This window comes from Elephas maximus, chromosome 7, assembly GCF_024166365.1.
Source record: "Elephas maximus indicus isolate mEleMax1 chromosome 7, mEleMax1 primary haplotype, whole genome shotgun sequence".
NCBI lineage: Eukaryota > Metazoa > Chordata > Mammalia > Proboscidea > Elephantidae > Elephas > Elephas maximus.
The window spans coordinates 7,610,982-7,682,668 of NC_064825.1; the positions used below are offsets into that span (position 1 = coordinate 7,610,982).

The following is a 71,687-nucleotide window of genomic DNA, read 5'->3' on the forward strand; positions in this document are numbered from 1 at the left end:
GTAGAAGTGTTCCAATCTCCCCACAGCCTCTCCAATATAAATCTCATTGTAGTTTTGATCTGCATTTCTCTAATGGCTCATGATCGTGAACATTTCCTCATGTATCTGTTAGCTACCTGAATGTCTTCTTTAGTGAAGTGTCTATTCATGTCTCTTGCCCATTTTTTAATTGGGTTATTTGTCTTTTGCAGTTGAGTTTTTGCAGTATCATGTAGATTTTAGAAATCAGGTGCTGATCAGAAATGTCATAGCTAAAACCTTTTTCCCAGTCTGTAGGCGGTCTTTTTACTCTTTTGGTGAAGTCTTTGAATGAGCGTAAGTGTTTGGTTTTTAGGAGCTCCCAGGTATCTAGTTTTTCTTCTACATTCTTTATAATGTTTTCTATACTGTTTATGCCATGTATTAGGGCTCCTAACGTTGTCCATATTTTTTCTTCCGTGATCTTTATTGTTTTAGATTTTATATTTAGGTCTTTGATCCATTTTGAGTTAGTTTTTGTGCATGGAGTGAGGTATGGGTCTTGTTACATTTTTTTGCAGATGGATATCCAGTTATGCCAGCACCGTTTGTTAAAAAGACTGTCTTTTCCCCATTGAACTGTTTTGGGGCCTTTGTCAAACATCAACTGCTCATATGTGGATGGATTTATGTCTGGATTCTCAATTCCGTTCCATTGGTCCATGTATCTGTTGTTGTACCAGTACCAGGCTGTTTTGACTAGTGTGGCAGTATAAAAACAAAACAAAACAAACCCCAGTGCCATCGAGTGTAATAGGTTCTAAAATCAGGTAAAGTAAGGCTTCCCACTTTGTTCTCCGGGGCCTCTTTCCCTTCTGTATGAAGTTGGTGATTTGTTTCTCCATCTCATTAAAGAATGTCCTTGGGATTTGGATTGGAATTGCATTAAATGTATAGATCGCTTTTGGTAGAATAGTCATTTTTATAATGTTAAGTCTTCCTGTTCATGAGCAAGGTATGTTCTTCCACTTATGTAAGTCTCTTTTGGTTTCTTGGAGAAGTGTACTGTAGTTTTCTTTGTATAAGTCTTTTACATCTCTGGTAAGATTTACTCCTAAGTATTTAATCTTCTTGGGGGCTACTGTAAATGGCATTGATTTGGTGATTTCCTCTTCGATGTTCTTTTTGTTGGTGTAGAAGAATCCAACTGAATTTTATATGTTTGTCTTGTATCCTGATACTCTGCTGAACTCTTCTATTAGTTTCAGTAGTTTTCTTGAGGATTCCTTAGGGTTTTCTGTGTATAAGATCATGTCATCTGCAAACAGAGATAATTTTACTTCTTCCTTGCCAATCTAGATATCTTTTATTTCTTTGTCTAGCCTAATTGCTCTGGCTAGGACTTCCAGCACAATGTTGAATAAGAGTGGTAGTAAAGGGCGTCCTTGTCTGGTTCCCGATCTCAGTGGGAATATTTTCAGACTCTTTCCATTTAGGGTGATGTTGGCTGTTGGCTTTGTATAAATCACTTTATTATGTTGAGAAATTTTCCTTCTATTCCTATTTTGCTGAGAGTTTTTTATTATGAATGAGTGTTGAACTTTGCCAAATGCCTTTTCTGCATCAATTGATAAAGTCATGTGATTCTTGTCTTTTGTTATATTTTTGTGGTGGATTACATTAATTGCTTTTCTAATGTTGAACCATCCCTACATACCTGGTATGAATCCCACTTGGTCATGGTGAATTACTTTTTTGATATGTTGTTGAATTCTGTTGGCTAGACTTTTGTTGAGGATTTTTGCATCTACATTCGTGAGGGATATAGGTCTATAATTGTCTTTTCTTGTGGTGTCTTTACCTGGTTTTGGTATCAGGAATATGGTGAGTTCATAGAATGAGTTTGGTAGTATTCCGTCCTTTTTTGTGCTCTGAAATACCTTATTGGTAGTGGTATTAACTCTTCTCTGAAAGTTTGGTAGAACTCTGCAGTGAAGCCATCTGGACCAGGGCTTTTTTTTGTTGGGAGTTTTTTGATTATCTTTTCAAACTCTTCTTTTGTTATGGGTCTATTTAGTTGTCCTACCTCTGTTTGTGTTAAATTAGGTAGGTAGTGTGTTTCTAGGAATTCATCCATTTCTTCTAGGTTTTTCAATTTGTTTGAGTGTAGTTTTTCATAGTAATTTGATATGATACTTTTAATTTCAGTTGGGTCTGTTCTAATATCGCCCATCTCATTTCTTATTCAGGTTATTTGCTTCCTCTCCCTTTTTTCTTTTGTCAGTTTGGCCAGTGATTTATCAATTTTGTTGAGTTTTTAAAAAAACCAGCTTTTGGTCTTGTTAATTCTTTCAGTTGTTTTTCTGTTTTCTGTTTCATTTAGTTGAGCTCTAATTTTTATGATTTGTTTTCTTCTGGTGCCTGTGGGTTTCTTTTGTTGCTCTCTTTCTATGTGTTCAAGTTGTAGGGATAGTTCTTTGATTTTGGCCCTTTCTTCTTTTTGGATGTGTGCATTTACTGTATAAATTGGCCTCTGAGCACCGTTTTTGCTGTGTCCCAAAGGTTCTGATAGGAAGTGTTTTCATTTTCTTTGGATTCTCTGAATTTCTTTATTCCATCCTTAATGTCTTCTATAATCCAATCTTTTTTGAGCAGGGTGTTGTTCAGTTTCCAAGTGTTTGATTTCTTTCCCTGCTTTTCCTGTTATTGATTTCCACTTTTATGGCCTTATGGTCAGAGAAGATGCTTTGTAATATTTCAATGTTTTGGATTCTGCTAAGGCTTGCTTTATGACCTAATATGTGGTCTATTCTAGAGAATGTTCCATGTGCACTAGAAAGAAAGTATAGTTGGTTGCTGCTGGGTGGAGTGTTCTGTATATGTCTATGAGGTCAAGTTGGTTGACTGTGGCATTTAGATCTTCCGTGTCTTTATTGAGCTTCTTTCTGGATGTCCTGTCCTTCACCGAAAGTGGTGTGTTGAAGTTTCCTACTATTATTGTGGAGCTGTCTATCTCACTTTTCAATGCTGATAGAGTTTGTTTTATGTATCTTGCAGGCATGTCATTGGGTGCATAAATATTTAATATGGTTATATCTTCTTGGTATATTGTCCCTTTAATCATTATATAGCGTCCTTCCTGATCCTTTCTGATGGATTTAACTTTAAAGTGTATTTTGTCAGAAACTAATATTGCTTCTCCTGCTCTTTTTTGATTGTTGTTTGCTTGGTATATTTTTTTCCATGCTTTGAGTTTTAGTTTGTTTGTGTCTCTAAGTCTAAGGTGTGTCTCTTGTAGGCAGCATATAGATGGATGGTGTTTTTTAATCCATTCTGCCACTGTCTGTCTCTTCATTGGTGCATTTAGTCCATTTACATTCAGGGTAATTGTGGATAGGGATGAATTTAGTGCTGTCATTTTGATGTGTTTTTTGCGTGTTGACAGTTTCTTTTTCCCACCTGATTTTATGTGCTGAGTAGATTTTCTTTATATATTGTCCTTTCCTCATACTTGTTGTTGTTGATTTTGTTTCTGCTCAGTCTGTATTTTTCCCTTGTATTTTATTTTGATGAGTAGGATAGTTTGTCTCCTTTGTGGTTACCTTATTATTTACCCCTAGTTTTCGAAATTTATAACTGACTTTTATTTCTTTGTATCACCGTATCTTCCTCTCCATATGGAAGTTGTATGATTACATTTCTTAGTCCCTCTTTATTGTTCTAATGTTGTCTTCTTTTATATAATAACATCGCTGTTACCCTGTGTTGGGCTTTTATTTATTTATTAATCTTGCTTTGTTTTTTGGATTTCCCTGTCTGGGTTGACTTCTGGTTGCTCTGCCCAGTGTTCTAGTCTTGGGTCGATACCTGGTATTATTGATTTTCTAACCAAAGAACTCCCTTTAGTATTTCTTGTAGTTTTGGTTTGGTTTTTACAAATTCCCTCAACTTGTGTTTATCTGGAAATGTCTTAATTTCACCTTCATATTTAAGAGAGAGTTTTGATGGATATATGATTCTTGGCAGGCAATTTTTTTCCTTCAATTTTTTAAATATGTCATCCCATTGCCTTCTTGCCTGCATGGTTTCTGCTGAGTAGTCCGAGCTTATTCTTATTGTCTCTCCTTTGTAGGTGACTCTTTGTTTATCCCTCGCTGCTCTTATAATTGTCTCTTTATCTTTGGTTTTGGCAAGCTTGATTATAATATGTCTTGGTGATTTTCTTTTAAGATCTACCTTATGTGGAGTTCAATGACCATCTTGGATAGATATCTTCTCATCTTTCACAATATCAGGGAAGTTTTCTGCCAACAAATCCTCAACTATTTTCTCTGTATTTTCTGTTATCCTTCCTTGTTCTGGTACTCCAATCACTTGTAGGTTATTTCTCTTGAGAGAGTCCCACATGACTCTTCATATTTCTTCATTTTTTAAAAATTCTTTTATCTGATTTTTCTTCAAATATATTAGTGCCAAGTGATTTATCTTCGAGTTCAGAAATTCTAGCTTCTACTTGCTCAATTCTGCTCCTCTGACTTTCTATTGAGTTACCTAATTCTGAAATTTTATTGTTAATCTTCCGAATTTCTGATTGCTGTCTGTCTACAGATTTTTCCAGCTTATTAAACTTTTCGTTATGTTCCTGAATAATCTTCCTAATTTCTTCAGTTGCTTTATCTCTGTGTTCCTTGGCTTGTTCTGCGTATTGCCTCATTTCCTTCCTTATATCTTGAAGGGTTCTGTATATTAAACTTTCATATTCTGCATCTGGTAATTCCAGGAATGCACTTTCATCTAGAAGACCCCTGGATTCTTTGTTTTGAGAGGCTGTTGAGGTGATCATGGCCTGTTTCTTTATGTGACTTGATATTGACTGTTGTCTCCAAGCCATCTATAAGTTCTTGTATTAGTTCATGCTTGCTTACTGTGTGGTAGCTGCTTGCTTTGTTTTGTTTTGGTATACCCCTATGGTTGCTTGAGTGAGCTAGCTTGATTATTTTCACGTTTGGAACACTGGTGTCCTGTCCCCAGCTGGCTAGAGCTGTTATCAGGTATATCAGTCTAGGAATCCATTCAGTTTTGTTGTATGAATTCAGCTCAGGTTTCCAGGTAGATGATATCAAGTGTGTGGTACAGGCTCTGTCCTACAGTCTTAGAGGGGCAGGGGTGATTGGCATATATACCCGTATCTGATTGCAGCAGGGGGTCACACTCTGAACAAGGCAGGGGGCTGAGAACCAACCCCCAAGTGTTTCTGAGGAAAACGTGTCTCTGTTCCTTAGAGCGTGCTGATGGCTGGGTTCTGTAGAGGGACCACAGGAACCCAAAGTTTTTGTTGAAAGGACTGGGAGGTACCAGTTATCCTTGGACTCCTGTCGTGGGTGGCTGGGTGACCTGAGTGTAGCTACCAGTCCCTAGGTCCCTGTTGTGGGTAGGTGAGGATCTTGTTTAATAGGCAAAACAGTGGCAAACATCAAACACCCACCTCTCCACCGCACAGCTGAAATGGTTGGAGTTTGCCAATAAGGGCGTATTCTCCTGAAATAGGCCCACACAGGTCCATGCAGAAGGGAAAGGTGCTCAAGGTCCACGGATGGTTTATGCCTGGACAGGAGCTGCTTCTGTCCTGAGCTCCACCGGTTAATGGAGCTAGCAAGTTATCTTTTCCCCTTCAGTTGCAAATTTTTTCCTTCCCCCAGGCTGGGAGGATGGCTCTAGGTGCTCACCAGGGTCTATCTCAGGCCCAGGGATTCAGCCGCTGAAGGGGGCTTGGGGGTGGCGGGGGTGGCGGGGTGGGGAGGTGGCGGGGTGACGGGGTGGGTGGGCGTGGTAAAATATACGCAAGTACTTAGCTTTTGCCGAGAGCGCCCTTCTCCTCAGGTTCCGGAGGTGTGAGTGGGCTGTGTGGCTGCTGCTTCTCCCTGGGGAAACTGTGGCCGATTGCTAGGACCAGCCCACCACTGCCGCCGCCGCTCCAGGAATGGTGCCTGATTCAGGTCTGGTAACTCCTCTCCACTTCTGAATGGTGTCTTCCTTCCCCTGCCCCTCAGTTCATTGTCTAAGCCTGCCTTTGATGCTCAGGGCTCCAAGGGTGTCACAAATATACTCGTTTCACTTGTTTTTTTTTGGTCTTTGTTGTAAAGCGGGCTCGAGGGAAGCGTCTGTCTATTCTGACATCTTGGCTCCGCCACAATTTTAATTTTTTTTTACTATGTGCTGAGCATCATACATTTGGCAGCTAATTTATTGCCTGGACCAGGGGATCATGACTACCCAGGTATTGACTGAATGTCTGCATTTGCCTTTGTATTTGGGTTTACCGAGGCCAGGCTTAGCTTACTTGATTCATTCACTACTCTTGCTGTGGGGTTACTGTGGCCAACACGTACCTCACATAGAGTTACTGCTTCATTCAATCAGCTGCTCTGTCCTTGGAGGCAGATTTGTTTCTTTTTTTTTGACCTTTAAGGTGTTGAGAATTTTGAGGGCTCTTTCTCTCTCCCCCTCTTAGTCTTTTTCTTCTTCCTCCACTTAGATTTCTATTTCTATCTCCCCTTCAGCTTCCGTATCTCTTCATTCATTCAAGTCACTTTCCCCCCAAATGAGAGAAGCGGTAGTTAAAAAAAAACAGCCACTGTCTGTCCTGCCACTCAACTGGTGACTGAAAGCTGCCCAGGAGCCTGGCACGCATGCAGATTGGCTTGTCTTGACATGTGGGAGCTTTTTCCTTTTTGCAGTAAACCTTTGATTCGTAAGGAAATAAACTTTGGCCTTATTGTCATTCATAGTGTTTGGGCCAGGGCTTCTAACCAGTTCATTCCTGTTTGAGCCCTGCTGAGAATCTGCATTTCTAACAAGTTCCCTGGCAGTTGTGATTCTTACTTATAACTTTCTGGGAACTTCTTAGAAATGAACTTTCTCAGCAGGGGATTGAACCAGAAGGAACCATTTTGAAGCCCTGGTTTGGGCACAAATCATGAACTACACCTGGTAAAAATCCTGAGTCATTGGAGGGCTTGGTGTTTAAGGGAGAGAAAGAGGAGGAGGCTGTTTGTTGCATAGTCACAAGAATGATTGACAGGATTTACCTCAATCACTGGATGAACTCCCTTCACTTTACCCCTTTAAGCTTCCAGCTCCAGTGGACCATGGCATTGGTCGGTAGCTCATCAGGCCAACACCATCAGCCCTGATTTCTGTGTTTTGGAAGGGCTCTGGTCACTTTGGAGCCTTTTAAAACCAGACGAAGAGAAGCAGTGAGGTTGAAGGATCTGAGTCCTGGGCTTGCAGTGTGGGGTGCTAGTCACAAGGTCTCTTGATCACCATTCCTTGGGGCAATTACAGGAAAGAGAGTGTCTCTGCGTATAGTGGGTTCATGGTGCGAAGTTCCTTCCTGTGTGTGAGAATGATGGTTATGTGTTTAGCTAGACAAAGGATGTGCCATGTGTTATGGATTGAACTGTGTTCCCCAAAAATATGTGTTGTAAATCTTAACCTCTATGGGAATGGGATGTCTTTGTTATATTAATGAGGCAGGATTAGTGTAGGGTGTATCCTGAGTCAATCTCTTTTGAGATATAAAAGAGATCAAATAAGTCAGCAGAGAGCTGAGATGGGGTAAGATAGATGTCAAGACCCATGGAGATCTTTGAGGAGCCAGGAAGCAGAAGCTGAAGAGACAAGGACCTTCCTCCAGAGCTGACAGAGAAAGCCCTCCCCCAGAGCAGGCTCTCTGAATTCAAACCTCTATTTTCGTAAACTGTAAGAAAATAAATTTACGTTTGCCATCCACTTGTGGTATTTCTGCTGTAACAGCACTAGATAACTAAGACACAATTCTATACTTAACCTGGAGGTTTTTGTTTTTCTTCTTAATCAGGATTTACTAGGGCATTCCAATGAAAGAGGAGAGGTAGGAAAAGGGATATTGAGAAAAAAGGAAGGACTAGTTTTTGGGTGTCTAGGCCAGTGCTTCCTAAATCCCCAAGGAATGTCGCCTGAAATGTTTGTTACAAAAAACAAAAAAGAGAGCCTTGGAGCACCTCAGGGTTACTGAGTCAGACTCTGAGGGTGGGGCCCAGGTATGTCTCTATAATAAGTATCCCAGGTAATTTGAATGGGGACAACTTTCTAGAAATTCTGTGGGACTTTCCACTGTAACAAAAATCAGGTTTTTCTCACCAGTGGTAACTTGTTTGCGTGTATGGACCATCCCCCTCACCTCAATACCCCTAACACCTAGCATGATTCCCAACACAGAGTTAGCCCTCAGTAAGTGTTTGTAGAATGGTGAACGCAAAGTATCATGAAAGATGTTTCTCAAAGGTGCCATCAGCTGTGAAGGCTGCCAATAGGTGAAGATACTGTTGGTGACATGGAGGTGAAATTCAGCATCTGGTGCCAAGTAATGGTGAAATAAACAAACAAACAAACAGTCTCTCTGACTTGGAAGAACCATGTGGTGGGTAGAACAGCTTAGAGATTTTTTTCCTTTGAAAAGATATTTTCCAAAGCTCTATGGTAACAAGTTTCATCCAAAGTAATAACTACCAGGTTTTCTTGGCTGTCTTCCAGGATTGTTTATGGCCGTAGTTAATAATTAAAGCTTCTGGATTCTTGGTTTTTTCATCTGCAAAATGGGGTTGTGGACACCTGCCAGCTGCCTGTGTTGTAAAGGAGGCTATCCAGGTGACCAGTAGCCATCTGTCTAGCACCAGAGGGGATTCAAGTATGCTCATAAAGAGCATTGGGCATCCTCCAGCTTGCCATGGAGGCCAGGCTGTTACATACAATAAAGTTCTGATTTTTGAACATTGGAGCCCATCCAGCCCACTAAGGTCTGGGTCTGTGCAATCTCTGTTTGAGAAGAGTGATTGACTTCTTTTTAGTTGTCCATAGCCTAGTCCTAATATTGAATTATTTAGGGCATAATAAAGCTGGGAATCCCAACCATTAAGGCCATTCCTGGATAAGGACCTACCATACAGCTGTCAGCCTTATTTGCAGAGTAGCTGAGAATCTGGGACAGTTAGATGTGGTTGGAATCCTGCCATTTCTTTGGGATGGGAAGTCCAAAAACAAACAAAGACCCAGAAAAACAAACAAACCTGTTGCTGTTGAGTCCTACTCATAGTTGACATTATAGGACAGAGTACAACTGCCCCACATGCCACAGGTTTCCAAGGCTGTAATCTTTACAGAAGCAGGCTGCCACATCTTCATCCTACAGAGAGGCTGGTGGGTTCGAATCCCCACCCTTTCCATTAGCAGCCAAGTGCTTAACCACCACACCACCAGGGCTCCTGAGAAGTAATCGGCAAAGCTTGAAGTGTTTCCTAATATGCGTGATTTTTGAGAACAAAAACATGAACGGTAATTCAGTTATGTAGTCTCAGGGTCTGAAATTAGTGTATGTAGAACACCATGCAGTAGGCTATTACATTTAACCAGTGCGACAATTATTACAATTTCAATTTGAAAGATAAGGAAACTAAAACTAGAAGAGATTAAATAATTTACCCAAGGCCACACTGCTAGCAGTGTAGCCAGATTCCAAACCAGGTTCTCTGGCTCTATATTAAATAATCACTTCACTGTTCTCTGCTGCCTCTCCCAGAGGCAAATTCTATGCAACAATGAAATGCTCATTTGCAGGAGAAATGAGAAATGGGCCTTGTTGACTCAGTTTGTACAGAAAACATGGGAGACTGCCTGCAGCCAGCAGTGGAGTTCGATATTTTGCCTGTGCATTACCCATTTCACCTGGGGGACCATGATTGTTCTAGCTGGACTTGGGCAGTTTATATCTCATATATTTAAAAATTTGATAGCATAGAGTTTCCCTAAAATAAGCAGTAATTCTTAATCTTGCGAATCAAGGAAAAATATGTATGCACACAAGATTCATGGACCCCATTAAGATCACCCAGGTCTTCCCTCTCCTTCTGGGTTGTTATGGATATATTTTGTCTTTTTCTTCCATCTTTAAGAAAATTCCTGTAATAAAGTTCACCCAGGTATTTGATCAGTTTTTGTTCCCATATTTCTTGTTGCATCCTTTTGGGCTGCTCTTTTATTTGAATGCCTCCTCCAAGAGCAATTTTAATGTGAGGCTTGTATGTTTGAGGGTATTGTTGTGAAGCAACAATATTGTAATGACAGCTTGGCTGGATTTAAAATTAGAGGTTCAACATGCTTTTCCTTCAATACTTTAAAAACATTTCTTCATTGTCTTCTTGCACCCAGTATTGCAATAAGAAAAGTGTAATGTCAATATGATTCTTGTTCTTCAGTTAACATGCTCTTGCTCTCAGAAAACGTTTAGAATTTTCTCTTTGTCTTCTTTTTAAATTTCACTGTAATGGGTCCAGATGTTAGTTTTTTCTTTTCTCTCTTGTTTCACTATCCACAAGCCATTTAATCTGAGATCTTATATCATTTTTTTTTAATTCCAGGAATTTTTCTTCAGTGTATCTTCAAGACAAAGACATGACAAAAATAGCCATTATCATCATTGCTGTTTAATATTGTATGGGTCAACATTATAAAGAAAGGAAAAAAAATGAGAGCTGTAAAGATTGGAAGGGAAAAGATAGAACTGCCATTATCTTCAGAAGAGATGATCGTCTACGTAGAAAGACCATCATAATCAACACACTGTTAGAACTAATAAGAGAGTTTAACAAAGGTGCTAGGATATACTCACAAATATTACTAGAATTATTCTATAGCCTAGATAACCAACTAGAACATATAATAAAAATTAAGGTATCATTCACAATGGCAATGGAAAACTATATAGTGACTAAAAAGTACCTTATCCAAAACTGCACTAGACTTTCATAGAGAAAATTTAAAAACTCTAATAATAAAGAGGAGCCCTGGTGGCGCAGTGGTTAAGTGGTTGGCTGCTGACCAAAAGGTTGGCAGTTCCAATCTACCAGCTGCTCCTTGAAAACCCTGTGGGGCAGTTCTACTCTGTCCTACAGGGTCACTATGAGTTGGAATCAGCTCGACAGCAATGTGTTTGGTTTTTTTTGGTTAATAATAAAGAACATAGAATGTGATCTGAATAGATGGAGAGCTATTCCATGCTTACCACTATGGTACCAGCTGCCATTAAGTTGATTCCAACTCATGGCAGCCCCATGTGTGCCACAGTAGAACTGTGCTCCATACGGTTTACAATGGCTTATTTTTTCAGAAGTAGATTGCCTGGCCTTTCTTCTGAGGTGCCTCTTGGTGATTTTGAACTTCCAAGCTTTTGGTTAGTGGCTGGGCATGTTAACTGTTTGTACTACCCAGGGACTCATTCTATGCTTAAAAAAAAAAAAAAATTTTTTTTTTTTTAGCTGGGCTAAATTAATGTTATCAAGATATCAGCTCTTCCAGAGCAAAAATCAATAAATTCGATGAAATCCCAATAAAAATTCCAATTGTGTTTTTTTTAGGAACTTGATGAACTTATTCTAAAATTTTAAGATTTACAATAAGTAATAATGGAAACTGTAAGGTGTTAGTACAAGGACATACAATGAGACCAATGAAATAAAATGGTGTTCAAAGACAGGTCCTTGTATATATGTGAATATAGCATAGATAAAGGCAACCTCATAAGTCAGTGAGGGAAAAGAAGTCTTGTTGAGGTGATGGTGTGGAGAAAATTAGCCCACTATATGGGGAAAAATAAAACTTGATCCCTAGACTCCATCAGTGAGCAACTACACATGGAGTACCAATGTGAAAGATAAAACTCTAAAGTTAATAGAATAAAATGCAGGAAACCATCTTTATTATCTTGGGATGAAGAAAGAATTTTTCAACAAAATCCCCAAAATGCAAGCATCAAAATTAAGTATTTCTAAGAAGAAAACCCTGGTGGCGTAGTGTTTAAGTGCTACGGCTGCTAACCAAGAGGTCAGCAGTTTGGACCCACCAGGTGCTCCTTGGAAACTCTATGGGGCAGTTCTACTCTGTCCTGCAGGGTCACTATGAGTTGGAATCGACTCAACGGCAGTGGGTGTGGGTTTTGTCCCACACAAGGACATTATGAATAAACTTTGAACAGATGACAGATTAGGAAAGGATATTTGGAATGAGTGCAACTGACAATACCTAGAACTATGCATCTAGAATATGCAAAAAGCTCCTGCTAATCAACAAGAAAAAAAGAGCAAGTCCAATAAAGAAATTGGCAAAGGATATGAACAAGCCTTTTACAGAAGAGGAAATCCAGAAGGTTAACAAGCATATGAAGAGATACTTAAGTTTATTAGTATTAGTGATGTCAAATAAAACCACAACAAACTATCACTTTCCATCCATAAGGCTGGTGAAAGAAAAGTGGATAATGCCAAGTTTGGTGGAGAAGTATAAATATGTGAAGCCTCATGAACTGATAGTGGGAATTCTGGGGAGCAATTTGACAGTAGTTAGTTGAATTAAATATTATTATTTAAAATTTAAATATTATAGACAAATAATACTTACAATTTAAGTAATGTTAAGTAATAAGCTTCTGTTGATCTGCTCCAGGTTCTAACGGCAATGATCCTATGGTACTACGAATAAATATGGCTCGTACTTAACATTATTAAATTTATTACTAATCATATTCTTTGACCTGGGTATATAACCCCAAGGACATTTTCACGTGTCTCTGGAAAAGGATGCATATCAGAATGTTCATTGTTGTTTTATGAAAAGGGGGTAAATTGGAGACAATCTAGATAAGTAAAATGTAGGGTTTGCATACTGTGGAATACTTTGCAGCCATTATAAATAACAGATTGAATGTATACATAGCAATGTGGATGGATTTTAAGCATAGTTAAATTTAAAAAGAAATAAGTAATAGTACAAGCCGTATAATACAACACCAATTACATGAATTAGAAATACATGCATGCCTTCGTGGCACACTGATTAAGAGCTCAGGCAGTTCGAATCTACTGACTGCTCCTTGGAAACCCTATGGCACAGTTCTAGTCTGTCCTATGGGGCCACTATAAGTCGGAATCAACTTGATGGCAACAGGTTTAGAGGCATGCAAAATAATACATATTTTTATAAATGTCTACAAACAGAAAGGTCAACATCAACCAGGTGAAAATAGTTGCCTCGACTGGGATGGTGGATGTGTGATGGGGGTGAGGGGGTATAGGAGAAAGAATAGATATGTAAAACGAGAAGGAAAGTGAATGAGTGAATAAGTGAATAACTGAATGAAGGAATGAATAAAGGAATAAATAAATAAATGAGCAGTCTTTCATAAACCAATGGTGTTAAAATGTCATGGACCGAAGGGGAAGATTAAAGTCCTAATGAAAAGCAAAACTAAAGCCTGGCAGAAGCAATGAAACATAGTAAGCACTCAATAAATATTTGTTGGATGGAGGAAGCAGTGAAGTCTGTGGCGAAGCTTTTTGGCAATTTGAGTCCTTTTGCAGTATGAATCAGTGCTTTTTAATTAATTGTTTTAGGAGTTTTGATTTTGGTTTATCAGATTTTTAAAAAGTGGGAGCACACCTGTATTTGGAGACATTTGGATGGTGTTGACAGACTTTCTTTTCCTGCACGTCTTGACGTATTGCATGAACATGACCACCGTGTCTCTTTTGAACTCTACATGTAGTTTGACTTCTGATTCTGAGTCACAGAAGATGTCTGCCAGGCAAAATCTCTGCCATTTTGATTGAGTCATGATTCCACAATACCTGCCTATATGTGGTCAAAGATATCCAGGGTCTTTGCTGGAAGCACTGGCTTCCTGAACTGGCTTATATCTGGCAGGGTTTATACCTGGCTATAATGGTGGGCTTGTCTACCAAATTTGTTTTTTCTCTGTTACCGTTAAAGGTTTGATTTGTCAGAACACCTCTGGGTTTCTCTCCTTCCTCCTATCTTTCCAGAGGACAGGGGTTTATCCCAGGGGTAACAAGGGAACTAAGAAAAGAGGGACTAATTTTCTCTGGGCTAGGAGTTTTGGTGGACCAGAAATTTTTTCACCAAAAAGGTGCGATTTGAGTTGGATCTTAAAAAAGAAAGAGGTGATATTTAGATGGGGAAGTGGGGGAAGTTTCTATTGATCTGATCTAGGTTATAATAGCAATGATCCTATAGTACTACTAATAAATATGGCTGACACTTGGCTTTCACCTTAATGAATGTCTATTAGTATAATTATTTAGAGCTCAGGCTTTGGTCATAAGACCTTAAGTCTAAAACCCAGCCTATCACCTCTTAGCCCTGTGACATTGGGCAAGTTAAACTTCCTAAATGAATATTTGTTTCTCTGGAAAATACAAACAGAAGTTCCCTCACAGAGTTGTTGCTGCGACTAAATTAAATAATGTCTAGAAAGGCTTAACATGGGGCTTGGTGCAGAGTAAGTAAAAAAAAAAAATAATTTTTTTTTAGTTATTATTATTTCAGGAAATCATTATGCTAGGCTTATGGGGAGAGACAAAGATGGGTAAGAAGAAGTTCTTAATTTCATGGAACTTGGAAAGAATAAGACATAACTATGATGCGGAACAGCATAAGAAAGGTTAGGGAGGTTATATACGCTCCTCAGAACCCTGTCAGACATTCAGAGAACTGCTTCTTCATTTTATAAACAAGGAAACTGAGACTCAGATGGGTCACATGACTTGTTTAAGGGGTTGTAGCCAGTAAGTGGCAAAGCCTTGCTAGAAACCCACGTCTCCCGCGACTGAGCCAGGCCTAGTGGATGTGCCACTGTTTCCAGTGGGAACTTCTCAGCGCGGCCCAAGGTCTTCTGTGTGACACTACTCCCTGCAAGGCTGTGGCGCTGCCAGCCGCCACCTACAGAACTGGGCCCTCCACATCCCAGGGTTCAGAGGCCTTGGGATGAGGGCTCATAGTTCAGCTTATAGATAGCATTCTCAGCCTTTTGAGCGAGTTGTTTATGCGGACAACATTTCTCCTCAGGGTCTGCCCTCGAACCAACAACCCATTAGAGATGAAAATTCATTACTTCATTAAGTGAGATTTTTTTGAAGGCCGGTTAGTTAAGAGTGAGGCACTGTGAAACAAAGTTGAAACCGCCTTGAGGAACACACAGTCATGTGACAGCTTACCTAAAAATAATGAACAGACAAATGCTCTGGGAGTCGAGAAAAGACAGACTAGTTTTCTCTGAGCTACAAGATTTGGTGGATCAGGAATTTTTTCACCAAAAAGGGGGCATTTGAGCTGGATCTGGAAAAATGAAGAGAAGATGTTCAGGTGAGGAGGTGTGGAAGAGGAATCCAGCAAGAGAAGACAGCAAGATCAAAGGCAGGGAAGTGCATGGATGTTGGGGGATGCTTGGACATTGGGGATGAGTGGGAGATGAGTCTGGGAAGGTAGGCAAGGGCTAGACCATGAAGGACTTATGTGTCTCCAGCTCTGTGGCTGAAGGGGAGAAATTAAAGGCTTTTTCAGTAGGGAATGGAGCGAGCAGACCTAGTTGTACAAGATCGCTCTGAGGCAGTTTGGAGGGCCAAGCAGTAAGGCCTCAGACCTGCCTTACGTGGTCTTGACCCCAAACTGATTGTGTCACCCCGGTCCATACATGTAGACTTTGGATACACAGTGACAAAAGATTTTTACCTGGGAAGGAGTCTTGTGGCCTAACACCCCATATGCTACCAGGTGGTGGACATACTACTTTTCTTTTGAGAAGTTTCAAGTTAATCGGGGTGGGCACTCCTCATACCCCCTCTGAGTAAACAGCTCCGGTTAAAAAGCACTGAGGGAGTTGGGCTCTTTCTCTGGTGTATCAACCATCAGAATCAGTGTTCCCCATATTTAAGCGTGATCAAGGCTGGCCGTTTTAGTGGTGGCTGGTAGTAAGGGGAAGGCTATTGTGTTTCAAAATGAAATAAACAGAAAAGCAATATTAAAAGAGTGAGGAGGTTGTTTACTGAGGCTTGAAGAGACTACAGGTGCTTCCTTCTGTGTTCAGAAGCAGTGACCCCTGGGAATTGCATTTCCCGTTGAGCAGGAGCCCATGGTGGGCTGAGCCCTGCTAATACCCTGGTGGTATGAAACCCTGAACAAGCACCACAGAAAACCCAGTGGTTTCCAGGGGGTCTTTTGAGCTTGTCTTGGTGTGAGCAGGTACAAGATGGGACACACATACTCACACAGTTTACCCTCATGCACACTGCCACATACATACACACGCACACAAGTATCACACCACGCTCTGTGGCCACATCCAAATGGCCACAGGCTTCTATGCCATGTCGTTGTTCAGACCCAGATGGCCGGCTCCGAATATGAAGTGGTCTGTAGCCAGCAGGCTCTGAGGGCGCTCACAGTGGGGTGACGGGCAGTGTCGCTGAAGAGCAAGAGCACCCGTGCCTGCGGTGGGAGGATGTGATGACGCTGTGCCCCCACACAGCGGGAACTTGGGCTTTTAAAAAGCCGAGGAAACATCCTCTGAGCAAGCAGTGGCTACACTGGAGGAAAGCACACCCAGGTCTCACATTAAAGAAGCCAAGCTGTCTGCTTCAAAGAGAAAAGGCAACATCCTGTCACAGACCATGCTCTGGCAAAAACGTAAGTGGTGTGGCCGTGGCTGCTCAGAGCCAAGTGATCATGGGTGAGGGCAGGGAGTTTATCTGTCGGCTTGTAATCCAAGAGATGGTGGTGGCGACGGGGGCAATGAGGGTTGTGGGTTCCAATGCAAAGGGGCAGGAAAGGTGAGGCGGGTGAGAGGGAGCCTGTGGAGAAACCAACCTGTCAGGGGTGATGCTTATTTTCCAGGCTGGGGGTGGGGAACGAACTAGTGTTCCAAGGTGGGACAGCTCATTGCATCTCTGCTTGTGTGTGAATCACTGTGGTGAAGAAAGGGCAGTGTATGATTCACAAAACAAAAGCCAACTGTGATATTGGGTTGGGGCTGGGAGGGGAAAGCCATTCAGCTCTTTACACAAGTGGCTTTATTTTTCTTAAGTAGCTACACTGCAGCCTGTTGTTTCATTCTGTGGGCCTGTTTCCAGTGGAGTTACTTAGCTTTTCTGACAAATGCATGAGATGTTTCTGTGACTACGTGGAGACAAAGTGGAAACTTGGTTTTGTGAAGCACATCTTCACTTGTTTCACCATCTTGTCTCTTGTCCTGCTTGTTCCCATTCTATGGCAAGGGTTGTTTGTCCCAGTGCAATGGGACAGTGAGTTTATCTATGACCTTGATTCTTATCCCTGGAGTTGGATGGGACAACTGTGAACTTTATTTTCCATTATGTGGGACCAAACAGAGATTTATCAAGACCTGTGTTATTAAGAATTGAAACCATGCAGAGAATATCTATAACATTGCTTTCCTGTGATTACAGTCAATTCAATGGCCTCATGAGAGTGAATCTTAGTAGGGCTCAGTTCTGTACTTCCTCAGTAGAGAAATAATACCAAAACTTTGCATTACCTTCCTTTTAAATGTACTTAGTTCTTTAAAATTCCTTTTAATTCATGCACACCCTACCTCAAGCAAATGTAATATAAGAGAATTAGATAAATTAAAAAGTGTTTATTTAGCTTTTTTAAAAAAGATGTTCCATTGGATTTCTTTAAGTTCTGCAAAGATAACTTCATTGATTAAAGCGTGATTATAGTCACTTTATCATCAAGTCATTGTTTCCTTTATTTCTTGTGTAAATTCTCTGAAATTGAGCTTGTGTAATATGGAGGTGTGATTTCAAAATTTCTCAGATTGTGGAGTCTCATCAGTATTGGATATTGGCAAGATGCAATTTAAAAAAATAAAAAGAAATTAACTTTAATTTGATTAATTATGAAATCCTTGCAGGTAATTAGAAATATTGTTGTTTATATGTGGTGTTACACACAGAAAGAAGGATGGGGCAAGACCCTACCTAATCTGCCAAGGGTACTGGCACCAACCCAGGGTTGTGCTATGTGGAGGAGGGCCAGACCAGCTGCTGTAGAATTGACCCTGGCTCACAGCAACACCATGTGCATCAGAGTAGAAGTGTGCTCCACAGGGTTTTCAATGGCTGATTTTTTGAAAGTAGATTGCCAAGCCTTTCTTCTGAGGCACCTTGGGGTAAATCCTATCCTCCTGCCTTTCAGTTAGCAGTCAAGTGCATTAACTCTTTGTACCACCCGGGGACTCCAGTGGAGCAGGGCGGGCAGCATTCATGTCTTTGGTTTCCTGGAGCAGTCGAGCATCCCTGTGTGCTTAGACTTAGCGCTGGATCGTTTGGGTTTTCTGTGAACACTTGGAGGGAGTCCTGCTTAAGCTAAGGAGCTGAGCAACCTTAGCAAGCACTTGCCCTTCTTTAAATTCTTCTTGTTGTTGTTAGTTGCCGTCAAGTCAATTCTGATTCACAGAGACCCCATGTGTGCAGAATAGAAAGGCTCCATAGCGTTTCAAGGCTGTGATCTTTCAGAAGCAGATTGCCCGGCCTGTCTCCTGTGGCACTGCTGGGTGGGTTCAAACTGCCAACCTTTTGGCTAGTAGTCACCCAGGGCCACATTTTGAATTCTTAGTTTTTTTATATGTAAAATAGGAGTAAAGTAATACTTATTCTGTACAATTACCTTTAGTAGGCTAAAGTGCCATAGAAATGGTGTTGAGTGTTCTGGTTCTGATTTCAGTACATGTGAGATTTGGGCTGCTTCCCTGTGTTCCTAAACTGCCATATTCTATTAGTGGTCCACTATACTTTTTTCCTTTAACTCCTAAGAGATTAACAGAGTTTTTTTTTTAAGTTAACTTTATGAAAGTATAATTTATGTATAATAAAGCATTTCTTTTAAGTATATGGTTTGATAGGCTTTGACAAATACAAACATCCCTGTAGCCACCATCACAGTCAAGATATAAAACATTTCTATCACACCAAAAAGTTCCATTGTGGCCTTTCCCAATAACCCCAATCCCCACACCTGGCCCCAGTTAACCACTAACTACTTTTTGTCACTGTATATTGTTTTTTTCTGTTCTGGAGTTTCTTCGATCTTTTTTTTTTTTTTTTAATTTATTGTGGTAAATGTATACTTAACAAAATATTTGACATTTCAACAATCTTCACATGTATGTTTCAGTGACATTAATTATATTCATCATGTCATTCAACCATCACCCTTTACCTGTTCCTAAATTAGACCATCACCCCTAACAGAAGCTCAGTGTCCCCTAAAGGGAGATGCTTCCTGCTTACACCAGGAGGGCAGTCAGATACAGCCAAACTCCCTCAACCAGAGAGACCACAATTGTAAGCTCATCAACGGAACAACTGGGGTCAACATTTCTACACTTTCAGATGAACACAAATCAGATTTCTCTATAATTGTCTTTTGGAGTCTAAAAGGAGATTAGGAAAAGCCCTGAGGCACGGGACCCATTCCCCTTACCTTGGACACAAGTATGTCACCGAGGGCACCTGAGTGACTAAACCCTGTGGGAAAACCAGTTAGAACAGGGCAGCATCGTCAGCCTACTTAGAATCACCCGATGTAAGGGCAGGGTTTGAAATTAGACACCAAGAGTGCTGAAAAAGCACTTTCTTTTTTCAGAAAACACCCTCGAGGCATGAGCAGAAATGACTGTACTCTGGGGTTCTGGAAAGGGTTAAGTAAACATCCATTTTGTAAATCTGTTGCCTCCTCCCAATCTGGCCCATGACCCCCATTTGTGGAGCAAATGTGAACATGGCTTTGGTTAAGATCAGAGATGACTGTGACAAAGCTCAGAAGTGAACAGAAGTGGAAATCTTCAAGCCTCAACGGTGGATGCATGCAAGACTTGCTTGACTGACCAATTGGATAAAGGAGTCACTCCACCTGCAGACTCCCCTGCCTTGGTTCTGCCCTTGGTCTTGCAGGTCCTTTATAGACGTGACAAGCTAGCATCCACCCCCAAAGAGGAAGCCCTTATGAAGGCCAACTAGTAGCAGTGCCGTACAAACAGCTTGAGCATTGGAGTGTGATAGGTATCGGTTTGAAAGCTGGCTCTGCAATTTAATCATTTAACCTTCTCATATTCGTCAAAGTCTGGAAAATGGATTTTAATGCCTACCACACAAAGTTTTTGTCAGAACTTGAGAATGTAAGTAAAGCATGATCAAGTTTTCTAATGATAGTGGTGGTGAGCACCTTCCCTCCCGTGGCATCTCCTGTGGACTCATCTTGAGTGATCAGGATTATGCCGAGTTCCCTCCTATGTATCCATTTCCATGCTTTCATTATACTCGTTAAAAGGCACAGTCAAAATATTCTTGGGTGACAGAATCTTGCAAATAGTTTTCTAAGGATCTGCAAACTACAGTCTGGGGGCCAAATCCGACCAAGTGCTTGTTTTTGTAAATGAAGTTTTATTGGAACACACTCATCTATCATTTACATATTGTCTACGGCTGCTTTCACTACAACAGCAGAGTTAAGTAGATGCAACAGAGACTGAATGGCCAGCAAAACCTAAAGCAAGTTTTATTGGAACAAACTACCTCTATCATTTACATATTATCTGTGGCCGCTTTCATTACAACAGCAAAGTCGAATAGATGCAACAGACTGAATGACTGGCAAAACCTGAAATATTTACTATCTGTCCCTTTACCGTTTGCCAACCTCTGGTCTAAAATGATTTGAGTATTATTCTAGGCATTTGGATCCCTTGCGGGTCAGCGGTTAAGAGCTCGGCTGTTAACCAAAAGTTGGCAGTTTGAATTCACCAGCCACTCCGTGGAAACCCTATGGGACAGTTCTACTCTTTCCTATAGGCCCGCTATGAGTCAGAAGAGACTTGATGGAAATAGGTTTGGTTTGGTTTTTGGTGTATCTTGAGGTTGTACAATAACAACTCCAGTGGTTGATAAAGCTTGCATAAATAAATAAAATACAGATAACATTTAAAAAATAAAAAAAATTAAAAATTAAAAATCAACTAAGTGATTTGCACAATGCCCAAAACTGATTCGATTGACTTCTTCCTTATAAGTGATGAAACTGTAGAGTAAACTCCACACCACTTGTTAGGAAGTGAATAAATTAAAAAATCGCTTTTTATTGTTGTTGTTTGTATTAGGTAGGGAAAGATCTGCATGATAACCAAAGGCAGGCTTGCCTGATCTTCTTTGAATTGGCTGCTTGTCTTGGTGTCCCCTTACACTTGGCCTTGGTGTGTCCTTGCTGTTGTGCCCAGTGAGGCATCTTAGGAACAGAAGATAGTTATTATCAAGTTTTTATGGCATGGATATGCCTTCATTTTCAGATAACTAACAGAGGTTTACCTGACAGACAAATCAGAGTCTCAAATTCCGATCAGCACAAAGCTCTGCTCTTAGGATTTAGTCTAGGGGTCCTCCACTAAATAGCCAATTTTTTTTTTACTTTAGGGCAGTAAAGCTACATTTAAAAAAAAAAAAAAAATTTTTTTTTTTTTTTTTTACATTTAGATAAGGAAAAACATGTAATATATGCATAATTTTTGGAACCCCATCCCTTGTATAAAGTCAGGCACACTTTATAATAAGAAATAATTTAGGTCTATGGGCTACCTTTTATATTTTGCTTCTGTGTTACAACCTTTGCATATTTAATGAACCTAGTATGCACATTTACTTCTTACCAAGTTTATCCATTGAGTTTGTGGCTTTTGTTGATAAGGACAAATGAGATACAAAAAAGAGACACAACTGAACATGCACAGAAGCAACTGAAAGGTCATACATGCCTATTGTTGTTTCCGACTCATAGCAACCCTATATGACAAAATAGAACTGCCCCATTGGGTTTCCTAGGCTGTAATCTTTACAGGAGCAGATCGTCAGGTCTTTTCTCCTTCAAAGCTGTTTCAGTTAGCAGCTGAGCGCTTAACCATTGCACCACCAGGACTCCTCATATATGCCTACCAAGCATTAAAAAACAAACAAAACAAAAACAAAAACCAGTTGCCACCGAGTCAATTCCAACTCGTGGCAACCCCATGTGTTTATACTGGAGTTTCATTGGTAAAAGAACAAATGGTTCTCAAGGTAGTTCTATAATTCCTTCTCCCTGTGTATTTACTAAAGAAAAATGCCAACTTTGTTCCCCTTCACATCCAATAAGTTACTGAGTCAGAAGTTCTGAAAGCTCTCTTCCAATTAAGTCTGCAAATTTATGTACTGTTGTGTGGTACAAGAAAGAATCAGGGTTGTCTCTACTTGTTAGCTAAGTGTCTGGATATTTGACTTGCTAAACAATCCTACAAAGTTTTACTTTTAACATCCCCATCACGAATTAAATGTATCAGGTTTAGTATTGTTTTCCTCTTTGACTTCTTTCTAAAACAGTTTGTTTTCCCCCTAAATGAAGGTGTCCACCAGTTTCTCACTTTGAGCCCACCAAACCAAAGTTGTCTAATTGATTATGATCATTAACATAATTTTCACCTTTATTAAATACTCAGCAACACCAGTTATCTTTCTTCTGTAGAGCAACTGCCCTGACAAGAATGGGTCTGTATGGGACTGGGAGGCCATCTCCCAAAACCTCTTGTCCTGGTTTTGTGATGCTGTGGACAAAACATTGTTCTTGCCAACGGGAGACATGGACTCTACTTTTCATTCTACAGCTGATTAGCTATGGGACCTTAGGCAAGTCACCTAATCATGATGGATCTCAAATGTTCTACCTATAAAATGGAACTTAATTTTCCCGGCTAAGTGCAAGAAGACTAAATTTTACTGAGATTCTTTTCCAGCTCTAACTTCTCATGAGTGTTGTCAAAACTTGCGGTTTTCTACCATGAGTCCTAATTTAACAGAAGGCGTTCCGGCATTTGCTTAGAGGAATGCTTTTCAACCATGCCTATGTCCTGGAATGCTTTGGGGATTTTAAGAAATAATGATGCCTGGGTTCCAACCTAGAGATTCTGATTTAACTGCCCTGGGAATTGGGAATATCAAACGCTTCCCAGGTGATTCTAACATACAGTCGAGGTTGGGAATTACTGGCTTGGAGGTTGAAATTGGTGACAACTAATAGACCTTTGGGGAGTCCCCTGGTGTCTTAAATGGCTAAGCACTTAGCTACTAACTGAGAGGTTAGCAGTTTGAATCTACCCAGAGATACCTCGGAAGAACAGGCCTGGTGATCTACCTCTGAAACATCATAGAAAGGTTACTGAAAACCCTAGGGAGCACGGTTTCACTCTGATGCACATGGGGTTGCCATGAGTTGGAATCAACTCAACGGCAACTGATTTAATGTAGCTTTTTATTTTTTGGCTATTATACTATTATGAGAAGGACATGCTCAACCCTTTCCATAGTGACAAATAATAGCTGTGGGGTGTTGGGTATTTATTTTGTGCCATGTTCTACTCTGTCCTATAGGGTCGCAATGAGTCGGAATCGACTCGACGGCACTGGGTTGGTGGTTTAGTGTGCTAAATGTTTTGTTGATCAGTTTGGATTATGTTTGATTGCTAGTGAAGAGACCTGAAGTAACAGAGGTTTAAATAAGACAGTGACGTGTTTTCTCTTACATAAAGGAAAAGTATACTGTGCAGAATCCCTGGGTGGTGCAAATAGTTAAGTACTGGACTACTAACTGAAAGATAGTGATTCAAACCTACCCAGAGGTGCCTCAGAAGTAAGGCTTGGTTATTGTTTCAGAAAAGTCAAAGCCTTGAAAACCCTATGGAGCTGTTCTACTCTGCACACATGGGGTCGACATGAGTTGGAATCTACTCAACAGCAACCAAAAACAACAGGCTCTGTAGGACCCTGTGGAGCCTCCATATTGCCAACAATGTCCCAGGCTCCTTCTGTCTTTCTGGTCTGCTATCCTTGGCACGTGGCTTTTGCCCTCAAGGTTGTTTCATGGTTGCGAATAGGCTACTGCTGTTCCAGAATCACGCCCATGTTTCAGACAAGGAAGAAGGAGAAAGGGAAAAGCAAAAAGATCATGCTTCCCTCTGGAGGTGTCCTTCTTCCTAACGTACAACTTCTGTGACCATTAATGACTCTTCCTATCTGCAAGGGAGAATAGCTTAATGTTTAGAGATTAATAGAGATTGTTAGTAAGGAAGGAAACAGTGGATGTTGAGTGTGGCACCATCAATCTTTGCCACGCTTTGAATGTATTATCTCATTTAATCCTCATAAAAACTTCATGAGGTAGGTTCTGTGGTAAGCCTGGTTTCAGAGATGAGGAAACCAAAATTTAAAGATGAGGTTAGTAACTTATCCATTTGGCTAAGTCCTCTGAGCCAGATTCCAGGTATTGGCTTGTTAGGGTGTCATGTCTCCCTGCCATGGTGACCTATCTCACTCACAGGGCTCAGGAGGATGGTAAAAGCACAGGCCTTTCATGTTTAAATCAAGGATCAATGGCAAAATGCAGTGCACCAGCTGGCAGATGGCTGTTCATACCTCGAAAACACATTTTTGATGCGTGTAACTTAGGTCTCAGCTTGCTTATTGAAGAAAACAAATTCTTTGCTTTGCTGGGGCACTGCCTCCACTGGACCCTTTGCAGACATTTTAGTCTCAACCAAGGGCTCTAAGGGGAGGGCAGGAGGGACTAGAATCTACCCAGAATGACCCACTTCATCTGTACTCTGGGCAGTGCTAATGGAGGGGCTTGTGTGGCAACCTGTGCTGGGAGCAGGGCTCGATCTCCTCAGCACTTCCTCCATTCTGAACTTCCTAGATGTTGGAAGAGTCAGGCTGTCCTTTCACATCTGAGTGTGTGCACTTGGGATGTGGAAAGCAAGGTATAGGCAGTAGAGTTTTATTTCCAGTTAGACAGTGACATCTCTGTTCTTTCTTTGCCTCTAGTGGGTTAAAGCTTAGCCTCTAGGGCAGACAGATCTGAGTTTGAATCCTAGATTTATTTGTGTGATGGAGTCCTTGGGTGGACTCAGCTGCTAACCAGAAGATGAAGGTTTGAGTCCACCCAGAAGTGCCTCAAATAACGGCCTGGTGATCTACTGAAAAATTAAAAAAATTAGTCACTGAAAATTCTAAAGAGCCCAGTTCTCCTCTGACACACGTGGTTGCCATGAGTCAGGGCTGCCTCAACGGCAGCTGGGTTTTATTTGTGTGATGCTGGCAAGTCACTTTATCTCACTCTGCTGCCATTACCTTATGTCTACAAGGAGGATGTGTTCTTACTTCATAGGGCTCTGGTGGGTGTTTACTACCATTCTTGGCATTAAATAAACGCTCAATAGTATTAGTTACTATTATTATTTTCCTATTCTTTCTCACTTTAGCTCTGAGGACAGAGATACAGAGATATGCAGGCTAATTCTATATTGCAGTGTGCATGGCTTCTGAGACCTGCGTTTCTCATGAAATGTCAGGACACAAATTTCCAGTCTTGCAACTCATGGTGGGGCTAAGGCTGATGGTTACCCTGGCCTTTCTGTGGCCAAACTTGGAACTTGGGCCATGATTTCCTTACCAACCTTGTAATGTAGGATGGCAGCAAGACCTGTACTGTGGCACATTGGTGTTTGTTTTGTTTAATACATGAGATTGGACTGTTTATGATCTAGCTGGAAAGAGATTGACACTTGACATACGCAAGAAATAGCGCCAAAGATACCGAAAACTGAAACAGCAATGTGCTGCCTTCTTTTTTTAGTAGTGGTTTCATTACCACCACGTTCTGGGAAGAGCCAGTAGCCAAAGACTAATAAACTAGAGCTGCCCTCAGACCAGGTGTGGGGACCAAAAAGGATCTGACCACCTTTAAGAAAAGCTGAATTATGCTTTAATCATCTAGAACCATAAATTGAATTAAAAGAGAGGAAGTATACAAAGATTACTATAACTTCCCAGGATTGAGAAATGCTGGGGAGTTAGAAAAGAAAGGAGAGAGGCAAGAAAATTGAAAATAGGAGCAAGCTTAATGCTGGATAAAAGCAACACCACTTCAGGAAAGGAAGTTGTAGAGGGACAATCAGCCACCCATTCATCATACCATACATGCATCCATCTAATAACTGAATTGTTTCCAGCTGGGAAAATCAACAAGTGAAACTGATTACCTTCAGCAGGAGGGAGGGAAAGACGGAATCTGGGAGGATGTCATGGAGCATATGGTATTGGATGTGGATCTTGAAGAATAAATGATAATCAGACTTACTTAGACCCTGGGGCTTGAAGATGACTCTTAGGACATAAAACAGCACTGGGAATGACATCCAAGGATATCTAGGTTGGCGTCTACAACATTTCTGTCTTGGATCCCTTTATTCAAAGCAAATTCACTCCAGAACCCCAATATAAAAAATAAAAATGAAGCAGCTCTTAGGGAATAATCAGAGCTCTGACTGCTGACCCCCTTAATGGCAGATTCCCCTGCCTTCTCTCTTTTTTTTTGGCAACTAGAGGCAACTTTACTATGCTCTAGGCTTCCATGGATCGCAGTTGGACAGCCCTGACCTGCACCAGCCCTTCAATCCTTTCACCAAGATTGCTGATAGCTGGCTACAGATCCTTGGTTTAGATCCTTCCAGGGTTAAGACCTCACTCCTAGAGGAGGGTGAGTCCTTGTAAGCATTTGCATTGGTCTCCACGAAGCTTTGAAGTCTGTGAAGGTCAGGTTTTTAGTCTCCATGGGTCTCTTATAAATAGCAACCTTCCCTTCTCCAGTGTCCTTTGCAAGGGAATCCACCCACATCATGAGGGCCATTGGCTAGTAAACCTGAGAATTATCAATAAAGGCTCATCTTGACTGGGCATTATGTCTCTCAACATGAATTCATTATCAGGACTACTTTCGCTCACACAGGCTGTACCCCAGGCCACCGCCAGCCTTGGATTTGGGCAGTTGGTCTGACTCCCAAACTGATGCTGAGGTCTGAAAAGTCTTTCCTCCAAGGAAATGGTCTTTATCTGAGGGTCTCAGGAAAAGTATTTCTTTCATAAGACTCTTTTTAGTCTTGGGTATCTAAAACTAGCTATTGCTTAAATCAAGGAATGAGCAATTGGATTTCCTTTCCTCCAACTGCCTGACCACAGGTTTTTCCTGTCCTAGATCAGGTTGGCAATTCTAGATTCTGGCTATGGGCCTTGATCTAACAGAGAAAGATATACCTGACTAGTCTGCTCCATCCCTTCACTGCAGTCCTACCTTGCTGTGAAATTTGGGTGGGTACCTGGAATGGGAGGAGTCTCTCTGTTCATTTCCTGAACAAAAACAGTATAACACAGGTGATAAGCAATGAAACTGTTGGTCTTATGCTCTCAGTTTAGGCCCTTTCTCCCCTTCTTTTGATGCATGCTGCGCTCAATAAAGGTGAGAATTTGGCCCTCAGACTATGCCCAATATGTCAGCACAGAGTCTACCTTTCTGTGATAGGTGATAAGACTCCCCTCCCTGACCACTGCCATGTTTTCATCCCGTCTGTGAGATGGACTCTCAAGTTTCTAGCCCCAGTACTATAGCCTCAGCCATGGCTGTGTCCCTGTCCTATTGGAGATACATAGAGGGTATGTGAGGGGCTGCAACCAAGGTCAGGACAAGGGCATGCTACCTTATTCTGTCTGCCCCCTAATTACTGCCACTCAAAAATCCCCAAGGTGCTCCTTCCTGGACTCCTTCTTTAAAACTGAAATCTTCCCCAAACCTGATCTTCTGCTGGCTTCTGAAAAAATTTCTTCTGCTTAGCTCATGGTATCTTCACAAAAGGCCAATGACAGGGTTTCTGTGTCTCCTGCCTAGGCTCATCCTGTCTGCAAGTCAGGTCTTTGGCCAGTCTCTGCAGCATCATTGACTCCTAATCAGGGCTGTCCTACTGTTTGGGCATGCCAGGTCCAGGTATCTGAGGGATGACATCCTGGTGCAGGATGAGAAAGGTTGAAGCTGTGCTTGCAGGCTCCGGGTGTGTGGAGAGCAGAGACATTCAGTATCATGGTGTGGTAGAATGAGGGCAAGTTAGTGTCACTGTACTTGAACTTTGCTGATGAGAGATGGATCATGAATTGTTGGCTGAGTCAGAAGAGAAATAGCCATCTGTTGAGCACCTATTATGTGCCAGGTGTTCAACTGTGTTATCCCATACAATCTCCATGATAACCTTGTGATAGGGATATTACTATTCTCATTTCGAAGATGCAGAAACTGAGGCATGCACAGGTTAAATGACTTGCCAAGGGTCACACAGGTGATAAGCAATGTAGCAGGTTTTCCAAACTAGGTCTGCCTGGCTCCCAAACTATACCACAGAGCTTCTCGATACTAAATATTTTAGAGGTACATTAGTACTTCTCGCCCTCTCAATTTAAATAGCTCCACCCTTAGACGGAGGTGGGTCCTGACTTAATTGAGGGTAGCTTTAGCATGGCTCAAAAACCCCTGCAAACTTGAAGCTCAGGAAGCTAGACTTGTGACTCAGTATAGAACCTCAGAAGATTTCCATCTTCGAATCTGAGTTCCTGAGTCCTGGTGGGCTAATCAGCCAAGATAGGATAAGGCCAGCTGGTGAAATGTCCTTGGGGTTCACCCAGGGTCCCCAGGCTATGAGATGACACAGTGTGAGTATCTTGGGCATAGGTTTAGGGCATAGGCTTAGGGCATAGGCTGAGCCTCTGACCTTAGACCATTCTTCCTGCCTTAGTGGCAGAACAATCATACATCTTGCTGCTCCCCTCTTCACCCAGTCCCTATAAACTAGAGGACCCTACCTTCAAGCCTTACCAGATCAGGTAGAGGTGGAAACCAGCAAAACAAACTGGAACCGCTTCAGTAAAGAGGCAGACACAGCTATATAGCAGTTTGTAGTTTTATGTTTGCTTGTGTGACCATTTGATTAATGTCTATATACTCCATAGACTAGCCTATAGGCTCCATGATGGCAAGGACCTGGTCTACTCTGCTCAGCAAGTACTTGTCTAATGACTGCTCTGCCTGTGGTCTCCTGGTCTTGTCCCCTACCCCCGGACATGGTGGAAATGAGATGGGAGTCCTTTCTGCTCTGGTGAGCCCAGTTTCTGTAAAAGGCAGGCATATGCAGCTGGTTTCTCAGGTGGACGTGTCTGCAGTCATTTCAGTCAAAAAACACCAAAAATAAAATGGTGAGGGGAATTGTCTGGGCCTCTCGGTTCTCGTCACTCCTCATGTGAGCTGGCTTCTGGTAAACTTCTCATGGACTTCTCTCTCCTCTCTCAGCTTGGCTCGTAACTGTCCCACTTATAAGCCTTGTCCTTGGAGAAGTCACTTTCAACTCTGAGTATCACTTTCCTCATCAGAGGGGGACATAAGTTGAGAGGAGTCACTGTGTGATCAATTCCAAGATGGCCACAACTTCCTCTAAACTGGCATCACTCAACTCCTAGACCCCTCTGGTCTGGGGCTCAGTGGTTCTAAGTCAACAACCTCTGCAGTCACTCCAAAAGTTCTGTAGAAGCTTCCTCTGGCTCCTTTTTTAGGGTGGTGTCCTCCAGGTCATTTTGGTCTGCTGAGGCCTTGGGAATTCTCCTCAGTGACTGTGGCCCTCGTTTAGCCTTTCCCAGAGCACCTGTCTATGGTTATTGAGTGAGTTCTGTGGAGACTGAATGGAATATGCCTCTAAAAATGGAAATGAGCAGGGGAAATGCCATAGACTGTTCCTTTACCCTCTAGACCATACCAGACCAGATCAGTGAACAGGGGGTCAGGTACCATTTTTGAGATCTCCTGACAGCAATTTCCCAGTCTGCAGATGAAGACACCACGACTTCATTCCTTTTTGGCTGCCCCATCAGCCTTACAAACAACATTACATCGTAACTCAGCCCAGGTTCCATTTTGGTCTGTATTTTTTCTCCTCTGCCCTGAGTGTTATCCAGATTACTAGGATATAAGAGCAACAGGATTGTATTTCCTGGCTGCAAAGTCCTTTCAACTCAAGCATCAGTGAATGGACAGCCCACATTTATATGTATATGGGATCTCTTTGTTGGCCTACATTGTTTAAAAAAAAAAAAAAGCATAAATTGGGTGGGAAAGCCTTTCCACAGTGTGTCAAGTTCAACTTGGCCAAAGCCCAAGTTCTTTCTTCCTTTTGGAAAAAAATCAGCTATTGTCCCTAAATGGAAAGAACAAATTTGAAAACTTTGACTCAGAACTCCACCATAAGAAGAGTACCCACATTAATGTTTCAATTAAGGATGTGATAATCCTCTAGGTGACCTGAGCTAAAGTTTCCCAGGACTCCTCAGCTATCTTAGGCCGTGAACACAAACAAGATTCTTTATATTCAAGCGAAAAGTGTCAGCAACTTTTATGATTTTGTTTTCAATTAGCAGCTAGGGCAAGTTTGTTAGCCCGAGGCTTGAATTCCTATTGTTCAATTATTTGTTTTTGGTTTTGCTATAAATAATGAGAAAATTATTTGTATTTGTCCTTAGTGAGTCTTTTTCTTTTTTTAAATGATACTGAAGATTCAACAGCAAAAGAGAGTAATATCTACAGTGGTTTCTTGGAGCAGTTGATAGTGTGTCACAGGTCCTTCTGAACTGAAGGTTTAATCTTTCAAGATGGCTTTGTGTGGCTATGGCCCTGAAGTTCAACCAGTCAGTCGTAAATGGAAAGGGCTTTTTCAGTGGGCCTGACTTCAGTGGTTCCCTGATGATGGAAATTTATCCTTACCCACATAACACTTAGAGCAACTTTCTTAACTGTTGTCCAACCTGCTGCTGGACCCTGATGGCTTATGGGAAATCTGCAAGAGGACAATGGCTAGGAGAAGGGTCTTCTTCCAGAAGGGTGCCTTGGAGCCTACCCTAGGGAATGTCTGTCGGAACAGGGCTCTTTTAAAGCCACCCTGAAGGAGAAGTTATAATGACCAGTTCCTGTGTGTCTGCCCCACTCTGAGCCATTAGGAGAGACCTACCTCCTTAGCAGAAGCCTTGGTGGCACAGTGGTTAAGTGCTCAGCTGCTAACCAAAAGGTTGGTGGTTGGAACCCACCAACTGCTCTGAGGGAGAAAGATGTGGCAGTCTGCTTCTGTAAAGATTTAAAGATTACAGCCTTGGAAACCCTATGGGACATTTCTACTTTGTCCTAAAGGGTTGCTATGAGTCGGAATTGACTCAATGGCAATTGGTTTACCTCCTTAGCTGAGCAGCTTCCATGGTTTGGTGTGAATGTGGTTTGTATGGGGTCATTAAATAGACAAGTGCTGACAACTTTGCATATTTCCTCAGTGATATTTTATTATAGCTTCCTCAAGGAACTGGAGAGCCATGTTTATTTAAATCAGTAGAATCCATATGTTCCTTTAGGTTGGTGCAAAGCAAGCACAAATGCCCCAGACTCAACAAGGGCGCTGCCTGAGGTGATGGGTGACTTGTGTTTGTCATGGTCTGTGGTCTCCAGCGGAAAGACAGCTGCAGGACTCTTATTTTTGTGATGTGGAGCATGTCCCGGTGTGTGGCAGGGGGAACTGAAATGCACACTGCTTTTTATACCTTCAGATTTTTTGTCTCTCTTTTTGGAAAAGGGAAGCCGTCTTGGGGCCAAGTTCATGTGTTCTTCTGTAAATGAGTTTATTTTTATTTTTATTTATCAAATCCGATTGATGACTGACTTTCAGTGATATGGAAAGACAATATGGCTGAACTTCTCAGCCTGAAAAAGGAGATTTTTCTCATGACTGACACTCGGATGCCCACAGCAGACTTACAGGGCCCCCAGACCACAGGATTAATGGTGAGAAAGCTTCAGGCTTTGAGGATGTGGTGCCTGACACTACAATTTTATCAGGGGGTTATTAAAATTTGATCAACTCTATTTTGGGAAATTGGGCTATTATCTTCTCTGTGTGTGCATTGTTGTTTCAATCTCTTGTTTTATTTTCTTTTACTATTCTTTCATTATTATTATTTTACCAGTTTCTTTTATTTTCTTTCAAAGATTCTAGTTCAGTTCTTTTAAATTTAGCTCAGTTCAGGGATCCAGAAACCCTAAGGTGAGGCCATCATGATTTCAGACAAACATCTTTTGCTCCTCAAAATCTGTATCTGTGGACTCAGTTCTCATGCTGGTGGTGGTAGGGAGTACAGTGTTTACTATGGAATTAGAAAGGTTCGTTTTTGCCTCACACAGGATGGTGTGAAAGGCACCAACTGCAAGCTGAAATACACTTGGCTGTTAGGCTCCACTGGGAATTGTCCCGAGGCATTGGATTCTGATATTCCATGGACACTTTGCAAAGACACCAACAAAAGCACCCTCAGTCTTTCCGGTTAACTTGGAGTCCTTAGTAGCTGGTGAGGACGCGTGGGTTGGAGCTATGCACCTGCAATAGGAAGGGGTGGAGACTTAGCAGCTGCTCCCCATATGGTATGGTGTGCCAGGGCGCACCTGTTGACACTGTGGGTTCCAAGGAAGTTCAGACATCAGGGAGTGATGCCCTCTGCTCACAGCCCTCTTTGTTCATTGATTTAAAAACAACAAGGGGCAGGAAGCCATTGCTTGACAAGCTCCTGGAAGTGCCCAGCCAGCTGCTTTCCAGTGAAGTGGGCGGTATGTTCACTTCCTAGGAAGGAGTGGGATCGGAAGTCCTCTAGGCCCTTCCCCAAAGGCTTATATGCAAATCAGAGGGGAGATTAGCCATATACCTCCCTTTTATCTGGTCTGCGTGTGCATATGGATTGAATGTTTCTTGTTCCCCAACTGAATTAGGAGGCTGACCCCAATAATGCTTGGACTTCCAAATAACTCCTTCCTCCAAGCTTCCCCCATGCCTCAGGTTGCATTTTATGCCTAAAGGGTAGCTGAAAACCCAACTGGATACAAGTGTAGATTGAATGATATGACTGTGAAAAATTGGAGGTAGCTTTGGGTGACCATAAGAATGAGTGAACCCAGTGTGGGAGGGACAGGTGCCCTGTTTTCTCTGCCATGTCAGGCCACTGGGTGGTTCTGGGCATCAACCCAGAGAAGAGGAATTGGCAAATGGAACTTGTGCAGGAGTGGTGCACCCAGATGGAATGTCAGGGAGACTAAGAATACACCATTGGGAAACAGCTGAGGGAATGGAAAGTTTATTCAGACTGTACAGGGGGACCTAATAGCTGTCTTTTGATACTGGAAAAAGGGGTACTATTACTAATATAATGAAAAGATTAGCTAACACTTTTTGAGAACTTCTCTGTGCCAAGCTGTGTTTTAAGCACTTTACGTGTAATTCTCAAATTACCCTGTAAGGTGAGTGCCATTACAACCCTCATTTTATAGATGAGAAAACTGCAAAGGGATTATGGATTGTGAGTTTCCTTAGAAGGTAAAGCAAGGAAAATGGAGCTTGTTACCATGAGGCAGGTTCAGTAGGAGGAAGAGCTTTCCGGCATAGTTTTCCAAAGGAAGGTGGAGGTGAGTGGAGGGAGGGGAAGACAAATAACATACAGTGAGCATCTGTCACATATCAGACATGGCATTGGGAGCTTTCCATATATTATTTCATCCTGAAAACAGCTATGTAAAATAGGAATTATTATCCCCATTTTACAGATGAGGAAATTGAGGCCCAGACACATTAAATAAACAATCTGAGCCCTTTCCACCAGTAAGCGACAGGGCCCAGACTTGAACACAGGTAATTTTTTGGCTCTCAAGTCCATTCTCATTGTTGCTTAACACAAAGGTTCTAAGGCATACAGGTGGTCCCGGGCCCAGGCACCAGGCTGGCCCCTCTGATATATACTCCGATAAAACCCAAACTGGTTGCTGTTGAGTTGATTCCGATTCATAGCGACCCTATAGGACAGAGTATAACTGCCCCATAGGGTTTCCAAGGAGCATCTGGTGGATTCGAACTGCTGACCTTTTGGTTAGCAGCTGAGCTCTTAACCACTGCGCCACCAAGACTCTGTATACTCCCATAGCAGCCTGATTTTCACAGATGGTAACAATCATCCCAAATGTAATTGCTTTTCTTTCTCCCTCAACTGCAAAATCCATGCGGGCAGTGGCCACGTTTGTTCAGTGCTGTGTTCTTAACGTCTAGGAATATTTGGAAGAATGAATGCATACCAGCAGAGATCCCTCCTTATAATACCCCCATTGCTGTTGAGTCGATTCTGGCTCATAGTGACCCTCTAGGACAGAGTAGAACTCCCCCATAGAGTTTCCAAGGAGCACCTGGTGGATTCAAATTGCCAACCTTTTGGTTAGCAGCCTTAGCTCTTAACCCCTATGCCACCAGGGATTCCTCTTGTAATAGGAGATGTTAAAAAGAGGATAGTTAATCTCCTGTTGGAATGTTACAGGGAGATTGTCGTATTGGACCAGGGATGGATTATTAGTAGTTTGAATCCAGCAGATCTTCAGAATCATCTGAGAAATTTTTATAAATATAGATTCCTAGGCCCACAACAGACTCCCAAAGTCAGCTTCTCCAAGCGGAAGGCCTGAGAATCTGTATTTTGCATTGTCCCTTGGGTGAATCTGCCATACAGCCCGGTTGGGAAGCCCCAGCCTGATGAATAAGTCTGAAGTCTGGCCTGTGGTGCTGGGGTTCTCTGACTCCACATTGTCCGTTCCTGGGCCCTTGGACAATACTCCACATATGCCCAAACCTCTCTGCCTGCTGGGCTTCAAGGCCAGGCCCCATGTGTGTGCCTGGAGCACAGAGGGAGGCCTGGGGCAGGCAGACATGGGGCCTTATCAGCTGGATATTTACTGAGCAAAGTTCAGCCAGGGCAGTGCTTCGGATCCGGGATTAACAGGTACCCAAGCTTCCGGGCCTTTGATTCTGAGCCCAGGTCCTGGGGGCCCTTATCGGTGGATGATAACGGACTGCCCATGTTAAGTTCTGAGGGCCAGTGCTCCTTGCCACTCCTGGCAGAGCAGGCCTGCCTCCAAAGCCCCAGGGTCCATAGGCCATGGGCTGTCAGGGTGGGCAGATGCTTTTGGCTTGCTCTCCCTGGCCAAGAAGGGTCCTATGTTCCGGGTCGTATTTGAGTCTGTGTTCTGGTTTCCTGTCTTTGACTAAAAAAGGCAGAAGGAACCTTCTTTCAGTAACAAGGCTGAACACTTCCTGGTCCCAGGACACATGAGTCACCACTGGGCATTCGTCGTATGTCCTGGGAACCACAGAGCACCTGGTACCACCCACTTCGGCCAGTCTAAAGGTTCAGAAAAGATGGAGGGAAGAGGAACGGCTGGCATGTTTTAATAATAAGCTGCTCAATTAATCAGCAAATAACTTACTGGGCTTATTAGGGACGTGCCACTTGGGAAGATAGAAATAAGATGCAATATATCATGTTGAGAAGTTTATAGTCTAGTTGGAAGCCAAAGAGGTTTACACCAAAAAGGACAACTAACTGTTACATGGTGTCCCTGGATGGCATAAATGGTTAATGATCTCTGCCGCTAGCTGAAACCTTGGTGGTTCGAGTCCAGCCAGAGGTGCCTCCAGAGAAAGGCCTGGTGATCTACTTCAGAAAAATCAGCCACTGAAAATCCTATGTAGCGTAGCTCTACTCTGACATACATGATGACACCTGGACGGAGAGTGGACTTGACGGTGTAGCGTAGCTCTACTCTGACATACATGATGACCCCTGGACGGAGAGTGGATTTGACGGTGTAGTGTAGCTCTACTCTGACATACATGATGATCCCTGGACGGAGAGTGGACTTGACGGTGTAGCGTAGCTCTACTCTGACATACATGATGACACCTGGGCGGGGAGTGGACTTGACGGTGTAGCGTAGCTCTACTCTGACATACATGATGACACCTGGGCAGAGAGTGGACTTGACGGTGTAGCGTAGCTCTACTCTGACATACATGATGACCCCAGGATGGGGAGTGGACTTGACGGTGTAGCATAGCTCTACTCTGACATACATGATGACACCTGGGTGGGGAGTGGACTTGACAGTGTAGCGTAGCTCTACTCTGACATACATGATGACACCTGGGCAGAGAGTGGACTTGACGGTGTAGCGTAGCTCTACTCTGACATACATGATGACCCCTGGATGGGGAGTGGACTTGACGGTGTAGCGTAGCTCTACTCTGACATACATGATGACCCCTGGACGGAGAGTGGATTTGACGGTGTAGTGTAGCTCTACTCTGACATACATGATGACCCCTGGATGGGGAGTGGACTTGACGGTGTAGTGTAGCTCTACTCTGACATACATGATGACACCTGGGCGGGGAGTGGACTTGACGGTGTAGCGTAGCTCTACTCTGACATACATGATGACACCTGGGCGGAGAGTGGACTTGACGGCAGCTGGTGATTGTCACACAGCAAACTATAATAAATGACTTAAAAAGGTATCGAATGCTTACTCTGTGCCTGATTTTTTATTTATTTATTGTGATTTAGGTGAGAGTTTACAGCTCAAGTTAATTTCTCATTCAAAAATTTATGCACATATTATTTTGTGATTTATACTAAACATATAAGTCATATTTACTATGCCAGAGACTCCTCACAGCATGCCTTTGATAAAGAAATTGCAGATAAAGAGGCACAGAGAGGTCCAGTAACTTGCCCAGAATCACATAGCTGGGTTGTGGCAGGGGCCATATCTGCAGTGTGTTCTCCGACTCAGAACCCCTGCTCCTACCACCATTCTCTTCTGCCATCTGCGATGAATGCTAAGTGGGTCTAGAAGTGTGTGAAGTCGTAGGCTGAAGTGAGTTCCTTGGACTGAGTGATCAGCCAGGAGGGTCAGGCTTGTCTTGGGTTAGGAAGAATTTAGAGGTTGAGAAAAGTGAGAGGGAATTCTGATTATAGGAAATCCCAAGTCAAGATGGGGAGGTGAGAGCATGCAAGGGATATTTGTAGAAGTATAGATAGACCTTTTGGCTGGGGTCAGGGTTTATGTTAATATGCAAAGGGCTTGCCCTGAGCGCTGCAAATAGTTAAGTGTTTGGCTGCTAACCAAGAGGTTGGAGGTTGAAATCCACACAGAGGTGCCTTGGAAGAAAGGCCTGGTGATCTTCTTCTGAAAAGTCCCAATGAAAGCCCTATAAGCGCAGTTTTATTCTTGACACACGTGGGGTTGCCATGAGTTGGAGTCGACTCAGCGGCAACTGGTGTGTTTGCTTTAGCGAACAAAGTAGTTAGAAAAATGGGTTGAGGTCACCTCGTGGAGGACTTTTAATTCTAGACTAAGAAGTGGTCCTTAATCCTCTGGGTGGAGAGGAGCCATAGAAGGTTTCAGGGTGAGGAAGTGAATAAAACCAAAAACCAAACCAAATCTGTTGCCATCGAGTCGATTCCGACTCACAGTGACCCTATAGGACAGAATAGGACTATCCCATGGAGTTTCCAAGGAGCGCCTAGGTGGATTTGAACCGCCAACCTTTTGGCTAGCCGCTGTAGCATTTAACCACTACGCCGCCAGGGTTTCCGGGGAGTGAATAGACTGAGGGAAATAGTTTAGGAAGTTTGACCTGCCTTCTCAAGCGGCCCCCCATGCTCAAGCACGACTTTTCAAGCAGACAGGTCCTTAAGGGGAGCAGACACTCCGGGGCAGGGGTTTCCTGAGAAGAAAGATGAGTACCGGTGACGTTGTTTTTCACAGCCCCTGCTCCTGAACAAGCCCCGGCCCCACCCCGGCCATACCAGGGCGTCCGAGTGAAGGAGCCTGTCAAGGAGCTGCTAAGGAGAAAACGTGGTCACGCCACCAGCGGGGCAGCGGTCGCACCTACTGCGGTGAGGAAGCCACTGTGGCCAGTGTGTGTGTATGTGTGTGTGTGTGTCAAAGGGGACCAAGCAAGTGTACCTCCTTGCTCCACGGGATACTCACGGGGGGCATGGAAGGCAGTAAGTTGCCACGATGATGGATGCAGGAGAACTGGTCTAGGGTAGGACAAGCAGGTGGTCCTTGAAGTGGGACAAGGGATGCCACCTGGCTGGCTTCATCCACTGAACAAAGCTCTTGCCAGAGTGAGTGAATAACTCACACTTCCAGGTGCCCTCATTGGGGGCTACCTTGGGAAAAGGAAGATGTCAGCTCCCTAAATGCACAGCCTTCTTGCTAAACGAGATTGCAAACCCCTCTAAAGTGTAGTTAGTGATGGTTGGGGTGTATGTAGGCTGGAGTGTTTTGTTCTAAAAAGGGAGATTCTCACCCTACGATTTCCTGCCCTGAGGCACTCTGGGAGGGCCTAGTGTGAGATGGCTAAGCAATGATCCTGGTCTCCTCTTCTGTCTTCTAGGTGGTGCTCCCTCATCAGCCCCTGGCGACTTACACCACAGTGGGTAAGAGCTCCCCACAGCCCTGGTCTCCTCCAGGCCCCTCATCTGGGGTGGTACCTGCAGTTCTGGAATTTCCTTTTTCCCACAGGTCCTTCCTGCCTTGACATGGAGGTCTCTGCTTCCGCAGTGACTGAGGAGGGGGCCCTGTGTGCCGGCTGGCTCTCCCAGCCTGCTCCAGCTACCCTCCAGCCTCTGGCTCCATGGACACCCTACACTGAGTATGTGTCCCATGAAGCTGTCAGCTGCCCTTACTCAGCTGATATGTACGTGCAGCCCGTGTGCCCCAGCTACACGGTTGTAGGGCCCTCCTCGGTGCTGACCTATGCCTCCCAGCCACTCATCACCAATGTCACGGTACGTCACACCGCAACAGAACGGTACCCACCCATGCTGAGGGCACCCTCTTCTAACCGGGGCTGACTCTCCTGATACTTGATCTACCTTGCTGCTGATTCTCAGGGTAGTCAGGTCATCTAAGCCTACCCCACCTTTGAGGGAGGTTGGCTCTTATTTCCACTGATCTAAAGTATCTTCCATGAAGATGGCTTATGGCATCCCTTGTCATGCCTTAAGCTCCTGGGGTTTGGGAAGGTCAGCCTCTCTATCCTAATTCTTCCCTGCTGATATTTCGTTCCAAGTGTAAAATTTTTAATGATGAGGCATCTGATGAGGTCTGCTTGGGGCTTCTTGCCAGAGTCAGCCTTTCTTTTGTATTCAGACAACCTAGGGAATGTTGTTCATTTAGCAGTGAGATTTGAATTTACCAGATGATATCCATTCTGAGCAACAGGCGACTCCCACACAACTTCTCAGAAAACTGAGAATGTTTGATGTTGATGGAGTTAGACCCAACTGTAGAGTAATTTTTTGGGTTCCACCTCTAGGGTCAGATCACCTGGGTTCAAATCCCTGCCAGTTCCCTTACTAGCTATGTGATCCTGGACTATCTACTTAGCATCTCTGAGCCTCAATGTCCTCAACTGTAAAATGGGAATATTATTAACAAGAGGGTTGTTGTCAGGATCAAATGAGATCATGCATGTGGAGGGCTTAGCACAAGTCCTGGCATACAGAAAGCACTCAGATGTTAGCTATTACGGTTGTCTCAAAGTCTGCTGGCAACATGAACCAAGGGCTGCTTTCAAGTGCCAGATAGGAAATGAAGGCTCCCCCACCGACCCCAAGAATGAAGGAAGAGAAATAGTTTGATGTGAATGGTGCTTGTTTTCACCACAGGAATCTGCCAAGTATTCAGAGGAGAAAGGCTTATGGTTACAGCTTCATCCAGCTCCCTTCCAGGGAAAAGGGAGGGGGGGGGGAAGGGGTAGGGGTGGAGCTGGGGCCACAGGGGTGGTCACAGAGCTGCCTTCGATGGTGGAGCTTGCTTTTCTTCCCTGTTTCCTTTGAGGGTCCAGTGGCATCCTGATGAAGTTGGCCCCTGCATCCCAAAACCAAATAGACAAGGCCTGCAGGAGCCTTCCCACTCCATGGCCACCCTGCTAACCAACTGCGGAGCCAGATGATAGTGGATAGGTTAATGTGACACCTCTCCCAGACAACTCATTTGCATGTCAGGGTGCCCGGCCGGTGGGGGGGTGGGGTGGGGGTGAGGGTGGAACACAGAATGGCTCCCAACCATTTCATTAGTAAAAGTTTTTTTCATTATTTACTCTTTCATCACCCCACCCCCTGCTTTGAAAGATTTTGTGTATCAAACAACCTGTATTTATTAAGAAATAATTTATTTGTTTTCCCCTTTTCTAAATTAATTCATCAAAGAAGGCTAGAGCTACCAATCAGCACTCCTGATCAGCAGGAGATAAGCCCTGTTATGGTGCTGGGTTAATGTGATTCTATCCCTGAGCAAAGAAACCTTCAGTTTAGTTGACCTGTATGGGTTTTTGATTAGACAAGCTAGAGTTTTCATTTGGATTTTTGAAATACTGGAAACAATAAGATTTTCCCAGATTCTCTCTGATTTCAAGGACTCTGGGGTAGAGACCACTGGGTGAAGTCAATGGATGTGGCAGGTGGAATGCACACAGGCCTGGAAGTCAGGAGCCTGGAGGTCTTCAAGACCCCTTTCAGCTCTACCATTCCATGGATAAACACCCTGCCATCTACGATGTGGACCAATCACATGGGTGTCACCTGGGATCTTATTAGACACGCAGAATTGCAGGCCCCACCCAAGATATCTGTTACCAGAATCTGCACTGTAACGTGATCCGCAGGAGATATAAATAAGCTCTGCCCTAAAGGACTCTAGTCCCTGGGTGGTGCCAACACTTAAGCACTTGGCTGCCCACTGAAAGGTTGGAGGTTGAGTTGAGTCCACACAGATACCTCAGAAGAAATGCCTGGTGATCTACTTTCAAAAAACCGGCCACTGAAAACCCTATGGAACACAGGTCTACTCGGAAACACATGGAGTCACCATGAGCCTGAGTTGACTAGTTTGGTTTTTAAATGACTCATAGTTTACTCTCAAGACTCAATGGCGACAGAGATTTGACAGGAGAGTTGTTGCAGCAGGGGAATTTTGGCTTCTCTCACGTCATTCCATGCAGACAGCTTTCTCTCCCACCTACTTTTCTTGGGAAGAGTAGTTAAGGACGCAGGTGCTGTGTCTGCCCAGGGTTGATCTGAGATGGTGAGAACAGTTGCTGTGCAACTGAGAAGAACTGTTCCTAGAGTCTTGGCTCCCAGAGGCCCCTAGGATGGCCATGGGAACCCAGCTCAGAGACAGAGGAATGCGAGCCCAGGGAAGACACCAGGCAGCAGTAGGGAAGGCCAGGTTTGCCCACGATGCAGTGCTCCCCAGCCTCAGTCCAGGTCTGGTGGGGCCTCCTCTGCCCAGGTCACCACCAGAGGGGGCAGGAGGCGAGTGGAGCTGTGTTGGCCCATGAGAAGTGGGTGCTCAGGATGCCAAAGCTGCTGTGTGGAGTCAGGATTGTTCTTGTGTCTGGGTGGGACTAGGGCCACCTTTGTGATACAGCTGCTATGCTTGGTGACAGGCTAGTTGTTTAACATGCTGAATTTTCATTGATTTTAAGATGCACTCTTTTCCCCCCATATCTTAATATCTCTGAAATGGGGCTCTATTTTATACATGTATCAATGAAATATGGACAATCATCCCTAAATTCTCTCAGCCCTATGACTTCAGTCCTACTTGTATCCTATTTTACAAATGAGAAAACTGAGGCTTCAGAGTGGGGAAGTAGCATGGGCAAGGACACAGAGCTAGTAAGTAAGTCAGGAACAGAGTTGAAGTTGTCTGGCTTCTCCCTTTGCGGAGATTTTGAACAGGTGCAGGTGGAGCCCCCTGGAGTAAAAGAGCAGGAAAGGGCCGAGGTGAGGGCAAAATGGAGATGGATTCCCATGAGGACAAGGATGGGCCGGTGGGTGGATGGCGCAGGGCTGCTAACCCTCGGTCCTGTGCTTTGCCTGTCGCAGACGAGAAGTGCCGCCACACCCACGGTTGGGCCCCAGCTGGACAGCCCAGAGCACCAGACACCCCTCACCTACTTCCCGTGGCCTCAGCCCCTTTCCACACTGCCCACCTCTACCCTGCAGTACCAGCCTCCAGCCCCAGCCCTGCCTGGGCCCCAGTTTGTCCAGCTCCCTTTCTCCATCCCGGAACCCGTCCTCCAGGACATGGAAGACCCCAGGAGAGCCATCAGTTCCCTGACCATCGACAAGCTGCTTTTGGAGGAAGAGGATAGCGAGGCCTACCCGCTCAACCACACTCTCTCTGTGGAAGGCTTTTAGGGCCGGCTCCCACCTGGTGTCCTGTTCCCTGAAGCTGGGATTTAAAAATGAGCCTGGGATGGAGCCTCAGAATCATATCTGTTTGGAGCAGTTGTTCCATAACTACACTTTCGAGAGAAAAATGAGAATTGCCAACTTCTTCCCTCCTTCCCTCCCACTCTCTTCCCTTCCCCATCCCTTTCTTCCTTCACTCCTTCCCTCCCTCCCTTTGTCATTCTACCCCCCATTCCCTTTCCTTCACTTCTCCTTTTCTTTCCCCTTCCCCTTTCTTCTTTCCTTTCTCCCTCCCTTCTTCCCCTTCCCTTTTTTCCTCCTCCTGCCCTTTCTTCCTCCCTCTCTCTTTCTTATTTTTTCCCATTTCTGCTCCTTTTGGGGAGAGAATTACAGGGATTGTAGAGATTGTATTTTATGCTAAGTGTTGCCAGATCTGGGACCCAGGTGCTCTCATTTCTGCCGCGGTTCAGGCCTGGGAGAAGGCCCCTTCTCTCAAGGACCTGCTGCTTCACTGGAGCAGCAGTGCCCAGCAGTACTAGTGCCAGTTACACCCTCTGTCATTTTGAGATGTACGGGGTGCCCTGCGGGAAGGCGCGCCCTGCCAGCACTCCCCAGGGAGGAAGCCAAGGGCAGACCCAATGCCAGAGACCTTGAGCTATCTGTTCCCACAGTTGCTCCTTTGTTTGTTATTCTCAGTGCTGGCCAGGTTTACAGTCTGGGCAGCTAAGTCTCAAGACCTGGGGCCTAGTAGAGTGATGGGTGGGTAGGTGGGGGCTGGGGGGAGGGAGGAAAAGGGAGGGCTCAGGAGTGGGGGCTTCAGGTGGGTAGGGGCAGGGTCAGGGATAGGAGAAAGGGACAGAGGATGGATGGGGTAAAGGGTGTGTGCATGCATTTTGGAGTAGGGGATATCTGGGGAAGGGAAAGTTTGGGTTACACAGGGAGAGGCAGACCAAGGAATGGTTTCTCTCCATATTACTTGGTTATTGAGAATGACAATAAACTTAAAGAAAAGATTGCTTTAATAGGTGGCTTTGCTGCTTTCCTTGGGGGATGCTTGCAAGGAAAGCTGAGCCTTGTCCACAGGATGCAACGACATGTTTGCCTGGCCACTTCTGCCCCACCTCCAGACTTTCTGCCTAATCGTCCTTTGCTTAGCACTGTCATGTGTGCTTCATTGGTGTCTTAAAAGCACCCACAAGCCACCTCCAACCAAGGACCACCCTTCCCGGGACTCCTAGCACATCAGCCAGAAGGTTAGGTTTCATTTTTTTTTTTTTTTTTTGCTGGCGAAACATCAGATTTGTAGGGGTCTCAGCTCCTGATGGAAACCCTGGTGGCATAGTGGTTAAGCACTAAGGCTGCTAACCAAAAGCTTGGCAGTTCGAATCCACCAAGTGCTCCTTGGAAACTCTATGGGGCAATTCTACTCTGTCCTATAGGGTCACTTTGAGTTGGAATCGACTCCATGGCAACAGGTTTTTTAGGTTTAGCTCCCGATAGCTCGGCTGCTAACCAAAAGGTCTGCAGTTCGAACCCACCAGCCACTCCTTGGAACCCTATGGGGCAGTTCTACTCTGTCTGATAGGGTCACTATGAGTCAAAATCGACTAGATAGCAACGGGTTTGATTTTGTCTTTTTTAGCTCCTGATAGTGGTTGTGTACTTTGGAAACTGGAACCTCTGCCTGCTAATGACATTGTTGTCACCATTAGGCAGCCACATTGGTTAGTGAAACCCATGTAGAAGAAACAGACTTTCTGGGAAATGACCTTTTCTTTGACATATTTTCTTGTCATTTTGAGCAATAACTTCTGGACAAAGTTACTTAAAACTTTTTTTTCTACTTTGGTTTATTTTGATACAAATTTCTCAGTATCTGCCTAAAATCCCAACACAAATGTCTTGAATTCTTTTTATTTAGATTTAAAATCTTAAAAAGGCATTTTAGGTGGCAAATTTACATCTCTGCTGATAGTGATGATGAGTAGATGAGAGAAGGGGGGGAGTCTCAGGTCTGTTTGAGTAGAAGTTTCCTATAAAAAACACTATGCAGGACTTTTTGACTCTACTACTTGAGAATCTGAGAGAATGTAGAAGCACTCTCCAGCAGGGAGTATAAGTTGGCAGAAACTAGCAAAGAAATAAAGTACTGTATGTATTTTCTAAGATTTAAATGGTATCTTTTCCTCTTTTTATCTTGAGGTCAAATGTCCTGGCTGTAGTAGTCCATCTAGATTTCTTCCTGGGTTATTTTGCTAAGATAGTAACATTTTCAATAAAGATTTGCAGAGACTTTTCTGTGCCAGTGTTTTATTTCTTATCAAATTAATCTCCCTTACCTTTCAGTCCCATGTCGGGCAGTGTCATTATAAAAGGAGCTTAGAATTGTCTTGTTGATTTTGCTACGTGATCTGCTGCAGGAGAAGATAAAACCAGTCCCTGCTATGCCTGCAGAGTCTGTGAGTGGTACAATGGCTAATGCCCTCAGCTGCTAACTGAAAGGTCGGAGGTTCAAGTCTACCCAGAGATACCTCAGAAAAAAGGCCTGGGGATCTGCTTCTGAAAAATCAGCCACTGAACACTCTGTGGAGCACACTTCTACTCTGACACATATGGGGTTGCCATGAGTCAGAATCAACTCCACATCCACTGATCTGGTTTTTTGTTTTTGCTTTATGCCTGTGGTCCAGTTCTCCCAAGAACATATGAGGCCAGTAGGCTTGACCCACAGGAGTGGGGGGACCTGAGAAGGGGAAGGAAATATTTTCAACCCTATTGCCCTTCCTGTTACTCATGTCGCACGAGTGACTTCTCATGATGCTGGCTGTGCAGGGATAAGCTCTACCATTGGCATTTCCACAGCAGGCTCTTAGAGCCCATCAGCTGGGGCCCAGGGCAGGGGCGTGATGCAGGGAAGTCTGCCCCAAGGAAGCCATCCTTTAGGGCCAGACAGCACAATGAAGTGGAAATATAAGAAGCCGGTCACACCTTTCTGAGACCAATCCTTGGAATGAGTAACAGTAGAGTTGTTGTGTGCCATCCAGACTCATTGCCATTGAGTCAATTTTGACTCACGGCAACTCTGTAGGACAAAATAGAACTGCCCCATAGGGCTTTCAAAGCTGTACATCCTTACATAAGTAGACTGCCACATCTTTATCCCTCAGAGCAGCTGGCGGGTTTGAACCACCGACCCTTCGGTTAGCAGCCAATCAATCAACTCTGGTGCCAGCAGGGCTTCTTCTGACTCACAGTGACCTAATCTGACAGCGTAGAAGCCTCCTTTTCCTGGTGATTATCTGAGTCTCTAAGAGCCTGTAAACTCACTACCTTCATCATTAATTATTACTGGTGTAATTATCTTTTAATTTTTCTCCTTCTTCTGATGTATGTCTTGTTTCCAGATTTTTTGGGGGGGACCGTGATACATCCTCCAGTGATTTAGCTCAGTTTTGATTATCACCATCATTGTCCTTTTTGTTTATTCTTCATGTAGATTATAATCGGGCAGGGGAGGGGGAGTGAAGGAAAGAGATGTAGTGAGGCTCAGATCTAGGGGAAGATCTTTTAAAAATGCACTTTGCATTAAAAACCAGTTGCTGTCATGTCAACTCCCACTTAGGGAGACTTCACATGTGTCAGACAGAGTAGAACGTGCCTCTCAGGGTTTTGGTGGCTGATTTCTCGGAACCAGACCCCCGGGTCTTTCTTCTGAGGCACCTCTGAGCGGCTCTGACCCTCTGACCTTTTTGTTGGCAGCTGAGTGCATTAACCCGCTTTCGTAATTACCCAGTCTGCAAAGTGAAGACGGTGGCCAGCTTGGGGTTACCTGATACTTTACAAGATTCTGATCCATGAGGTTGTCCGTTTCCAGCATAAAGTGGGGGAGCAAGGAGGAGGTGAGTATGTGGCAATATGAAGAAGCTGGACATGGGCTAAATGATAAAATCACATTACCAAGTGGTTCAAATTTGCCGAACATCAGGCCGTACCCATCTTAAACGGAAGTTTGAAGCCTTGCTCTAAAGCTACACTTGAGTTTCTTGAAATCAGGAACCATGGATAACTTCTTTTGTACCAGCTTCATTTGTGAGTCAAATATGCGGCACTCAATAATATCTGTTTGAATTGAGTTAATCTAGGAAATTCTCTATGACATTTCACTGCTCCTAAATATTGATACAAATGATTATAAGTTGATTATAGTGGAGTTTCCTTTTTGGGCTTCTAGACACATGATGCTTCTTGGTTGTTTTTTCCTGAATGCTTGGATAGAAACTTCCATGGGCTGTTTCTTTTAATCTATTAATTCTTCCATGTATAGCTATGGTTGCTGTGGAATGGATTTTATTCACTCATTCAATACATGTTTTGTTGAGTGCTAACTCTGGACTAGGCAAACTGAATTATTACAGATATCTGCTTCAAAATAGTTTTCTAGCTTGGTGGTCTCTTTTCAGTGTGAGTATCCATTCTCATATATGCATATTTTGTTATTTATAAATTGTATCCCTGAACAACTCTGTGCATATAATATCCATTATAAAACATTCATGATAATAGAAATTAAAAGAGATGAGGTAAATGTAAAATAAGTAATATCTCAAATAAGTATTTCATTTATTAATGGTACAAAGATTCTTGGGTTTTGACTTTATTAACTAAAAAAATATTTCAAAGGAGAAATGTTATTGAATATGCTTAATCATTTTTGAAAATCTTTGTGATACACCAATCTGAAGATCTGGTTCTAATCAGTGGACTTCAGTACTTTGTTTGAATTGATGTCCCAGCTGAAATAACCCCCAAAGATATTTAAATCCAAATAAAAATAGTATATCATTAGCTATACTACCTAAAATACAAAACCATTTAAAATTTTCTTTCACCAGCTATGCAAGAGTTTTTCTTTTTTAAAAGCTTGGCTAGTAAGTTTCCATCTTAACTGATGCCAACTAGTCTTGAAAACTCATTGAAGGTGTTGTATTTTTTATATTTTCAATGCAGTGATTCAAAACTGAAGCTGTCAATAGGTTCTTGTCAAGCAGACTGGTGAGTTGAAGTCAGCCAGAAGCAGGGCTGGAAGGACAGAAAGGTTTAGTCACAGTTTGCAAACTGGGAGGCAGGCAGGGTCTCACGACCTAAGGCTGCCAGCTCCCTGAACCAGGGCAGATTTGCCCTTGTCATAGGGAGTGACATACATATGCAGGAACAGGGATGGGGGGGGATCTTCAGTCTTGTGATGCGTGTGCAGTCTGCATAATTTTAGTGCAGGGCTCTAAAAATATTGCTCACAGCCCTAAAAAAATGGTGATGGCTCGCTACCACCACCCCAGGAAGGTAATACAGCCGGTAGATTTGGAGTCAGTACCCCTGTGCCTTGGCCTCTTGCCAAAAGAGAAGAACCCTGGGGATTCGTCAAATTATGGTGAAGTGCTATAAAATTTGTAAGAAAAATGTAGCAAAAGTAGACTTTTCTGAAAAACAGCTATTATGGGATGGTTAATAACCCTTTCACGACTGCCTGCTTCAAAACCACCCAAATTCTTTAGTGGGAAAAATTTTTTAACAAGCTAAAAATTCTGCCTCCACAAATTTTTTTTTTATAATAATTTTTATTGTGCTTTAAGTGAAAGTTTACAATTCAAGTCAGTCTCTCACACAAAAACCCATATACACCTTGCTACACACTCCCAATTAATGAGACAGCCTGCTCTCTCCCTCCACTCTCTCTTTTCGTGTCCTTTTCACCAGCATCTAACCCCCTCCACCCTCTCATCTCCCCTCCAGGCAGGAGATGCCAACATAGCCTCAAGTGTCCACCTGATCCAAGAAGCTCACTCCTCACCAGCATCCCTCTCCAACCCATTGTCCAGTCCAATCCATGTCTGAAGAGTTGGCTTCAGGAATGGTTCCTGTCCTGGGCCAACAGAAGGTCTGGGGGCCATGACCACCAGGGTCCTTCTAGTCTTAGTCAGATCATTAAGTCTGGTCTTATGAGAATTAGGGGTCTGCATCCCACTGCTCTCCTGCTCCCTCAGGAGTTCTCTGTTGTGGCAGTCAGGGCAGGGCAGTCATTGGTTGTAGCTGGGCACTATCTAGTTCTTCTGATCTTAGGATGATGTAGTCTGTGGTTCATGTGGCCCTTTCTGTCTCTTGGGCTCCTAATCACCTTGTGGCCTTGGTGTTCTTCATTCTCCTTTGATCCAGGTGGGTTGAGACCAATTGATGCATCTTAGATGGCTGCTTGCTAGCGTTGAAGACCCCAGATGCCACTCTTCAAAGTGGGGTGCAGAATGTTTTCTTAATAGATTTTATTATGCCAATTGACTTAGATGTCCCCTGAAACCATGGTCCCCAGACCCCTGCCCCTGCTACACTGGCCTTTGAAGCATTTAGATTATTCAGGAAACTTTTTTGCTTTTGGTTTAGTCCAACTGTGCTGACCTCCCCTGTATTGTGTGCTGTCTTTCCCTTCACCTAAAGCAGTTCTTATCTACTGTCTAATTAGTGAATACCCCTCTCCCACCCTCCCTCCCTCCCCCCTCTTGTAACCCCAAAAGAATGTTTTCTTCTCAGTTTAAACTATTTCTCAAGTTCTTATAATAGTGGTCTTATACAATATTTGTCCTTTTGCAACTGACTAATTTCACTCAGCATAATGCCTTCCAGGTTCCTCCATGTTATGAAATGTTTCACAGATTCCTCACTGTTCTTTATCGAAGCGTAGTATTCCATTGTGTGAATATACCATAATTTATTTATCCATTCATCCGTCGATGGGCACCTTGGTTGTTTCCATCTTTCTGCTGTTGTAAACAGTGCTGCAGTAAACATGGATGTGCATATATCTGTTCGTGTAAAGGCTCTTATTTCTCTAGGATACATTCCAAGCAGTGGGATTGTTGGATCGTATGGTAGTTCTAACTTTTTAAGGAAGCGCCAAATCGATTTCCAAAGTGGTTGTACCATTTGACATTCCCATCAGCAGTGTAGAAGTGTTCCAATCTCTCCACAGCCTCTCCAACATTTATTATAATGTGTTTTTTGGATTAATGCCAGCCTTGTTGGAGTGATATGAAATCTCATTTTAGTTTTGATCTTCATTTCTCTAATGGCCTCGTGTATCTGTTAGCTACCTGAATGTCTTCTTTAGTGAAGTGTCTATTCATATCTTTTGCCCATTTTTTAATTGGGTTATTTGTCTTTTTTGCAGTTGAGTTTTTGCAGTATCATGTAGGTTTTAGAGATCAGGCGCTGATCAGAAATGTCATAGCTAAAAACTTTTTCCCAGTCTGTAGGCAGTCTTTTTACTCTTTTGGTGAAGTCTTTGGATGAGCATAAGTGTTTGATTTTTAGGAGCTCCCAGGTATCTAGTTTTTATTCTACGTTCTTTATAATGTTATCTATACTGTTTATGCCATGTATTAGGGCTCCTAACATTGTCCGTATTTTTTCTTCCATGATCTTTATCGTTTTAGATTTTATATTTAGGTCTTTGATCCATTTTGAGTTAGTTTTTGTGCATGGAGTGAGGTATGGGTCTTGTTACATTTTTTTGCAGATGGATATCCAGTTACGCCAGCACCGTTTGTTAAAAAGACTGTCTTTTCCCCATTGAACTGTTTTGGGGCCTTTGTCAAACATCAACTGCTCATATGTGGATGGATTTATGTCTGGATTCTCAATTCCGTTCCATTGGTCCATGTATCTGTTGTTGTACCAGTACCAGGCTGTTTTGACTAGTGTGGCAGTATAAAAACAAAACAAAACAAACCCCAGTGCCATCGAGTGTAATAGGTTCTAAAATCAGGTAAAGTAAGGCTTCCCACTTTGTTCTTCTTTTTCAGTAATGCCTTATTTATCTGGGGCCTCTTTCCCTTCCATATGAAGTTGGTGGTTTGTTTCTCCATCTCATTAAAGAATGTCCTTGGGATTTGGATCGGAATTGCATTAAATGTATAGATCGCTTTTGGTAGAATAGACATTTTTATAATGTTAAGTCTTCCTATCCATGAGCAAGGTATGTTCTTCCACTTATGTAAGTCTCTTTTGGTTTCTTGGAGAAGTGTACTGTAGTTTTCTTTGTATAAGTCTTTTACATCTCTGGTAAGATTTATTCCAAAGTATTCAATCTTCTTGGGGGCTACTGTAAATGGCATTGATTTGGTGATTTCCTTTTCGACGTTATTTTTGTTGGTGTAGAGGAATCCAACTGATTTTTGTATGTTTATCTTGTATCCCTACACTCTGCTGAACTCTTCTATTAGTTTCAGTAGTTTTCTTGAGGATTCCTTAGGGTTTTCTGTGTATAAGATCATGTCATCTGCAAATAGAGATACTTTTACTTCTTCCTTGCCATTCTGGATGCCCTTTATTTCTTTATCTAGCCTAATTGCTCTGGCTAGGACTTCCAGCACAATGTTGAATAAGAGTGGTAATAAAGGGCATCCTTGTCTGGTTCCGGATCTCAAGTGGAATGTTTTCAGGCTCTCTCCATTTAGGGTGATGTTGGCTGTTGGCTTTGTATAAATGTCCTTTATTATGTTGAGAAATTTTTCTTCTCTTCCTATTTTGCTGAGAGTTTTTCTCATGAATGAGTGTTGAACTTTGCCAAATGCCTTTTCTGCATCAATTGATAAAATCATGTGATTCTTGTCTTTTGTTTTATTTATGTGGTGGATTACATTAATTGTTTTTCTAATGTTGAGCCATTCCTGCATACCTGGTGTACTGGGTCACAGTGAATTAATTTTTTGATACCCACCACCTACTGCCATCGAGTCGATTCCAATGTTGTTGAATTCTATTGGCTGGAATTTTGTTGAGGATTTTTGCATCTACATTCATGAGGGATATAGGTCTATAATTTTCTTTTCTTGTGGTGTCTTTACCTTGTTTTGGTATCAGGAATATGGTCTGCCTCCACATTTTTTAAGAGCGTGTTGATATGAGAGTTTTCATAGGTGACACGTACCTACAACATTGTTAGCAACAATAAAACATAATGATGAAAACATTCCTAAACATCTACTTTCAAAACGTTCTCCCCACGGCACGCATTTCTGAAAGCATCGTTAAAATATTTCCTTTACCTTGATGGACCAGATTAAATGTGAATTGTGTTTATTCTTTAATCATATATCTGTAGATAGCATATCTTGGACAGTTAACTCATCAACCAAAAAAAATCAGCAAATTTGGTATATTTGTACTTTAAAATAATATAGAATTCATTTTTAAGTTGAACAGTTCTTTGGGGCTACTTTGCCATGAGATAATCAGTGATTTTCTTTGTGGTACAAAAGAGTCTCCTGTCGTTATAAAGATTGTATGATTTAAACATGTTGCTTCTATAATATTAATCACTCTGATATCATCCTTGACAATAAACCTCAATATGTTGTAATATGATAGAAGTGAATGAACTGAGTGGGTACACCTCCATCACTCCCTGCCCCTAACCCATGCATAACTCCCTTTTGTCCTTGGTGACGTTCTAAGAATCATGGGTCACACATGACCCAGTGGGGGCGCTAGCATTAGTCCCCATTAGGGTGACTAACTCCTCTTTGTTTGCCTGGGACTTTCCTGGTTTCAGCACTGAAAGTCATGTGTTCTGGGAAATCCCTCAGTCCCAGGCAAACTGGGATGTTTGGTCACCCCAGTTCACATATTAAATAGTCAAGCATTGCCAGCGAGTTGATTCCAACTCATAGTGTGACCCAATAGGACAGAGTAGAACTGCCCCATAGGGTTTCCAAAGAGCAGGTGGTGGATTTGAACTGCTGACATTTTGGTAAGCAGCCAAGCTCTAAACCACTGCACCACCAGGGCTCCTATTAAATAGTTGCTGTTGTTGTTAGGTGCCGTTGAGTCGGTTCTGACTCATAGCGACCCTATGCACAACAGAATGAAACACTGACCAGTCCTGAGCCATCCTTACAACCGTTGTTATGCTTGCAGCCACTGTGTCAATCCACCTCGTTGAGGGTCTTCCTCTTTTCGGCTGACCCTGTACTCTGCCAAGCATGATGTCCTTCTCCGGGGGACTGATCCCTCCTGACAACATGTCCAAAGTATGTAAGACGCAGTCTCGCCATCCTTGCTTCTAAGGAGCATTCTGGTTGTTCTTCTTCTAAGACAGATTTGTTCGTTCTTTTGGCAGTCCATGGTATATTCAATATTCTTTGCCAACGCCACAATTCCGAAAGGTGTCAATTCTCCTTGGTCTTGTCCAGTTTTCACATGCATATGATGCGATTGAAAATACCATGGCTTGGGTCAGGCGCACCTTAGTCTTCAAGGTGACATCTTTGCTCTTCAACACTTTGAAGAGGTCCTTTGCAGCAGATTTACCCAATGCAATGTGTCTTGGTTTTTTGACTGCTGCTTCCATGGCTGTTGATTGTGAATCCAAGTAAAATGAAATCCTCGACAACTTCAGTCTTTTCTCCGTTTATCATGATGTTGCTCGTTGGTCCAGTTTTGAGGATTTTTGTTTTCTTTATGTTGAGGTGCAATCCGTACTGAAGGCTGTGGTCTTTAATCTTCATTAGTAAGTGCTTCAAGTCCTCTTCACTTTCAGCAAGCAAGGTTGTGTCATCTGCATAACGCAGGTTGTTAATGAGTCTTCCTCCAATCCTGATGCCCTGTTCTTCTTCATATAGTCCAGCTTTTTCTCATATTATTTGCTCAGCATACAGATTGAATAGGTATGGTGAAAGAATACAACCCTGATGCACACCTTTCCTGACTTTAAACCAATCAGTATCCTCTTGTTCTGTCCCAACAACTGCCTCTTGATTTGTGTAAAGGCTCCTCATGAGCACAATTAAGTGTTCTGGAATTCCCATTCTTCACAATGTTATCCATAATTTGTTATGATCCACATAGTCAAATGCCTTTGCATACTCCATAAAACACAGGTAAACATCCTTCTGGTATTCTCTGCTTTCAGCCAGGATCCATCTGACATCAGCAACGATATCCCTGGTTCCACATCCTCTTCTGAAACTGGCCTGAATTTCTGGCAGTTCCCTGTTGATATACTGCTGCAGCCTTTTTTGTATGATCTTCAGCAAAATTTTGCTTGCGTGTGAAATTAATGATATTGTTCTATAATTTCCACATTTGGTTGGATCACCTGTCTTGGTAATAAACATAAATATGGATCTCTTCCAGTCAGTTGGCCAGGAAGCTGTCTTCCATATTTCTTGGCAGAGATGAGTGAGCACCTCCAGTGCTGCATCTGTTTGTAGAAACATCTCAATTGATATTCCATTGATTCCTGGAGCCTTGTTTTTCGCCAATACCTTCAGAGCAGCTTGGACTTCTTCCTTCAGTACCATCCGTTCCTCACCATAGGCTACCTCTTGAAATGATTGAATACTGACTAATTCTTTTTTGTATAATGACTCTGTGTCTTTCTTCCATCTTCTTTTGATGCTTCCTGCGTCGTTTAATATTTTCCCCATGGAATCCTTCAGTATTGCAACTCGAGGCTTGAATTTTTTCTTCAGTTCTTTCAGCTTGAGAAACGCTGAGCATGTTCTTCCCTTTTGGTTTTCCATCTCCAGCTCTTTGCACATGCAATTATAATACTTTACTTTGTCTTCTCGAGACGCCCTTTGAAATCTTCTGTTCAGTTCTTTTACTTCATCAATTCTTCCTTTTGCTTTAGCTTCTCGACGTTTGAGAGCAAGTTTCAGAGTCTCCTCTTACATCCATCTTGGTCTTTTCTTTCTTTCCTGTCTTTTCAATGACCTCTTGCTTTCTTCGTGTATGATGTCCTTGATGTCATTCCACAACTCGTCTGGTCTTCGGTCACTAGTGTTCAATACGTCAAATCTATTCTCCAGTTGGTCTCTAAATTCAGGTGGGATATACTCAAGGTCATATTTTGGCTCTCATGGACTTGCTCTGATTTTGTTCAGTTTCAGCTTGAACTTGCATATAAGCAATTGATCGTCTGTTCTACAGTCAGCCCCTGGCCTTGTTCTGACTGATGATGTTGAGCTTTTCCACCATCTCTTCCCACAGATGTAGTCAATTTGATTTCTGTGTGTTCCATCTGGCTAGGTCCATGTGTATAGTCACAGTGTATGTTGGTGAAAGAAAGTATTTCCGATGAAGAAGTCTTTGGTCTTGCAAAATTTTATCATTTGATCTCTGGCATTGTTTCTATCACCAAGACTATATTTTCCAACTACTGATCCTTCTTCTTTGTTTCCAACTTTTGCATTCCAATCGCCAGTAATTATCAACACATCTTGATTGTATGTTCGATCAATTGCAGACTTCAGCAGCTGATAATAAGTCTTCTATTTCTTCACCTTTGGCCCTAGTGGCTGGTGTGTAAATTTGAATAATAGTGGTATTAACTCTTCTTCCTTGTAGGCATATGGATATTATCCTATCACTGACAGAGTTGTACTTCAGGATAGATCTTGAAGCGTTCTTTTTGACAATGAATGCAACACCATTCCTCTTCAAGTTGTCATTCCCAACATAGTAGACTATATGATTTTCCAATTCAAAATGGCCAGTACCAGTCCATTTCAGCTCACTAATTCCTGGGATATCCATGTTTATGTGTTCCATTTCATTTTTCACGATTTCCAATTTTCTTAGATTCATACTTCGTACATTCCACATTCCGGTTATTAATGAATGTTTGCTTCTGTTTCTTCTTATTTTGAGTTGCGCCACATCAGCAAAAGAAGGTCCCAAAAGCTTTACTCCAACCACGTCATTAAGGCCGACTCTACTGCAAGGAGGCAGCTTTTCCCCAGTCATCTTTTGAGTGCCTTCTAACCTGGGGGGCTCATCTTCCAGCACTGTTTCAGACAATGTTCCGCTGCTATTCATAAGGTTTTCACTGGCTAATGCTGTTCAGAAGTAAACTGCCGGGTCCTTTTTCCTAGTCTGTCTTAGTCTGAAAGCTCAGCTGAAACCTGTCCTCCGTGGGTGACCCTGCTGGTGTCTGAAAACCAGTGGCATAGCTTCTAGCATTACGGCAACACACAAGCCCCCCACAGTACGACAAACTGACAGTAGAAAATATTAAGTTCTGTATATGTTCGATAAATTAGATTTCTAATCGCTTCTTTCTGCATCCCAGTGGATTGTCTCATGTGACCTCTCAGGCACAGTTACCCCACTTTAGATCTTGTAATGTAGAGATCTTTGCTGGTTTTTAGTTCTCACTAAGACAATGAGATTGCCTTCTGTAAGGAAGCTGGCTCTAGTCAGGAGAACCCTGCTACCATGCATTCTAACCCAGTCCTAGGTTTAGGAGGAGCGATGATCTTAGTAGAGGAATATTGTGGTGTTTTTCATTTGAGACAAGGAGTTGTAGTAGCATGGACACTTGGGCTGTTTCTACTTTTTTGGCTATTATGAATACAGCTACTATAAATATTCTTATGTACTTGGTATATGTGTGTGTAGACATGTTTTTATTTCTTTTGGTTAAATATGTAAGAATGGAATTACTGGGTCATATAATAGGTAGGTGTTTAGTTTTATAATAAAACTGCCAGATCGTTTTCCAAAGTAGCAGTATCATTTTACACTCCCATCAACAATATATGAGAGTTCTGATTATGCCACATCCTCATCAACTTTGGTGTATCTCATTTTGGTTTTGATTTGCATTTCTTCGATGACTAATGGTGTTAGACACTTTTTCATGTATTTATTTGCTGTTCATTTATCTTCTTTTGTGAAATGCCTGTTCAAATCTTGCACCCATTTTTGAATAGGGTAGTTTGTCTTCTTATTAAGTATGTATATAAGAGTTCTTTATATATTTTCAATAGAAATCCTTTGTTAAATATATGTTTTGTGAATATTTTCAGTCACGTTGTAGCTTGCTTATTCATTTATTTGAATGGTGTCTTTTGATAAGGATAAATTTAGTGCAGTACAATTTATCATTTTTTTCTATTATCAGTATTTGTAGGTATTTCTGTTTAAGAAATCTGCCTGACTCCCAAGTTGTGAAGATAGTCTATTTTCTTCTAGAAGCATAGCAGTTTTATCTTTTACATTTAAATCTATGATCTTTTAAATTTTTTTTTTTAATAGTATGAGGTAGGAGGCAGGGTTCATTTTTTAAAGGATATTCAGTTTTTCCAACACCATTTATCGAAAAACCTTTCCTTTCCACATTAAATTGCTCTGATGCTTTAGTGGAAAATTAAATGACTTACTAATTATGATTCTATTTTTAGACCATATTCTGATCTATTGATATATTTGTCTATCCTTTTTTTTATGCTAGTACTTACTCTACTTTCTTACTTATTGTGGCTTTACAGTAAGTCTTGAAATCAGGTACTTTAAGTCCTCCAACTTTGTTCTTTTGTCAATATTGTCTTTAATATTTTAGATCCCTACAATTTCTGTGTAGATTTTAGATTCAGCTAATCAATTCCTACAAAAAATTTTGGTGAAATTATGATTGGGATTCAATAAATCTATAGATCAATTTGGAGAGAACTGGCATCTTAAAACATTGCATTTTCTACTTTATGCACATAATATCTCTCTCCATTTATTTAGGTCTTTAAAAATGTTTCTCAGCAGGGTTTTGCAGTTTTCAGTGTACAAATCCTGTATGTTTGTTTAATTTATTCCTATTTTCTGTTTTTGATTTTATTATAAAGGATTTTTTAAAATTTCATTTTCTAATTATTTGCTTCTAGTATATAAAAATACAACTAATTTTTGTGTATTGACTTCATATCCTGCAATCTTGCTAAATTCACTCATTAATTCTTTAGCTTTAGTATTTTTTTTTTTTTTAGATTTCTTAGAATTTTATATGTAGGCAATCATGTCATCTGTGAACAGAAAAGGCTTTACTTCTAAAGGTTTTTCCTACCTATTTGCCATTCATTTATTCATTTTCGCACTGGCGAGGACCTCCAGTATAATGTTGAAGAGAAGTGGTGAGAAGCAACATCCTTGCCATGTTTCCAATTCTAGAAAGAAAGCATTCAACATTTCACCATTATATATGATGTTAGGTGTTTTTTTTTTCATAGATGTCTCCTGTCAGTTTGAGAAAATACCTTTTGCTTTCAGTTTGCTGAGTTTTCTTCCCCAACCACCCCCCCCAATCATAAGTGGTGTTGGTTTTTGTCATATGCTTTATTTTGATTCATTGAGATGAGTGTGTGGGTTTTCTCCTTCATCTTTTAGTATGGTGAATTACACTGACAGATTTTTGAAAGCTAAATCAATTTTGCATTCCAACTGCTGACGTTTTGGTTAGCAGCCATAGCTCTTAACCACTTTACCACCAGGGCTCCATGTCAAATGATAAAAAAGACCTAAAACCAAACCCTTTGCCTTCGAGTCGATTCCGACTCATAGTGACCCTATAGGACAGAATAGAACTGCCTCATATGGTTTCCAAGGAGCACCTGGTGGACTCGAACTGCTGACCTTTTGGTTAGCAGCCCTAGCTCTTAACCACTACACCACGAGGGTTTCTTGTCGAATGATAGGTGGGGGCAAATGTAGGTAGCATATGTGGAGAAAGTGGTTCACTTTCTGTCATCTGAAGGCATGGAGGCTCACAGTACCACTCCAGAACTCAGGGTTGGCTCTAAAAAACAAGCTTTTGGTTACAGGTGGCAAGACATTGTCAGGGTTATTGGGGTGAATGGAATCATCGAGATCTCTGAGTATCAGAGGAGAGGCAGGGCTGTGAACATCATTGTCATAACACACGTTAGTGAGCATCAGCTCTCTCTCTTCATTATGTTGTATGCGGTACAGTTCTGCCAAGAGACAGAGGGATGGATAAAACGATTTCTTGTTGGCCCTCTGCTCTGAGATTCCATGACTCCCTCTTATGAAAGCCACAAAAGAAGTTGATGTCTCTAGCTCCCACTTAGATGGGGAAACTGACTTTGCCTGAAGGAGCCCTTTCTTGCAACTCATCTGGCAGTCTAAGCTCTGAGTGGCCAGGTTGTTGGTCTTCCTGAGTCTTTGCTGCCCCAGCTGAACCTTGGAGCCCAACTAGGCAAATACCAATTACGAGTTTTATTCATGCCCATCTCACCTCTTGCTTTTTAAACTTCCAATGACCACCAGAAGGGGACCTGTCTAGGGAATGTGAACAATAGATTTTTGTGTGTGTGCATGTTTATTTGTTATTTTGTGTTCCAGTGGTGAGTTTTATGACTTGCAGACGTGAACTTGTGATTTCATACGTATTCTTAGCTTTGTTATGGTGATTTTTCTAACACAACAATGCAGTTTGCCCTCATTTCCACCCAGTCCAGCCCTATGATCTGCCCTTCAACCATTTGCCGGAGTCCCTGAGTGGTGCAAATGGTTAATACGCTCGTCTACTAGCCAAAGGTAGCCAAATCCACCCAGATGCACTTTGAAAGAAAGGCCTGGTGATCTGAAAAATCAGCCATTGAAAACCTTATGGAGTACAGTCCCCGTCTGACATACTTGGGGTTGCCATGAGTTGGGTTCAGCTCGACAGCAATTTTTTTTTTTAATCCATTTGCCCTTTTTAAAATAAGCAGTGGACCTTCCTGCTTCTATGTCTTAGACATGCCCTGTCTCTCCTTGTTGACTCACCTTCAATGCCCAGTTCAAATGTCACCTTCTCTGGAAGCCCCCACAGTTTGCCAGTCAGAGTAAATGACTGAGCTCCTAAGTCCATTGCAGAAATCCTCCCAACTTTAGTGTGTCCTTGGGATTCCCTGGAGGAAAGTCACTACCCTTCGAGAGGTATGGGATGGAACTTTAATCCCCCAGAGATGAGGACAAATGCACTGGGTGAGTTGTATGCCTGTCACAGCAGCCCTGAGCCATCAGCCTCAGCTCATTAAATTGTCATGTCCTGGGAAACCTCTTTGCGTTGACCAACAGTGTCTACTTTTGCTCTATAGGTGGATGGAAAGGGTTACATTGTTAGGCAATTCCCCTGTGGCTTGGTAATTTTGAGAGAATCCTGGCAGAAGTAATTTGCATAATGCAGACTTATGTCAGGGACCATACAGTGCCCGCAATCCCAAAGCAAAGAAAATCTTGCTGTACTAACCCAGGTGTAGGGGCCTGGTCTTGGGTGATTCTTGGGAATCCTTGAAGGCAATCAACATCCCCTACTCCCCAGGGACAACAAAACGACAGACAGAACCTCAGTCTTCTATGTCTAGGGTTTGAATTATGCTGGAGTTGACTCTCAGCACCTCATCAGATAGAGTTAGGAATAAGGTCAGAAATTTAAAAGAGTCAAAGAAAGGACGAAAGAATCCTTAAGTTTAGCCCTGTTCCGTTCCTTCATTTGCATGCCTCATTCTAGCCACATAAATGTTCAAAGTCATCTTCTGCTGTTGTCCTGCAAGTCTCTTTATAGTTAATCAATTCTGTATAGTGCTTACTGTGTGCTAGGTACTGTTCTAAGTCCTTAACAAATACAACTCATTTCATCCTTACACTAACCTCAGCAGTCTGGCTCTGGAGTCTGTAACTGGCTAAGCGAGTGATCTGGGAGGTCAAACAGATTCAGTTTCAAATTCTAGTTCTACCACTTAGTAGCCATGTGACCAATGGCAAGTTTCTTGGCGCCCCTAAGTCCCAGTTTCTCCATCTATAAAATGGGTCCTCGAAGTTTGCCATAAAGATTAGAAGAGATAATATATGCAAAACACTTAGTCCAAGGCTTGATGTTTTGAATGATTGGTGACTATGATAAGGAGGAGGAAGAAAACTGCCCTGTGGCAAAACAGAACTTTCTCCACTGAACAGAGGATTGTCTGCTGAGTCTTGGAGCAGGGCCTGTGTTCTACAGGGGGATGTGGCCCCCTCTCACTGAGCTCTAGAACTCCATCATGAGGAGGCCAGGGGTCCCACCCATATGGGGACCCACCACCCCCTCAGGTGATCTGATGTCTGTCAAGGAATAGAAGACAGAAATTGTTGACACTGGATCAGAGATCCTACGAGAAGAGGCTTGGGACATTTTCCAAACAGAAAACTCAGTGCTATGCACCGATCCCTCTGATTAGATTCTCTTCTCCGTCTGGGGGAGCAGAACCCTCTGGCTCATGCCTGCAGAGCAGGGCCCCCACCTGAGGCCATTAAAAGGGCCAAAGCTCACCACCCTTCTGAATACCAGTCTCCTTACCCCGCCCCCACCCCAGTCTGTACTGATCCCCGCTATTAGAAGCCCTACTGGTGGGGAAGACCTGCTTGGCCTCTGTTACAAGGAGACCCAGGATGTGGGGGGGGCTGTGCTTTTCTCCAGGGAGCTAATCATAGTCCAATCCTGTCCCTTTAGCAGGGTGAGAAGCACAGGGGTCATTAGCTGGGACCTAGGATGTTCCCAGGGGAAACACACTGAGATAGCAAGGGTCCTGTGACAACAAGAGTCTGAAGGGCCTAGTGTAACACGGAGAACAGGGAGAGCTGGGAGCTGAAGATAGCTTTTGCCGCTTCCTAACTTCATGTCAGGCTGGTCTTCTTTAGGCCTCTGGCCCTTAGACTCCCTTACACACATTCAGGACCCACTGACCCCTGGGGTGGAAGGACCTGGATTTGGTCAGCAGCCTGAGGTACCGGTGAGCCTCTGAAGCTCTCCCCTCCCCCTATTCATTCCCCCCCCCCGCCACATGTACAAGTTAACCTGCTGGTAGAAAGTTAATGAGTGATTTATTAAGTTTCACAGGTGACATTCCTGCTATTCACCCCCAAAACCCAATGCCTGAAGGAAATTTTGATTTCAGGGTCCAAAAATTCACAAAGCTCATCCCGTAGAGGAGTGTGGTTTTGGATTTTTTTTTAGAGTGGTTTCTTTGCTGATATGACTCTGGAGAAAGTCTATGACATGTGGTGCGTGAGGTAAGTTCACCGCTGCAACGCTCCTCAGGGACCCGGTTCTCACTGAATTAAGATAAAGCAGGTAGAACTGCTGTCAATATTTAATCAGGACACAGGGATTCGGCTCTGTAAGGGCAACACTTCAGGGCCTGTGTTTGCAGACCCTGGCTGAGTGCCAAGGAAAGTATTAGTCCCCTGGCCCAGGCTTTAAAGGCAAGATTACATAGTTATTTTCCCCCAAAGTCAGTCATGGAGTTCAGAGGCGTACGCTGTGCTATCAGCACCCCCAGGCCCTGACATCTTTAACAGCAATGCTGGAGCTCTGTACTAGACCGGGAGGTCCTTAGTGTCCATGAAAAGGTTCCCTGTTCTCCCAGCTGGAGGAGTCCCTAGATGATGCAAATGGTTAATCACTGGGCTACTAACTGAAAGGTTGGAGGTTTGAATCCATCCAAAGCCACCTTGTAAGAAGGGGCTGGTAATGTACTTCTGAAAAATCAGCTGTTGCAAACCTATGGAGCACCGGTCTACTCTGCATACATGGGGTCACCATGAATCAGAATCAACCCGACACAAATGGTTCAGTCTGGCGGGCCCTGGAGAGTCCCTGTGTGGTACAAATGGTTAACACATTCAGATGCTAACCAAAAGGTTGGAGGTTCAAGTCCACTCAGACGCACCTTGTAAGAAAGGGCTGGTTATCTACTTTTGAAAAACCAGCCACTGAAAATCCTATGGAACAGCTCTACTCTAACACACGTGGGGTCACCATGAGTCGGAACCAACTTGATGGCAACTGATATCTCTTTCAGGAAGTAAGAGAATTCCCAACACCCTCTTTCTGTCCCCACCTGCTCTGTTCACCTTCCCTGCTTAGTCACTGCACAGCAGGGTCAACTGAGCTGTGGCCTTACGGGGTGGGGGGGGGGGGTGTGGGGGGAAGAAATGCTCTCTTTAAATTCGTTGCTGTTTCCAAATGAGTCTTTCCAGGGACCTGGTCTCCCGGGGGGTGATCTCCTGACCTCAGAGATAAGGGGTTCCCAGGTTTTGCCCATGTTGGGGAGAGCAGCTTGGATGCTCAAGGCTGAGTCCTGGCTTCCTGGGCCCTGTTCCATAAACATCTTCTCATCTTAACAGAGACGTACTGTGACCCTTGCTTTCCATCCACTTGTTTGCTAACTGAAAGGTCAGAGGTTTAAGTCCACTTAGAGGAACCTCAAAAGAAAGGCCTGCTGATCTAATTCCAAAAAACTAGTCATTGAACTCCATGGAGCGCAGTTCTGCTCTGACAGACATGGGGTCACCATGGGTTGGAGCTGAATCAGTGGCTACTGGTTTGGATTTGTTTCCACTTGTATATAGCTTGCTCTTCCATTTCCTCTCCTACCCGCTCTGCTGGTATGAATGTGTGTGGGGGACACGATCTTTCCATAATCCCATGATGGAAATCCTAGGGCTTGTGATGGAATATTAAGTACTCCCCTACAGGTCTCTGCTAGCTCTGCGGCACAAGTCACAGTTCTTCTCAGGGTGTCGAGAGCAATAACGGCTGCCAGTCGTTATGGATCACTTACTATTTCCAGGTACAGGCTAAACCCCTTTGTCTTACATCCCCTATTTTCTGTCATTTTTCCCTGTTCAGTGTGTCTTTATTGTTATCAGTTTGGTTTATATATATATATATGTCAATGGGTTATATATATATTTCAGAATTTCAGACCTTTTCTTATATTTTTACATACATGTGTACGGATGCATAGAAAACAGCATCATTTGCTATTCTTTAATACATAAATGCAATCATACTTGTATCTGTCATTCTGAAACGTGCTTCTTCACTTCACAATATGTCCTGGCCATTTTCCATGTGAGTATAAGTGGACTCACTCATTCCTTTCTACCACTGCCTAAAACCAAAAAAACCAGACCCATTGCCATCGAGTCAATTCCCACTGCCTAGAAATCCATATTACGGGTAGATACCGTCATTGTTGTTTTACCATTGTCAGCTTTTGATCATCACAGTGTTTCAGTGAAGACCCTGGAACCTAGCTCCTCGTGCACTTTGGTAAGGTTTTTTCCCCCCTAGGGCAGAGGAAGGGTTGCTGTGAGTTGGAATCTGCTCGATGGCAACGAGTCTTTTTTTTAGGGGTTTAGGGCAGAGAAGGTGGAATTGCTTTGTGATTGAGTATGTGATTTTTTTTTATTGTGCTTTAACTGAAAGTTTACAAATCAAGTCAGTCTCATACAAAAAGTTATACACACCTTGTTATGTGCTCCTAGCTGCTCTCTCCCTAATGAGACAGCCCATTCCTCCTGTCTCTCCTGTATTCCGTGTGTCCATTCAGCCAGCTCCTGTCCCCCCTCTTCCTTCTCATCGTACCTCCAGACAGGAGTTGCCCACAGTCTCATGTGTCTACTTGAGCCAAGAAGCTCACTCCTCACCAGTATCATTATCTATCTGTCTTATTTATAGTCCAGTCCAATCCCTGTCTGAAGAGTTGGCTTCGGGAATGGTTCCAGTCTTGGGCTAACAAAGGGTCTCGGATCTCCAGAGTCCCTCTAGTCTCAGTCAGACCATTAAGTCTGGTCTTTTTACGAGAATTTGAGGTCTGCATCCCACTGTACTGTTCCATCAGGGATTCTCTGTTATGTTCCCTGTCAGGGTCATCGGTTGTAGCCGGGCACCATCTAGTTCTTCTGGTCTCAGGCTGATGTAGTCTCTGGTTTATGTGGCCCTTTCTGTCTCTTGGGCTCATCTTTACCATATGTCTTTGGTGTTCTTCATTCTCCTTTGTCCAGGTGTGTTGAGACCAATTGATGCATCTTAGATGGCCGCTTGCTAGCGTTTAAGACCCTAGACTCCTCACACCAAAGTGGGATGTGGAACATTTTCTTAATACATTTTGTTATGCCAGTTGACCTAGATGTCCCCTGAAACCATGGCCCCCAAACCCCCGTCCCTGCTACTCTGGTCTTTAAAGCATTTGGTTGTATTTGGGAAACTGCTTTTGGTTTAGTCCAGTTGTGCTGACCCCTGTTGTATTTTGTGTTGTCTTTCCCTTCACCTAAAATAGTTCTTGTCCACTATCTAATAAGTGAATACCCCACTCCATCCCTCCCCTCCCTGTAACCATCAAAGAATATTTTCTTCTGTGTTTAAACTTCTTATAGAGTTCTGGATATTGACAAATAACCCTCCAAAGTGGCTGCACAAATAAAAATTCTTTAATGATTGTTACTCACATGCTGCGGTGAAGCCCACCCTCTCCAGGGAGGACAGCACAAGAGAACATAGGTTTAACCTGCAGAAGGGCACAAGTGCAGGCAGCAGGCAATGGGAGATGTGGCTTCACAGCTTCTAGTTGAGCAGGTGACAATCTCTCTGAGCCTCAGTGTTCACATCTGCAGAATGGAGACTGCATTCTCGCTAACTCAGAGGTATAAGGATTAATTGAGAGATACATGAAAAGCTCATAGCATATGGCTGTGTACGTAGGAAACACTTGATAACAGCTATTGTCTGCTATGTGGGAAGAAGATGAGCACAGGAGAGGCTTGGGACTGTCTTTCCTGGGCAATCTTTAGGGACAGCAAACCTATACCTGGGCAGGACCCAGGTACCATCCTCCTGGAGACAGAGGGCTGGATGAAAGGGCATGAATGTCCAGCCAATTTCACAGCAGAACTATAAGCCTCCAGTCATGACCTTGAGCTTGACGGATCAGTCAGAGAGAGGTAGAAGATCATACAACGTGGGGATTCATTACTTGTTGATGAAAATTACACATTTGAAGGAAATGCTCTTGATGGTTTTCACCTTTGAAATATCCTTACTTTCTTTCACCCTATCTTCTTTAACATTCTGTGTAGCACATCTGTAGGATTTTGAGACCATTAAGGCAATGCCAGTAAAGTAGTAATACTCTCATTTAGTAGGTTTTATTTCCTTGCTATCAGCATGGCATAGTAATCTTAGCTCTGGTGCTTCATCGGTGTGAGTGACCTTGAAAAAATTGTGGTACCTCTTAAAGTCTCAGTCTTTTGTCTATAAAAGTTGGATGATACTGTCTATAAGAAACGCTAATGTTTATGGAGTACATGGAGTCCTTGGGTAGTACAAATAGTTAACATACTTGGCTGCTAATTGAAAGGTTGGAGGTTTGAGTCTGCCTAGAGGTGCCTTGGAAGAAAGGCCTGACAGTCTACTTCCAAAAAATCAGCCATTTTAGAACCCACAGTTCTATTCTGACACACATGGAGTCTCCGTGAGATGGAACTGACTCAACGGCGTCTGGTTTTATGGAGCTCTTAAAATGTACCAGACACTGTGCTAACAAACACTTTATACAGGCTATTATCTCATTTAATCCTGGCAATGAGTAGAAGTAGTTGGTCTCTAGGGGCAAGTCTGAGTTCACATCCACTGGCAGTACGGTCTTAAGCAAGTGATATAAAAAAGTGATATAGTTCTCCATTTTTCAGGAAGTTTTGTGTGGAAGGCTAATGGACTGATTTAAGACTCTATAAATAGCCCATGTGCTCTTAGCATGAGAAGGTCCCTCCCTGAGTGTGAAGGAGGAAGGAGGGGAACAGGTACTGATCTGTGCAGGGTGTTCTCCATGAGGTTCTGCTCTGGTTGTGGGAGTGAGGTTGGTCTGGGAGTCAGAGGACAAAGACCCTTCTGACAACCCAGGCGAATGTAACCATGAGAGTGATAACTTACCCCAAGCACCAGGGGTGGGTCCAGCTACCCTGAGGAGTGACTTTCTCTTGGACTTGGCAAATGAGACCTGCATTGGCAATCCTTGGCCTGAGAGCAAACAAAGGGGCTCACATCTTCCAGACTTGCTTCTTGGAAACCTCCACAGTGACCCTTCTCCAAGCCACCTTGTGTTTGTTCGGCAGATTGGGACTGAAACTCAGGGCTCTTCAACCCTGCTATCTTCTTAAAACCATAATCTTCCCCTCTCTATCATTCTGTACCCTAACCCCATTGTGCCAAAGGACTTCCAAGAACTAATTCACTCTTCTAGCTTCTTAACCCTGATGAAACTCAAGGCAGAAGTTACCAGGATGGGCAGCAGGTCAACATCTTGGTATCCTTAGAGCTCATGAGACCTGTTGTCTCTCAAGTTGTCTGTCAGATGGGAATGTTGAAAACACTGTTCCTAGGGTGACCAACTCTCCCAGTTTACCCAGGACTGAAGGGTTTGTTGGGATGCAGGACTTTCAGTGATAACACCAGGGATGTCTTGGGTAAAGCAGGAGAAACAGATCATCTTAACTTGTCCCCAAAACCTCTGCCCTGAGGCCTAGGGCCTGTCACCCCCTGCCCTTTGGTCTTGGGCTGAATACAAGCCTATATGGTCTTAGTTCTGACCCAGGGGAGTCTAGCACTGGGCTTGGGCCTTTTGCTTTTCTTACCTTTGGGCCCTCCTCTGTGCCTCAGCAATCCCTTTCCCTCATCCACTCTGGGAGTCAGACAGTCCTGGATTTCAACCCTTGGGGAAGTTGAAATTATAAAATGACACTTACTGAGCTCTTACCACTTGTCAGGCAGTGTTCTAAGAACTTTACATATATCAACTCATTATTCCTCACAAACAAGCCCACGAGGCAGGCAGGTATCATCATTCTCCCATGTTATGGGTGTAGAAACTGAGGCATAGAGGGGTACATAGCAGTAAGAACAGGAGCCAAAATTTGAATCCAGGCAATCTTTTCTTCAGTGCCTATGACCCTAACTACTCTAGTAAACAACCTTTGTAAAATGGGGCTGCTGCTACTGTCCCTATACCTTGTTGAGTTCTTGGGAGGATAAAAAGGGACATGTTATGTGCACCATGACTGGCAAAGAGCAGGATCTTGATATTTGTTAATGCTCTTCTCTTTTCTGTTATTAAAAATGAGGCATGTGGCCAGCTTAATGCATGAATATTTTTGTTAGATCCCTCAGCATCCTTGAGGAATGAGCTTTGGCCAGGGGTGGGATGAGTGCCTTGCATGTGTTTGCAATGGGGATGACTAGCAGAGGTGAAGGGGCCAATTGGCCACCTGCATTCCTCTGTGTGTCTCTAGGCCAGACTGGAGCCAAACCCTAAACAGACCCCGGAGCGTGGAGAGAGATAAGAGGGCCCGGGCTGACCTGTAAAGTCCAACACCCTGCAGCCGGCAGGGAGTCAGGGAGCAGGTGGTGTCAGGGGCCTTTACGAGCATGCCTTTTGTCCCACCGTGGCGCCCCACCGTGCTAGATGCCAAGCAGTGTTGGGAGGTCATGGGATCAGTCAGACAGTGGACCCTGAGCCCATCTCATCTGACCTTCTGTTCCAGTTATCGATGCATCTGACCTCAGAGTCAAGATAAACCACTGAGCTCACAGCTGGGGTATGTGCGAGTGGTGATCCCATTTGTGCTGTGGCTGCTCCTGGCCTCAGATGTCTTTCTGGGAGGCAGCAGCCACCCGGCAAGTTATTTTACCTCTGTAAGCCTCAGTTTCTTTATCTATAAAATGGGGATAATAACACTGATCTCTGAGCTCGTGGTTCAACTAAAGGTGCTACCATAAATCGAAGGGCTTGGCACAGGGCAGGAGTCCCTTTCTTCTCTCCTCGGAATCACTCTTTGCCTGACTAAGACGTTTGTTGCTCCCAAGACCACCTTTTCTAACCACCTGGTCTGGCTTCCTTGAGTCTAGGAGCATCAGGGAGGGTCCAAACAACCCTGGGATCGCCCCCATTCCTTGGAACCAGGCTTAGAGCGACTGGCAAAAAAATCAGGCCAGGCCGCCCTTCCAGCAGCCTTGAGAGGGGAGTCTAGATGCTGCGAGACCTGGACACAGGCGACAGTCTACTGACAGGGACAGTATCTGAACCACTGGATCCAATAGGGTGGATTCCTGTGAATTCCAGTTATGTCACCTGGGAACTAGTCCTGGCTTGCTTTGATTGACTCTTTTGGCTTTGAAGTTATAGCACTTGGATTTCTGAATTTCAAAGCCCTCAAGCAAATATGCAAATGGTTTAATTTGAGGTGTAACTGACAGGTGGAATTAACCCTCAAAAACCCGCGCCTTCCGACAATGCCGGTTGTAAAGCTGATACTAAAAAGTAAGATTACTTTTTCCTGTAGGATCATATGGGTCTCTTCCATCCTGTGGTTTTTTTTTTTAGCTTGCAGCGTTGAAGAGGAAAACACTTAAGGAGACAATTTGAAGGAGAATAATTTTTTTCTGCTTTGGAATATGACTCACTGTTCGTTGCATGTGTGTTTAGCAGGAGTGTGTTGGTGGCTGTAGCTTGGACCGACAGTTGGGTCTCTTTCTGGGACACTCTGGTCCAACAGGAGAATGGACCCAGGATGAAGATGATGGTTGAAAGCCCAAGCTTGAGAGTCAGAGAGATGTGGATTAAAATCCTGATTTTCCCCACTTCCTGGCCTTGTGACCACGGGCACTCCGCTAAGACTTGGTTACCTATAAAATGGAAATAAAAATCTGCTTCACATTATCAGGGTAAGATACATAATTATATAAATCAAACAGTACAGTGCCTGGCACTTAAAAGTTCTCAAAGAATGTTTTAGCAGTATTATCAATAAATTTAGGAGCTCCAACCCACTAGCAACTGATGGGTCGTATTGTGGTCCCAAACTCTGTTAAGTGTCCTGGGAGGAGCCAAGAGAAAGATCAGCCCTGATTCTTGGCTGTAAGGAGCTCTGGGAGCAGGGATGGATCACCCAATAAGCAAAGTAAGCACATGCTTAGGGCCTCAACAAAGCAGGACCACCAGTTGTCCAAAGCAAAGACCCATAGATGCCAAGCCAGCAAGACACAAGGAAAGGCAAATGCTGCAGTAGACGGGAACTGGCAGGGCACTCAATGAAACTCATACCAGTTCCAGTGCGTGGGAGTGTACCGGTGGAAATAAACTTCACGCAGGGTCACAAGGATGTCCACACACAAGGTTGTTTAAACTATGAGGCCCCTACCACTTCAACACCTTCAGTGACATCTATCTCCTATGGCCCCTTCCCATGGGCAAGGATGGATTATATTAGTGGATAACAGGTCTCTGCCCCATTTTGAGAACTGAGCTCACTGACTCATTTTCTTTGTCGTAGAATATGTGGAATATTCTTTTTGTAGACAGTGTGGTGTATAGTAAAAATCTTAGTATCCGTGCATCCACTAAAAATGTTATAATTCAGTTCATTTCATTCTACGAAAACGGCATATGTCACTTTTGCACTCCATCGCTAATATTATCGTCACATTTAAAAAGAAGTTACATCATGGATAGCTAAGATACACATGTATATATACATGTATATATACAATTCACATATCCCATTCGAATGTGTGAGTAAACAGAGGAGGGGGCACCATGGATTATCAGTATTTAGGGCCCTCACATGCCTTAATTGGGCCCTGTCTGGGAGAAATAAGACTTATATGCAAAAAGAAAATGATGAGCTAAACAGATCAAAGCCAAACGAAACGAAACTCACCGCTATCGAGTCGATTCCAACTCATAGTGACCTATAGGATAGAGTAGAATTGCCCTACAGGTTTTCCAAGGCTATAAATCTTTACAGAAGCAGATTGCCACATCTTTCTTCCATGGAGCAGCTGGTTGGTTCAAACTGCCAACTTTGGTTAGCAGCTGAGTGCTTTAACCACTGTGCCACCTGGGCTCCATTAGATCAAAGCCAGTGCTTAATAAAATGCTAAGTAATAGTTAAGTGCTTTACTACTAACAGGAAGACTGACAGTTCAAATACATCAAGAGCTGCCTCAGAAGCCAGGTCAGGAGATCTGCTTCTGAAAGTTTACAGCCTTGAAAACCCTGTGGAGCAGTTCTACATTGCACACAGCGGGGTCGCCAAGTAAGATGCTAAGTGGAATGAGGCAGGTGATAAGGGGAATGAGAAACAAGGAGGTACCTGGCATTTACTGAGCATTCACTATATTCTGGGTTTCACAGGACCGGCCCCTCCACCCCACCATTACCCTGGGAAATATACATTATTACCACCATTTTATTCACACAGGCATGGAAGCTCAGGAACATGAAATAGCTCACCCAAGGTCGTACAGCTGAAATTGGCTGGAGTTGGCATTTGAACCTGTAGAATGGAGGTTGGACTTGGGCTCGCCTTGAAGGCAGAGGTAAAAAAAAAAAAAAAAGGAACTTTGTTCCTTGCTTTGCTGCTTAATGGAGGCTGTGGAGCTGTGCTCCCCTTGGGTGACATTAGGACTGCTGCCTGGGGCAAGAGGAGGCCCCCTGGGGGCGGATCGCAAGGCTTGTCATGCCTGCAAAACTTTGGGCATTGGTGCCAGCCAGTCCTGGCAGGTGGAGACCACATTTGGCTTCGGCCTTGCCACAGCCCTGCAATGAAACCAGACACGCACCCTGGCCCCACAAGTTGCCAGGTATTTGCCTTCTTATCGGGCTGGGCACATTCCATGGCCAAGTGGACACCTGGGTCGCCTCTGTCAGGGTAGATCCACTTCAGGCTGTGTGCGCATTTGCATTGCTGCCTGTCCTGAGAGTTTTGCATTTTCTGAGAGTCTGGCCTGTGCTTCCCCAGCCACTGCTCTCCAGCAGCAATGGGAGCTGGGGCATCCTGGGACCAGCATTGGTTCTGGTGCAAGAGGACCTGGATTTGAATCCTACCCTACCTTTCTTAGTTGTGTGACCTTGGGCAGGTCACTTCACCTCTCTAGGACTCAGTTTCCTTTGCTATAAAATGGAAATGGTAAAAAAAAAAAAAAAAAAAAAACTATCTTCAGTTTTGTTTTGAATATTAAATATTATAAAGAGCCTGGCCTACCTTGCTTTTCCAGTTCCAGTAGCCCATCAGGTCAGCCCCGAGTCATGATGACCCCATGTGTGTCAGAGTAGAACTGTGCTCCGTAGAGCTTTCAGTGGCTGATTTTTCAGAAGCAATTCAGCAGGCCTTTCTTCAAGGTGCCTCTGGGTGGACGCTAACTGCCAATCTTTTGGTTAGCAGCCAAGCATGTTAACAATCTGCACCACTGAGAGATTCCGGGCTACCTTGGTAGGTGCTCCATAAATGTAATTATCATTTTCAGTGGGATTTAGAGCCATTCTAGCTGCTTCTGGAACACTGAGAGTTCTGTGCTCTAGAACAGAGCACAGGCAGGGGGCGGTGGGCAGTGATGAGCACAGGAGAGTGGAGTGAGGGCTACCGTATCTTGCTTGTTTAGACTTAGAGGAGTGCCAGTTTGAGATCCTGAGCCATGAGGGGGCATTTTAGCTGAGTTCGTACTTGTAGAAATCCTGTGATTCACCCACCAGCTTAGTCAGGAAGGCTGGTATGATGGTGAGAAAACTTTGCCCCCTCAAAAATTTCTGCTTGGCTGAAACTGGGCACGAGCTCAAATGCATTACCCAGTTGGGAACTGCAGTCCCAGATGGGAGGCTATAACAATAATAACGTGCAAATGTATGAATATGTCTCTCATCCATTTTATCCAGAGCTCACTAGGAAGAGAACACAGACATGCCCGGGTTGAAACCCTCAGCTTGTCACCTGTTTGATCATGGGCAAGATTCTCCACTTCTCTCTTCCCCTTTCCTCATGTCAGGAGCTGTGTTCCTGTGCCCGTTTCTTTCCTTTGACATTTACAGTAGCCCTGGTGCTACAGTAGTTAAACGTTTGACCGACAACCAAAACGTTGGCAGCTCTAACCCTCCAGGTGCTCCTTGGAAACCCTATGGGGAGGCTCTACTCTGTCCTATTGGGTTGCTCTGAGTTGGAATTGACTCGATGGCAATGTTTTTTTTTTTTTTTTTGAGGCTGGCATTATTGTGACTATTATGATGATGAGCAAACAGAAGCTCAGATCAATTAAGTGACTTGCCCAAGATCACACACCTAAAAGAG

At 43.3% G+C, this 71,687-nt stretch overlaps 1 protein-coding gene and 1 long non-coding RNA gene across 4 annotated transcripts; one reads left to right on the top strand and one right to left on the bottom strand.

Moving 5' to 3' along the window:
- Positions 1-15,068: 15,068 nt before the first annotated feature.
- POU2AF1 (POU class 2 homeobox associating factor 1) lies at positions 15,069-42,679 on the top strand. 3 transcript variants are annotated; one of them, XM_049889324.1, is made up of 6 exons: positions 15,072-15,207; positions 16,223-16,527; positions 37,477-37,607; positions 38,114-38,156; positions 38,242-38,507; positions 41,613-42,679. In XM_049889324.1, exons 2-6 carry the CDS (start codon positions 16,512-16,514, stop codon positions 41,925-41,927), a joined length of 771 nt encoding a protein of 256 aa, XP_049745281.1. In that variant the 5' UTR covers positions 15,072-15,207; positions 16,223-16,511; the 3' UTR covers positions 41,928-42,679. The 3 variants fall into 3 exon arrangements, with proteins under 3 accessions (XP_049745280.1, XP_049745281.1, XP_049745282.1); XM_049889323.1 differs by lacking the exon at positions 16,223-16,527 and having other exon boundaries at positions 15,069-15,207; XM_049889325.1 differs by lacking the exon at positions 15,072-15,207 and having other exon boundaries at positions 15,237-16,527.
- On the bottom strand, positions 35,302-36,478 carry LOC126078680 (uncharacterized). Its single transcript, XR_007518131.1, has 3 exons — positions 36,147-36,478; positions 35,787-35,906; positions 35,302-35,606 (listed from the first exon to the last, which is right to left on the bottom strand). It is a non-coding gene; the product is annotated as an uncharacterized LOC126078680 (long non-coding RNA).
- Positions 42,680-71,687: the final 29,008 nt, after the last annotated feature.

Bases quoted from the DNA above. Each gene is read 5' to 3' on its own strand.
- POU2AF1 (XM_049889323.1), top strand. The intron at 37,608-38,113 runs GTGAGGAAGCCA...TCTGTCTTCTAG, and splicing joins CAGCGGTCGCACCTACTGCG to GTGGTGCTCCCTCATCAGCC. The intron at 38,157-38,241 runs GTAAGAGCTCCC...TTTTTCCCACAG, and splicing joins GGCGACTTACACCACAGTGG to GTCCTTCCTGCCTTGACATG.